General features: G+C 37.6%; 3 protein-coding genes across 4 annotated transcripts; 1 reads left to right on the top strand and 2 right to left on the bottom strand.

Moving 5' to 3' along the window:
- The first annotated feature begins 35,593 nt into the window (after nt 1-35,593).
- LOC113283464 lies at nt 35,594-37,862 on the top strand. Of its 2 annotated transcripts, none has more exons than XM_026532734.1 (2): nt 35,594-35,767; nt 36,064-37,862. In XM_026532734.1, the coding sequence occupies exon 2, from the start codon at nt 36,222-36,224 to the stop codon at nt 37,299-37,301; it is 1,080 nt and encodes a 359-aa protein (XP_026388519.1). In that variant the 5' UTR covers nt 35,594-35,767; nt 36,064-36,221; the 3' UTR covers nt 37,302-37,862. The 2 variants fall into 2 exon arrangements, with proteins under 2 accessions (XP_026388519.1, XP_026388520.1); XM_026532735.1 differs by having other exon boundaries at nt 35,988-37,862.
- A 154-nt stretch (nt 37,863-38,016) lies between these two features.
- Nucleotides 38,017-39,164, bottom strand: LOC113283466. Its single transcript, XM_026532737.1, has 2 exons — nt 38,980-39,164; nt 38,017-38,384 (listed from the first exon to the last, which is right to left on the bottom strand). Exons 1-2 carry the CDS (start codon nt 39,126-39,128, stop codon nt 38,171-38,173), a joined length of 363 nt encoding a protein of 120 aa, XP_026388522.1. The 5' UTR covers nt 39,129-39,164; the 3' UTR covers nt 38,017-38,170.
- Nucleotides 38,757-40,650, bottom strand: LOC113283465. Its single transcript, XM_026532736.1, has 2 exons — nt 40,290-40,650; nt 38,757-40,104 (listed from the first exon to the last, which is right to left on the bottom strand). Exons 1-2 carry the CDS (start codon nt 40,369-40,371, stop codon nt 39,824-39,826), a joined length of 363 nt encoding a protein of 120 aa, XP_026388521.1. The 5' UTR covers nt 40,372-40,650; the 3' UTR covers nt 38,757-39,823.
- Nucleotides 40,651-72,089: the final 31,439 nt, after the last annotated feature.

Here is a 72,089-nt window from a genome sequence, read left to right as displayed (position 1 = left end):
GCTGCCTTCACCAAACTTGGATTTCCAACAATCTTTGTAGATTACATTATGTTATGCGTCACAACAATTACATACTCGATCAACATAAATGGTACACGTCATGGATATATCATCCCAACTAAAGGTATTAGACAAGGAGACCCACTACCTTCTTATATATTTATAATATGTGCGGAAATACTGTCTACAAATATGGGAAACCTTCAAAACCAAAAGTTGGTTCGAGGACTTAACATTTCAAGAAAAGCACCACCCATTATTCATTTAATGTATGTTGATGACCTGCTAATCACTTATAAAGCCTCTGCTCAGAGTAATCTCCATCTCAAGAACCTGCTTCACTCTTACGGTACTTCGTCGGGCCAGGTAATTACTACTTCGAAATCAGTAATCATTCATCATCTGAGATTGGAACCAGTTGAGATAAGTAATCTGCAAAAAAAATTCGATATGTCGTCCACATCAAAACCTCAAATCTATCTTGGAGTCCAATTCAAACAAGGAAGAACATCTAATCACACATTTTCGCCTCTTCTTCAAGGATTAACTCGAAAAGCTAAAAGGTGGATGATAAAATGTCTGACTCCATCTGTAAGATTGGTCCTCATTAAAACCTCCCTAACCCCCACATCAAACCACCTAATGCAAACACAAAATCTACCCATCAATGTCCACAAACAAATAGATAGTATCACCGGGATTTTTTTTCGGGGACATGATTTGTCAGTTAGAAAGCTTCATCATATTGGTTGGGATAAAGTAACAAAACCAATAACTGAAGGAGGGCTAGGAATAAGACAAAGCAATGATCATAACAAGGCACTTCTCATGAAAAGAATGTGGAATTTACATGAACAACCTAACTCCATCTGTGGAAGTCTCTGCAGTGAAAAATATTCAATCAACAACCAATTCTACAGGGCACTGATATTATACCTTCTTCCTTTAGCGCTCAATGGAGACAATTAGCTTCACTCGTCCCTATCATGCAACAATTAATTTTTATCGTATTGGAAATGGTTTTTCAACACCAATAGAAGCCAATCGGTTTCCAAACTCCCCAAACCTAGACCCAGCTCAATGTTACCCTATCCGGAAAGTAGCTGATATCATTGATCCGATCTCTCATAACTGGAACCAGAAAAAATTAAACACCATACCCAATCTTACAACTCAAAAAATAATAAACATCCACATACTCCAAGATAGCCCCCAAGACAAAATAATCTGCCCCCACTCAAAATCTGGAAAATACACTATTTCATCGTGATACAAATGTCAAACGCAAGGTCAACCTACTCAAAACCCCCTTCCACCAACAAAATTCTTGTGGACTTTACCGTGTCCACCCAAAATTCATCCTTTCTCTTGGAAAGAAATCGATGAGGGTCTACCAACCTTCTCTCTTTTACATCACATCTATCTGACCAACTACGATATTTGCCCCAGATACAACACTAATCAGGAATCAGCGTCTCACCTGCTAATTCACTTCCCAACTGCGACTTCATCTTGGAACATCTTATTCACTCAGCAATCAACCTTACCAAACTCCAACTATAACCCCACATGCCCTTTAACGCCTAAAACAACCATTTCTAAAATTCTAAAACAATCAGCACCAGTATCTGTCATCTTTTCTGTCTGCTTTCTATTCTGGAACTTATGGTTGGCCAGGAATGAAATAATTTACCGCCCAAAGCAAACAACATCAGAAGAAATCCTAGCTTGGGCGAAAAAAAACAACAAGAATATTCCGTGGCAATAGAATCCTCACCTCCTGTGTTACAAGGAGATTCTACAGTAATTAACCACTCAAAAAATACCAAAAAAATCTCAACAATTTCGGTAGGATGGTCCTTGTAATTACTGTTATCAGATTTTTTTGGTATTTTTTGGTATCAAAAAATGATTCGGTATGAGATAACTACAGTAATGAATTGGATTAAGATTAACACAGATGGGGCATCCAGGGAGGATCCAGGTTCCGCAGGGTAGGGTTTCATTTGCAGAGATTCTGAAGCACGAACAATGCTGACTTTAGCTCAACCTCTATGAGTTACAACATCCTTAAATGCAGAAACTTGGGCTCTGCTTTTTGCATCAAGAACAACAACAGAAAGCCAACGGCGTAAAGTTCTTTCCGGAAACGGACTCAGAAAACCTTCTATTTTTCGTCACATCCGCTACTGAACCCCTTGGCGTATCTCAGGGATGATTGAAGAAATAAAGTATAGAATACGACAGATTTTGTCACTATCCAACACAATTACAGAGAAGGAAATCAAGCATCGGATGACTTAGCCAATCATGCGGCAGACGAAAGTCAAATGAGAAACTTTTCAACTAAAATTTGGGACCAGGCAATCCTGGTTTGTATTAGTCAAGTTATCTTCCATGACTCGGTGGGTACCACATACCCACGTCAAATTGTAACCTAATCTTCTATTAATAAAATGCATGCTTCAAGAAAAAAACCAAATAATAAAATAGTTGAAAAAAATCAAGGTCATCATGTCCATCCATAAGTTGAGGTGGTAGATGGTGGGTGGAGGTGGTGGTGGGCGATGGTGGTTGGTGTGTGTGGTGAGGTTGAGGGTGATGGTTGGTAATGGCGGTTGAGGTGGTGGTGGTGGAAATCATAACATGCTTTGGTAAAAAATGAAAACCCCAAAAAAAAAAAAGTTGTCCATATCGAAGATACTCTTATGGTTTTGGATGAGATTGATATGAGATAATAACAAACATAATATTACTACAAATATCTATAAGAATCCATGTATATTTTGGTCCTTAAATATTCTAAGAAATCTTGAATGAGTTGAATAACTAGTTATCTATGGAACCTAAAAAAATCTAATTAGAATTCCATGAATAGTTAATGATTCTTTACATATATTAATCCTATACCTAAGAGTTTTTATAGGATTGTTAAATATCCAAGTAAATATTAGTCCAATACACCTCGTAAGTTTTCAGAAAACTATTTCTCCCTCAGGTTTTTTATTAGTCTGGTTTGACAAAGTTAAAATATTAAGAAGACATAAAAATATCTAAAATTACTAATATTTAATGTTACGTTAGTATTAAAAACAAAAGTTGTTGTGTTATTATGATGTATTATTAGATTCATTTAAACTTTATTTCGTAAGGCACCCTAGTATTTGGGTTACCAACTGGTAACTGCCTTACAATTGTGTCAGCGGATAAACGCAAGCAAACAAAATAGAGAACACGAAATGAAGAAAGAAAGAATGAACAATCAAGGATTTGTTTATTTTTCTCCCACTATGAACTCACTAAACATGAAAAATGGATGGGCAAACCAACAAGGGTTTGTTGAGTGCGGCCATAGTCTAAATGCAGGCTTGATCAACAACCGCGCGATGACACCAAACACGGTGACGGTTGAACTTCAAACTCCAGCGGGTCTTCCAAAACCGCCCACTTCTTTTTGAGTTTCCCAAAATTTATTTAATACTTCTTTATTCATTTTACCCTATTTTGTCTCACCTAAATATTATATTTTATGTTTTAACTTTATCCTGCAAAACATTTTATATTAAAAAGAAATATTAGTGAGGCTCTAGAAAACCAAATCTGTTCATTTTGGTCTAGTTTTCCATAGTGAAAAACGCAGTTTGTTCAGCCACGTGGCTTAACAAAAAAAAATCATTACCATATGAACTACCCTTAATAAATGTGTACACATGAGTACCTATATATATAGGTGAAGTACAACGAATGTAGGATTAGCCGACGATGCAAATGCATGGATAATTATCCATGAATATACGACACGTCAAAAGCATAAGTGTCTTTCACTTGGGTAATTTCGTGGGTCCCATATAAATGTGGCAACCAGTGGATCAACCACCTTGACAATCTTTATACAACACTCCCCCTTAGATGATCCACTGTTCAGAAATATTTCCTCGTTAAAAACTTTGTCGGTGAAAACCTATGGGACAAAATCTGTTGCCTCATTAAAACCTTGTCAGAAAAATGCAGTTCAGGTAAAAACTGGTCGAAGGAAAAAAAGCGCAATACTGGTAGCTTTAAAATGACGATGTCCGTCTCGGATTTTCTCCCTTTATTTATATTGCGCCAGGAAAACCATATAGGGAAAAATTGAGCTTATAGTGAGGTTGGTCATCGTCGTAAAGTACTTCCTCCGTCAAAATTGCATCAGGAAAACCACTTGGGAAAAAACCAAAACGCATACGCCAGAAAAACCACTGGGGATAAAACCTGACCATAGGACAAGAATACATGAAGATGTTGGATGCATAAATGTTTCCTTGATAAATGTTGTCAGGAAAACCGTTTGCATTAAAAACTCTAACCAAAATAATAAATGCGATTATCTGATACCGCATCTCAAAAATTCTATGGATGATCATCGTTCTAAGTTCATATCTCATTAAAAACCTTGGCAGGAAAATTCAGAGGGACAAAACCTGAACGTAGGAAAACATGAGCACTCAGAACAGTGATAGACTCGTAGATGTTTCCTCATTAAAATCTTTCTCGGGATAACCAAGAGGGACAAATAAGAATAGGGGAGGAAAAAACACTCACCAGGTCCAAAGCTGCATTTTGCAGCGGCCTTGCCAAATGAAGCTTCACCTTGTTCCACCGGATTGAAAGAATGAATCTTCATAGATGATGCAATATGGATCTCTGGCACTGGCCTTACTCAGGTGGTTGTTAGCCAGTGATGCCAATTAATTTTCTAAGTCGCATTTGGCATGCATAAAAGTATGCCAAAGTATCGCGCCATTCGCTTCCCTTAGGAAATGAAATACAACCTTGTATTTTTTCTCTCAACCAACGTCCCCTCCCTATATATGTCTTATTTGCATTTCTACAAATAAGAATAGGGGAGGAAAAACACTCACCAGGTCCAAAGCCGCATTTTGCAGCGGCCTTGCCAAATGAAGCTTCACCTTGTTGCACCGGCTTGAAAGAATGAAGCTTCATAGATGATGCAATATGGGACTCCGGAACTGGCCTTACTCACGTGGTTGTTATCCAGTGATGCCAATTAATTTTCTAAGTCGCATTTAGCATGCATAAAAGCATGCCAAAGCATCGCGCCATTCGCTTCCCTTAGGAAATGCAATGCAACCTTGCATTTTTTCTCTCAACCAACGTCCCCTCCCTATATGTCTTATTTGCATTTCTACAAATAAGAATAGGGGAAGAAAAAATACTCACCAGGTCCAAAGACGCATTTTACAGAGGCCTTGCCAAATGAAGCTTCACCTTGTTGCACCGGCTTGAAAGAATGAAGCTTCATAGATGATGCAATATGGGTCTCCGATACTGGTCTTACTCACGTGGTTGTTATCCAGTGATGCCAATTAATTTGCTAAGTCGCATTTGGCATGCATAAAAGCATGCCAAAGCATCGCGCCATTCGCTTCCCTTAGGAAATGTAATGCAACCTTGCATTTTTTTCTCTCAACCAACGTCCCTTCGCTATATATGTCTTATTTACATTTATACAAATAAGAATAGGGGAGGAAAATGCACTCACCAGGTTCACGGCCGCGTCCTTGGTATTTTTGCGCAATCATTGTGCTTCACCGTCAATGCCGCTATCCATGCTGCACAATCATTGCGCTTCACCGTCTACGATGCTATCCACGCCGTACAATCATTGTGCTTCACCTTCAAGGCCGATATTCATGCTATCCATGCCTCGCAATCATTGCGTTTAACCGTCAAGGAAGCGTATCCATATCGCGCAATCATCACGCTTCACCGTCAAGGCCTCTATCCATATCGCGCAATCATCACACTTCACGGTCAAGGAAGCTATCCATGCCGTGCAATCATTGCGCTGCCGCTATCCATGCCACGCAATCATTGCGCTTCCGCTATCCATGGTGCGATTTCGAGTTGGTTCAACCAAAATAGAGCTTCAAATCTTGGGTAAATGTACCGCCATTCGCTTCCATGGAGTATTGGGACATTTCCCAGATTTTCAGTTTCAGCCCACACACCCTCCCTATATATGTCTTATTTGCATTTCTACAAACAAGAATAGGGGAGGACAATGCACTCACCAAGTCCACGGCCGCGGCCTTGGCATTGTTGCGCAATCATTATGCTTCACCTTCAATGCCGCTATCCATGCTGCAGAATCATTGCGCTTCACTGGCTAAGCTGCTATCCACGCCGCACAATCATTGCGCTTCACCGTCAAGGCCGCTATTCATTTTATCCATGCCGCGCAATCATTGTGCTTCACGGTCAATGTCGTTATCCATGCTGCACAATCATTGCGCTTCACCGGCTAAGCTGCTATCCACGCTGCACAATCATTGCGCTTCACCGTCAAGGCCGCCATTCATGATATCCATGCCGTGCAATCATTGTGCTTCACCGTCAATGCCGTTATCCATGCTGCACAGTCATTACCTTCACCGGCTAAGCTTCTATCCACGCCGCACAATCATTGCGCTGCATTGTCAAGGCCGCTATTCATGCTATCCATGCCGCGCATTTATTGCGCTGCCGCTATCCATGGTGCGATTTCGAGTTGGTTCAACCAAAATATAGCTTCAAATCTTGGGTAAATGCACCGCCATTCGCTTCCATGGAGTATTGGAACATTTCCCAGATTTTCAGTTTCAGCCCACACACCCTCCCTATATATGTCTTATTTGCATTTCTAGAAATAAGAATAGGGGAGGAAAATGCACTCACCAGGTCCACGGACGCGACCTTTGCATTTTTGCGCAATCATTGTGCTTCACCATCAATGCTATACCTAAGAGTTTTTATAGGATTGTTAAATATCCAAGTAAGTATTAGTCCAATACACCACGTAAGTTTTCAGAAAACTATTGCTCCCTCGAGTTTTTTATTAGTCTGGTTTGAAAAAGTTAAAATATTAAGAAGACATAAAAATATCTAAAATTACTAATATTTAATGTTACGTTAGTATTAAAAGCAAAAGTTGTTGTGTTATTAGATTCATTTAAACTTTATTTCGTAAGGTACCCTAGTATTTGGGTTACCAACTAGTAACTGCCTTACAATTGTGTCAGCGGATAAACGCAAACACGAAATGAAGAAAAGAAGAATGAACAATCAAGGATTTGTTTATTTTTCTCCCACTATGAACTCATTAAACATGAAAAATGGATGGGCAAACCAATAAGGGTTTGTTGAGTGCGGCCGTAGACTAAATGCAGGCTTGATCGACAACCGCGCCACGACATCAAACACGCTGACGGTTGAACTTAAAACTCCAGCGGGTCTTCCAAAACCGCTCACTGCTTTTTGAGTTTCCCAAAATTTATTTAATACTTCTTTATTCATTTTATCGTATTTTGTCTCACCTAAATATTATATTTTATGTTTTAACTTTATATTGCAAAATATTTTATATTAAAAATAAATATTAGTGAGGCCCTAGAAAACCAAATCTGTTCATTTTGCTATAGTTTTCCATAGTGAAAAACGCAGTTTGTTCAGCCACGTGGCTCAACAAAAAAAATCATTTCCATATGAACTACCCATAATAAATGTGTACACATGAGTACCAATATATATATATAGGTGAAGTACAACGAATATAAGATTAGCGGACGATGCAAATGCATGGATAATTATCCATGAATATACGACACGTCAAAAGCATAAGTGTCTTTCACTTGGGTAATTTCGTGGGTCCCATATAAATGTGGCAACCGGTGGATCAACCACCTTGACAATCTTTATACAACACTCCCCCTTAGATGATCCACTGTTCAGAAATATTTCCTCGTTAAAAACTTTGTCGGTGAAAACCTATGGGACAAAATCTGTTGCCTCATTAAAACCTTGTCAGAAAAATCCGGTTCAGGTAAAAACTGGTCGAAGGAAAAAAAGCGCAATACTGGTAGCTTTAAAATAACGATGTACGTCTCGGATTTCTCACTTTATTTAGATTGCGCCAGGAAAACCATATAGGGAAAACTTGAGCTTATAGTGAGGTTGGTCATCGCCGTAAAGTACTTCCTCCGTCAAAATTGCATCAGGAAAACCACTTGGGAAAAAACCAAAACGCATACGCCAGAAAAACCACTGGGGATAAAACCTGACCATATGGCAAGAGTACATGAAGATGTTGGATACATAAATGTTTCCTTGATAAATGTTGTCAGGAAAACCGTTTGCAGTAAAAACTCTAACCAAAATAATAAATGCGATTATCTGATACCGCATCTCAAAAATTCTATGGATGATCATCGTTCTAAGTTCATATCTCATTAAAAACCTTGGAAGGAAAATCCATAGGGACAAAACCTGAATGTAAGAAAACATGAGCACTCAGAACAGTGATAGACTCGTAGATGTTTCCTCATTAAAATCTTTCCCGGGAAAACCCAGAGGGATAAAAACCAGGATGAAGGAAAAAATAGTACAATATTTTGAACTGCGGATAACAGTGGACTCACATGCCTCATTGAAACCTTAACAAGGAAAACCCAGTGTGACAAAACCTTGCCTAAGGAAAAAGAGTGCACAACGTAATGTCCAACATTCTCATATCCATAGTCTTCAATGGCTTTACTCCCCCTGATGAGTAGACTTTTCAGTTGATCATTATGCCCGATAATACTGCTTAGAGGCGACAAACCATTTTTGATGTCTTCAGCGGCTTCATTTACTTGAGAAAATAGGTCCAATTTACTCTATGCAATTTCTTAATGATCATTTGATTATTCCAGCCTTTATTCTCTACTAGATTTGTCTGAACAATCGTAACCGATTGGATGAAAAACAAGTATTCTCTATTACCAAACTATTAGCTAGTGAAATGTTTAACTGCTTTAATAAATCTGCCAAAAATCAAAACTCAAACTGTATGATAATCTTTTCTCTGTGGGAGACATCTATCGATCTTTTGTGCAAAAGATCAAGCTTAATGGTACCACGAATATGAAGGAGTTCTCTTCGGACCAATGTATCGATATTGGTGCTGGGTAGAACCAAGTTCACTACAAACCCAATATCAGGTATCTATAGCATATTTCATCTAGTGAACCATTAACACATCTTTTTTGTAATGTGAACCACAGAGTGATCCATCTCCTTGGTTGAGATGTACACTAATCAATCTTACAAGTAAGAGATCGCGTAGATGCAAGTGTTCCAGCTTGTCCATTTAAACTTGTATAAACGTTTAATGTTGACGAAATTAATGGACTTCCATCTACAATGCTCAACCAACATATTGAGACTTTGTTTTACCGAGAGTATCATCTCGAACTCCTGTTTTAAGCATCTTTTGTGATTTAGAGAGATCTCTTCAGAAGTTTCAATCAAGTAGATGTTGTATAAATGAAATCTAGTAAATACAAAATATATGGGCTATAAGATGGTTCATATATTCCTGGATAATATAAGCATTCACTTAGACGATTGACCACTTTCTTCCTTATTGCGTAAATGCATGTATGACATGACAATTCTACTGATAATTGAAAATATTCAGGAATTTGTATGCAGTTTTCTATATCTATCTTTTCATACAGATTTGTAGTAACCACATCCACTAGATGCACGTCGAGTCATTAAAATACTACCAGACAAATCGCGAAGAGGTAGTTGCATATACAACAGGGAATATGTTTCTTTGTAATCCATCTCAGGTTTCTGTGAAACACTTTGTGCCATTATTTGACTTTTCCTTTCTTACTCTTTGCACACACCCACATGTATCCACTAGGGGTTACGTTATCGGATATCGGGACTGCAAACACTCGTATGTGGCCAAGAGTAGCTCATATTACCAGGTACTCGGGATGCAGTGATAAAGCTACGCATTTTTGCGCGAAACGGTTGTTCTTCCTCATTTAATTGGGGGCCTCACTAAATTTATACCCACTCCATTTATTTTAGGGGGGGTTCCAAAATATAGTGAAAATACTATTTATCCCTTCACTAATAATAAAACTTAAAATTATATCCACCCTTAATCCTAAGCCCCCAATTTATTTCCATCTTTTAACATAAAAATCAGACTTTATTCTCCTCCCTTCTCCGTCTCTCTAAACTATATTTTCCTCCATTAACGACTCGAAGAAAAAAAATCAGTTAAGTTAAAGGGTCGTTAACTCGAAAATCCTAAAGCCTAACGATTTTTCATATGCATGTAGAGACTATGAAAAATCGTTAGCGTATATGATAAGGGAGATAACGACCCTAATTTTGCTTTTTCATTTTTTTTCTTCTCTAGATCAGAGTCATTACCGTAATATAGAAACATATGACGATCCTCTGCGAACGGCTCCTTTTTAAAACTTAACGACTCCATGTGAAAAACAAACAACCTTTTTGTCCCAAAATTGAAAGGATCGTCAACTTAAGTCATATAGAGTCGTCATTTGAGGGTCGTTACTAATTATCATAGAGTCGTCATTTGTAATTTGAGGGTCGTTTGTGTGTAAAACTTTAGGATGACGACCCTTGTTAGAGTCGTTAGGGTTTATCATATTACCATGACGATTTTTCATAACCTGAAAAAGTTGCAGGTTTGAGTCGTCAATAGTGGTGTCAATTAATTGACGACTTTCCAGAGTCGTTGGGGGTGTACACCCCTCGACATTGACGAATCTTTCTCTGAGTTGTGGCATAGTATCTATGGATCCAACCACTTAGAGCACCATCTAGACAATTTGAAGATTATAGGAAGTTTACCCGAGTATTTTGAACTTCGTGTTCTTTAGAGAATTGGTTTCTTCGCTTTGATCAATGAGATCTTCATTAACACCCTCATTTTGAGATGACATCTCTTCAAAAATCCATTTTTTTTTCCAATTTTAATTCTAAAATTTTATTTTAATCTAATCACACAAATTAACTAAACTTAATTAATTATTAACACTAATCATGTAGAATCAGTTTAACCATTTAAAAAATATTAGGATAAGGGGTGCCTCAAATCAGGTTTTAGTGACCTTGTTTGTCCTCTGGTGTGGGGCCCCCAATTGTTTTTTGGGGCCCTCAATTAAACGAGGTTATTCTGCTTAGATCTCTCTTTTTAAGTTTAACCAATTATTCCTTTGAGGACATTCCCTTATAGAGCGTGGTTTAACACCAACATCATCTATGACAATATAATTGGATACTTTGAGTATGTCACCAACAATCATTGTATTACAATCACAAATTTCTCTATAGAAATCCCTTTTTGTTTGAAGTTCCACAACCTTTGCAGAGATGTTCTCTTATAGGAGAACTATACTCAGATAAATTAGATCTTCCTTTGATAGTCTCTTAAAGAGCTCTATCTTTCAATGTTGCAACTGGTTGTTTCTTTTTAGGAAAAGCAGAATATTTTGTCACACTAGCTACTACGTATACAACTTCTCATGAATATCTTCTACATGTCTTTCATTGCTGAAAACTTCAAGATGCAATACATCCCAGTTTATCCCGGAAACCATGATACTTCACGTCGTTTTCTCAGGCGATATCCTTTCCTCTCCGAAACGGTGGGAAGAATTTCTCATCAAATTTGTAAATCTTGTAGTAGAGTAGTAATAACAATGGAATGTAGCCTTCCTCAAATAGAAAACATGATAATGGTTTCGTGAGTAATAAGTTCAAACTTCTTTATAAATTAATTAACTAAACCATTCAACGAATGCACACTATCAATAAAGTACTCACCATCAATGCCCAGAGCAGTACTAGGGTGATACAACATCAACGACTGACAAGCAAGAGTTTCTTTTAAAATCTATATTAGTATAGATACACAGTTGCCACCAGGTGATATGTCGAGTCATTTAGGACTACCATACCATATTTTCATTAACATGGCTAGTGTTTGTGGAAACTCGCTGTCAAGGGGTGGCACGTGCATAACAAGCGACCTCAATTAGTTCTCCCACTGCGCTTTCATATAAACATTAAATTTTTAACCAATTCTAGGACTAAGGTATCAAAAGTGTACATAGGGGAGAAAACACCTCAATATGAACCGAGGTCCATATCTGCCAATCGAATAAACTTTGTCGATAATTTCCTTGCAAAGGAGGATCTACATCCACAATGATTCCAGTAGCTACTCTGAATGTTGTCGACATTCAATTAATAATTAATTAGCTAATAACGATCACACATCATTCTCTAGAGCATGATGATATTCTAATCCATCGGTACCAAATTTCAACATGCAGATATTCATCATGAGATATCAACAAAAATTTATGGACATGCTCCTCGTCAGGAGATATCAACTCATAAATCAGAGAATATGGACGTTATCTGATTAGGTTGGCATACCTCGTATAAGAGGTTTTCGTCTATGCTTATAAGATTATTTTCATACGAAACAATCATTTCGATTCCATGGCATTCCTTGCAAGGACTTTGATTTACGTCGAATCAAACAAGCATACTCTTGCTAAATACAACAATAGAGTAATCTCCAACACCTTAGGCATTTCTTGGTGTGAGAATTTAGATGAGACACAGTTGGAGTTAACCAATATCATCGACGATTCTCCCTTTGATCCTAAGGAAGGAATGTCGTCTCATCAGCAGAAAATTCAGTTCTTCATGACTCTACCTATCAAAGGAGCAACTAGGTACAGAAAACAACAATAACACATAACCAGAAGAAATAATTGGTTAGGTTTTCTCTCTTGTTTACTGTCCAACTGGAATAAGTTTTAAGAATCTACACTTCCATGTAAAATCAACAGTAAACTATAAAAAACAAATTTTGTGAACATAGACACTATCTCAAAATCACCAGTCCTGCCAAGACGACTGATAGAGATTAACAATGATGATCCGGCACTTCAACTTCACATGCTGCGTCTTTTATGTCACAATGATAGCAAAGATCAACCACAGCTCAAAGATTTCCTATTTACCAATCATTATGCTACCGTTCCGTATTTTTCCACTTCTAGTGATACGATGCTCATCGGGTTCTTAAAGCCGAGAACTATTGTGGTTCTCATGTTCAATAATATTCCTACCACAATTGAATCATCCTCATTGATGGTGTCTATTCATTAATCAAAAATAGAAAAATATTTGCATAGTTACAAGTGCAAAATTGATTCACCAAATTTGTGAATTTTAGGTAATCGCTCAGACGACGAGACAACATCATATTAACTGTAGATATCATTTAAACAAATGCAACACTCATTATCGCTCGATGTTTGTATATCTACGAGACGTAGTTAAAATATGCAGCTCTTGTTGTTGTTGTCACAAAACATACAAAGTTCAAATCATGCACTAGCTTTTTAAAGATCGTCGATGAATATAATTGGCGCATGTTATGCACGCCGTAAAGCTAGCAGGAATACATAAGGGAGAGAAATATTCAGATCTCCTTATTTCTCGCTGCAACATTTTCTATGGTAAATATATCTTTACTAAAATCAAGCCGAATTATTTACCACAAAAATCAATGGTGTACCAACAAAGGAAATTTTATTTTCCACGCTATCCAAAAAGACGCGGAACAACCTTTTGTTGGTTGACTAAAAAGGAAAATAGCAAACACCACAAAACTCAAATATTTGGCTAAATTCAAAAATCGAATAATATCACAAATATGAGTCATTTCTAATACATACCTATTTTGGATATCTATTCATATACCATATAATTGCATGTGCTCCAAATAGCACGTACAAGGTACGGAAAGATGTCTAACTTTCTCTTCAATAAGTCCTAATCAAAATAGCAAACGAAGTTCGACAGTACAAAAAACTTATGTATAAAAATACTCAACAATAATTAAATAAAATATGCAAGGGTTGCAGAGAATTATCCTTTTCCATATCATCCGCCCCCATGTCGATTGCTACAGAGCAATTCGTGATGATAACGTGTTGTATTATTATGGATGTATTATTATGGATTTATTTAAACTTAATTTCGTAAGGCCCCCTAATATTTGTGTTACCAATTAGTAACTGCCTTATAGTTGTTAGTCGATAAACTCAAGCAAATAAAATAGAGAACACGAGAATTGGAGTTTCTTTTCTTACTAATAAATGTGTACATATGAGTACATATACAAATACCTATATATATATAGGTGAAGTACAAGGAATGTGGGATTAGCGGTCAATGTAAAATGTCTGGATGATTATAAGACACGTCAAATGCATAAGTGTTTTTGACTTGGATAATTTCGTGGGTCGCACATAAATGTGGCAAACGGTGGATCAACCACCTTGACAATAAAAATGTAAATTTTTGGTAACTATGTTATTTTTTATTTTGGAAAGTTGTTAATTATATTGTAAAAGAATTACAGACTAAGGATCTTGGTTGGAAGCCGAGTAACAAGTTGGGAATCAAAAAATCTTCAAAAATATTATTTTAATGGATAAAAATTTATAAGCTTTTTTTTTAAAAGACAAAGGTAAATATGAAAGATAATTATAAAAAATAAATGGTACACTTGAGAGATTAATAAGAAAATACCTGGGAAATAAAACGAAGGACTAGTACCAAAGAAAATAAAAGAGAGAGGGAGCAGGGTATCTAACATGTGTAGATCGCATGAATGGTTGATGAAATAAAAAATAGTGGTAATTGAATATTTTTCCCTACTTTTGATGGACTTTACAAATATCCTTATCACACAATAAATATGTCCCCCTCTATCTATAAGCCCATCAGGAATCCAATAAGGATTTTATTTCTTCCTAATTTGCCCTATATCTATTGTTTTTATATATCCCTACTTACTTCTTCTTCTTCTTCATTTAGCAGCGAACCATCATCTCGATTGCTCCACCACCACCAGCAGCATCTCCATCATCACCATCTCTGCAAATTCTCCTACCTTCTCCGCCGACAATCGAGATGTATCAGCAACATATGAAACCTTCTTCTTCTTTTATAATCGATTTTAAAATCATATCCAAAGAAAACGAGATCTAATTTTTTAGGTTTTGAAATCAAGTTTTGAGCAACGTCTGCGAACGATTTGGTGGTTCGATTCGATTAAGAAAAGGGGATCTGAGAGATTCTACGATAAAATTGATTTCAATATGGTTATGGTGTGTGAATCAATAGGATATGTTGGAGATAATGAACTTGTTGTTGCTGAGAAGTGATGGGAGTGTTCGAATCTGAAGCTGCTGATGCTTCTAATGGATTGTGATTAAAATGAATAGATGAATGTGTAGGAATTACAGGGAATATATAATTATGAAGAGAGAAGTAATGATGATAATGGTAGCGGTGGTGGTGGTTCGAATTGGTGTTGAAGCTTCATATAAGACAATGGCGGTTGCTTCTATGGATTATAAATGGTGGTTGATGGTTCTGTTGGTGGTTACTACAATGAAGGAGATGAAGCTGTTGTTGTTTATGAAGCTACATGTGATGATTAATTGGTGTTGTTTATATGTTTTTATGGGATCAATTGTTGTTGTTGACCCAATTTTTTATGGGATCAATTATGGTTGTTGATCAATTTATGGGATCAACTCTTGTTGTTGACCCAATTTTTTATGGGATCAACTAAGGTTGTTGATCCATTTATTGGATCAACTCTTGTTGTTGACCCAATTTTTATTGGATCAACTACTGTTGTTGATCCTTTCAACTCCTATTATTGACAATATTTCCTTGGATAAATATAATCATGCTTGTATTTTAAATCATGCTTGTAGTTTAAATTATGTAAATTTCTTCCAATATTGAATTTGTGGTGCAATGGTAGCATGACTGACTCCATGTCAGATGATGCGTGTTCGATTCACGCCAAGTTCACTCCATTTGCATGAATCAACTTTCATTGTTGATCCAATTTAGGGGATCAACTACCATTGTTGATCCCCTAATTTGGATCAACTTCTACTGTCGATCCCTTTTTTTTTGGATCAACTACCATTGTTGATCCCCTAAATTGGATCAACTTCTACCGTGGGTTCTATTTTTATTTGGATCAACTACTGTTGTTAATACAAAAATATCTGAACCAGAGGTGGAGGCGGCGGTGGTGGCGCGTACTAGTGGTGGTGGCGACAACGAACTAGTAGTGGTGGAGGACTGGTGGTGTAATGGTGGTGGTGAAGGAGTGGTGGTAGAATATTAGTGGTGGTGGCGGTTGGTAGGTGGTGATTGTTGAACGGTGGTGGTGGAATGGTAGTAGAATGTTTGTGGTGGTGGTGCTAGTGGTGGTGGTGAAGTGGTAGAGGAAGTAATTTGATATGGGTGAGGGTATTAAGGGAATATATTTTAAATGGATAAGGTTATTAAAAAGTAGGGACATATTTATTGTTGTATAAGGATATATTTATTGGGTGTCAAAAGTAGGGACATATAAATAATATACCCAAAAAAATATGATGTAACAAATTCCCTAATCAACTGTCCAACACAACTACCGAGAAGGAAACCAGGCGGCAGACGACTTAGCCAATCATGCGGCAGATGGAAGTTAAATGAGAAATCTATCAACCAAAATTTGGGATAAGACAATCCCATCTTTTATTAGTAAAATTATTTTCCATGACTCTGTGGGTAACACATACCCACTCACAACTGTAAACTAATATAAATGCATGCTTCAAAAAATAAACATATGTACAAATGTTACTGTAGAATAAATCTGAGGAAAACTGCTTAAACTCTTTCAATACTCTATGTCGGTATGGTAACCGACAATCTTATTTTTGCTGAGAATTTTGTAACTTTTGTTAATGCAGTTTAACAGTAAGAGAGCTGAATAATATGAAAACAGTAAGAGCAATAGGATGCAGGTGGAAAGATAATCTAAGTGGATGATAGATAACAATAGTGCTTGGGACAAGAAGTGGCATAATCTAAATGAATGAGAGGGGAATAATTGTAGGACTAGGATTGTTAGCGGGCAGGAAAGGAGAATGATCAAGGGTCTGGATTTGTTATCTCTAACTTGTCCCATCTTTAACATTTTCTGATAATATATTGGCAATCTTGTGCATGTACTTTAATAAGAAATAGAAAAGAGAAGAAGGTTTCAAACCCAATTGGACAAACCAAAGTCGAGGAAAGGATTATATCCTCTATCCTTAAGAAAGATTCACGATGTCTGTCTCCCAGGATACAAACGAGTTACTTATCGATGTAGTAGCAATCCAAACTTCGAGAAACGATGAACCAATAATTTAACGATGGAATCTCTTTATTGACACAAACTTAATTGATGATTTTAGAATGCAGTAGACTGATGATTAGGTTTCTAATTGATGTTCTTTTCTAAGTGTGTGCAGGGTAATTATAGAAATCAATAATACCTCTTCGCTGAACCATCACGACTCTTCATGGAGTTTCCATCAAGGTTTTCTCGAAAAGGTTGTTTCCTTTCACGTTTCTGAAAGGGTTTCTTTTGGTTCCATATTGAAACTACCCTAACTAAATGGACCATAAACTTAATTGGGATAAATCCAATTAACTCGAAAACTCAACTCTATTAGGTATTAGACCAGAGATTTCCATTCATATGAAAATGCAATTTAATTTTTCAACAATCCTCCACATGAATGAAAATCCGTTGACTAACAATACAAAAGAAATTATAGACAGACACTAAAAAGAGTTCAAACGGAAATAAATTGCATGGGGATAGGTAGATTTCGCCTTGAACCTTCCTTAGTGAATATTTATCGGGCATACTACTGGGCCAGTGTGCCAAAGGCTTTGAACTGTCAGTCTTTTAGTGTAAACGAAGGTAACAACTATCACATAATTTGTTTCTTCACCAAGTTGGTTCACATGGTTGTGTTCGTTTAGGCCTTGAAAATTCCCGAAATTCATGAAGCGTTTTTAGATGAACCTAGCCTATCAAAGGTTCTATTAAGAGTATCCTGCCATACCCTATTTGGAATTTCCAAATATTATCCTTAACTTCGTGACATGCAACACTGTGTCATAATAGGAATAGGTAGAAACATATCTCTATTCATGTTCCCCGGTACTTCGTGTGAATCGTTCTTAATTTTTGTTGTCCTGTTGAACCTAGATCTTTGTATCTCCAGTCAACTAGGTTCGGTTTACATTAATACGACTCGACAGATATAGGATTTAAGACCATTTCCCTTCCCTCGATGATCTTTAGGCTTGATCTCTGGACAAACCTTTAGTCCAAGCACCATAATGCATAATTTCCCTTCACTTTGGATCGATTTGTCTGAAGAGTAGGGTAAGGTTTTTGTGGATATAATTTCTCGATTAAGCTTTTCGGGAAGGATCAAGGATATCATGGTGGGAAATCATCACGTACGGCATGCAATAGCATTAGTCATATGCAGTAAAACTTCGATAAGTTAATAGCTTGGGACTGAAGAAAATTATTATTTTGGCTAAGTTATTAATTTATCGAGTTAAAATTTAGCCTGTACTATCCTAGTTGGGACCAGAAAATTTTATTATTTTAGCGAAGTAATTAATTATTCGAAGTTCTACCATGGTAGGATCGAAAACCTACAATAAAATACTGCAAGTGCACAGCGTCTAACTAGTAGACAATGGCAAGTACAGGTCGCTCCCACGAGCAGTGTGAAATACTTTACCAACTAATACCAAAAAATAAGTAATAAACAGTATGATATTTTTGAGAGTTTTCAGAAATTCAGACAAAATGAAATAACAAAGACGTAACCAAGAATGTGAGAATCGGTAACCAGGGTTATATGATATTCACTACTACTTCCATTTAATTATTGAAATGAAACATAATTATGAATATATGTTTATCTTCTGTTCTATTGACATGACCTATTATAAGCATAGAATCGCAAATATCGCTAGTATACTAAAAACATAGCGCATCAAAAGAATAAACCTAAGCATGCACTATCAAATTGTATTAGCGAGAAAATTATACGAAGCTAATCACTAGTTCACCAATATTACTCGTCTATTCCAAGCATAACCCATCAAAGAGTTTAACCAAAGCATGGACTATCAAATAATGAGACAAGCGTATTTCTAAAGCCATCGATTACGCACAAAGGTTTCTAGAACCGGCGGTGCAATAACTCATTTTTCAATCAATCGATAAAAAATATTCAAAAATTAATTTATCCAAATCATAATGGTCTATTGCCTCATAATTCAATATAATCAAAAATGGCCTAATACCCATGTAGTTTCAATCATAAAAACCCTAGTTACAAAATAATTAGCAAGACATGGCTTGTTCAAAAGCCATAAACAAATCTCAAAATAAAAATGACAATGGATCAGATTGAAATGATTAGAACAGCAAACCCTATTCGTCTTCCTCTTGCTCGGATCTCTCAAAACGGCTGTGTAGCCGCCTCTGGCCTCCCTCTTCTTCCTGGCCGTCTCTCTTGGTATATAACAGTGCTGGGAAGACTATAGTTGAAACCTAGCAAACTGGTAAAGCCCAGTCCAACAAACAGGACCCAAATCCAACTCTCCGAAAATCCTAGCTCCACCTGAATTCCGGCCAGCACCTAACTACACTTCTTTTCTTATTCTCTCGGTCGCTGCGCCTCTAAATCCCGGTCACAACCAGGTCCGGTCCTGCGATTTTTGTGGCCTAATGCAAAAATTTTTTTGTGGCCCCTTGGGAAGGTATGCTTAATATTCACCAGCTCTTAGAAATGTTGCTCCAAAGTATACAATAAAACTTCATTAACATGTAGACCAAGAGTTGGTACTAAGAGTTGTACATCTTTTATGCACTAAGGAAATAGTTTGCAAACACATGACATATACTAACAGAAGCACAGATCACATAGTATACCAAAAACTATTCAAAATGTTGTTTTCAGGTTCTATAACATATGGCAGCCGTCAACATTTCCTTTCTTCATATCTCAATTTTATCCAAACACTGCGATCATCGAGGTAATACATGAATTATAGAGAATTAGTGAATTACATAAAGACCACACGCAAATAAAAGTGTAGCAAAACAAGTTATGTTGTCACAATGGATCACATCTAATAACGATACAACTATAGACTGAACATAAAACCTAAATCCAAAAACTATGATCTCAAGATCCCAAAAATTTGAAGACTAATTCAGTTTTTGGAAACACCATTATTAGTATTTATAAAAGGACACCTTAAACAACACAGAACAATTGATCAAAACTCAAACGAAGACAACACAAAAAACATATTACATATATAAATAGAATGATCGAACCACAAATAAAACATGATTAAAGAAGAACAACAGTAATATCATATATCCACGAGTTTTTGAACCCTTGAACAGTTTCCTATTCCGTTTTGAAAAATTGCTTTGCTCTGGCAACTGGAGCCGACCTTTTTAAGAGAGAAAAATTCGTATTTTCATACTTGTATTTTTTTTTTTGTGTGTGGCCTCAAGCAAGGCTTTCCTTGCTTTAAGGGAGGGTCTTCCCTGGTCATAACTACACTTTCCATATAGCCTCCACGTTCAACTCCTTTTCTATTCTCTTTTCATCTTCTCAGCATTCATCTGTTGTAGAAATCAACATAATCATCCAGTCTCGTCAACACTGGTTGCAGAGCTCAGCCAACGGAAGAACTTGAACACCAACGTCCGCAATTACTTAGAAGCCTGATTTGCATCTCCATTCCTGTTAAAATCTTCGAGTATTGATCCCATCAAGACAACCACTAGTTTGATTACGTTTCTTCCATGTCCAAGGTCTCTCTGCATTGTATTCTCAAATTCAAGCCACGCACGTTACCATATTCTCCATCAATCTCTCTCCTCCGGTTACAGCACCAATTACAATTAGCTCGGCCAACGTAAGCCCTTGAAATCCCATTGATTTTTCTGCTGCGTTCTTCCATCAGCCAAGAATCGAAACAATCAACATAAAACCCATCTTGTATTGCTCTTACTTTCATCGTAGGTATCTGCAAACACCATTTTTCTTCGCCACTGGAGAATACCCATCGATCCCATGGCTGCAAGCATCCGTTTCTCAGCATAAACACCATCACCGCCAGCTACGGACACAACACCAACTCTTTAAGTCCGGCAGTACAAATCTACTTTGTTCCATCTTGTCTCGTGAGCTTCTGTTAAATCTCACCCATTCGTCACCTGCTCGAACTGCAGATCCATCTTAAAACTTCATTATGGTTGACCCCATCTTGAGAGTATAAAAGCCACCACTCAGATTCGATGGAAGCTTTGATTTCATCTTCTTTGCATCTGCCAGCACTGACGTCGATTGACTCCTCCATATGTTTCTTGACTGCACAACTTCGCACTGGACCCCTCAGTTGCAACTCAGAACTGCTCTTGTTTCCCCAACTCCTTAAATTTCAGTTACGCCATTTGAACACTCCCGCTTTTGAATACAATAGCACCCTCAAGCTGATATTGCTGCTGTAGGCAACTAGAGAGACCACCTAGTTGTCTTGATAATGAGATGTAATGGGATGTTCGACACGTCTCCCATTTCTGTTTTTCACCCCTCAGTAGATCACACGAGCTGTGAGAGTAAACAAAAGAATTGAGGTTCATGCAATGATTTTTGCGGTGATAATAAGTGTTGCTGATATATAGAAATAGCAGGCCAGCATATTTGATCATTGCGATTGCTGATACATGGAAATACCAGGCCAATCCCATTTCATCATTATGGTTGCTGATACATGGAAATACCAGGTCAACCCCATTTCATCATTGTGGTTGCTGATACATGGAAATACCAGGCCAACCCCATTTCATCGCTGTGGTTGCTGATACATGGAAATATCAGGCCAACCCCATTTCATCGTTGTGGTTGCTGATACATGGAAATACCAGGCCAATCCCATTTCATCATTGTGGTTGCTGATACATGGAAATACCATGCCAACCCCATTTCATCATTGTGGTTGCTGATACTTGGAAATACCAGGCCAACCCCATTTCATCATTGTGGTTGTTGATACATGGAAATACCAGGCCAACCCCATTTCATCATTGTGATTGCGATTGCTGATACATGAAATACCATGCCAACTACATTTTGCCATTTTCGTCGCAAACACCATTAAGTCTGACATTTTGCTGTTTATTCATTGGATGATCGAATTCAGTTGTACTTTCTACAAAAGCACTAAAATAGTATTATTGACCAAAATATTGAGTCCTAGCTAATATAAATATGGGTATAAAATATAGCAGTTACATGCTTATCAACACCCCCACACTTATATTTTGCTAGTCCTCGAGCAAAACAGATTTTTTTTCTTTTTTTTAAAGAAAAATCCTAACAAAAGCGCCACTCCCCTACACTTAAACATTACATTGTCCTCAATGTAATTGAGTCATCCAACGTAGAAATTAAGGTGGGAAATTCTAAAATACAATATGCAAAAACTAAAAAACTAAAAATAAAAGATAGAGTGCAGGGAACAAATCCGATGGGTTGACTCCCATGAAGCGAAAGGTATTTGTTTCTCTGCTTGTCAAGAACATGTAGTCTCAAACAAGGTGAGATTGGTACCCCAAAATAAGCTTCCAATCATATATATATATACAGTCTGAAAAGTTGAGGGTCAATCCAACTAATCTAGTCAGTTGAAAACATGAACCTGCACTAAGACTGATTAGTATCCGGAGATCTAAAATTGAATTCAATCTTAGTCACAACATAATTCGAACCTGCCCAACCATATGTGGAAATGTGAAATAAATCAGATTCGCATATAATTAATAAAGATTGTTTAAAGAATTGAATAGTTTTTATACTCCATATATCAGGTTCTAAATCAGCGGAAATAATTTCCACGACTGACATTGTTTCAAATTCAGCTAAGTAGAGCACACAAACATATGTTGGTTCAAATTCACTCGCTGAACAAGGCCTCAATGGAGCAATAATATCACGACTCATAGACCCATTATCATCTAAAACGGTTTCATTATCAATATCATCAAGACGAAAAAATTCAGAACTTAATGGCTTATGGGTCAAGGTCGGAGCATTCTCGACTGATGGAACTAGTCGAGATTTGGACAGAACTAGAGGTTCTAGTTTGGTCTTCCATTTATTAGTGTTTAGCAGCGGTGTGGAGTCTAACAAGGAATTGACTTCACAAATAACACTATCATCATCAAAATCATACCCAAAATGAGCTAAGACAACCTCTAGTGGATCCTCCAAATGGCTCGTGTAACTGTTTTGCGAGTGCATACTTTCTTTTCGCCCGCAGCACTTCATACTAAGGTACCTAAAAAAAATCAAACAAATTGTATAAAGAGGAACTAAAAGAAAAACACTAAAAGAAAAATAGAAACAAATTATGTACAAAATAAAAAAATAAAAAAAAACTATATACAAAAAGATATCAACTAGAGAGTATTATGCAACCACACCCCGACAGCAGCAACAATTACAATTAGCTCGGCCAACGTAAGCCCTTGAAATCCCATTGATTTTGCTGCTGCGTTCTTCCATCAGCCAAGAATCGAAACAATCAACATAAAACCCATCTTGTATTGCTCTTACTTTCATCGTAGGTATCCGCAAACACCACTTTTCTTCACCACTAGAGAATACCCATCGATCCCATGGCTGCAAGCATCCGTTTCTCAGCATAAACACCATCACTGCCAGCTATGGACACATCACCAACTCTTTAAGTCCGGAAGTACAACTCCACTTCATTCCATCTTGTCTCGTGAGCTTCTGTTAAATCTCACCCATTCGTCACCTACTCGAACTGCAGATCCATCTTAAAACTTCATTACGGCTGACCCCATCTTGAGAGTGTAAAAGCCACCACTCAGATTCGATGGAAGCTTTGATTTCATCTTCTTTGCATCTGCTAGTACTGACGTCGATTGACTCCTACATACGTTCCTTGACTGCACAACTTCGCACTGGACCCCTCAGTTGCAACTCAGAACTGCTCTTGTTTCCACAGCTCCCTAAATTTCAGTTACGCCATTCGAACACTCCCGCTTTTGAATACAATAGCACCCTCAAGCTAATGTTGTTGCTGTAGGCAACTAGAGAGACCACCTAGTTGTCTTGATAATGAGATGTAATGGGATGTTAGACCCGTCTCTGTTGGAGTATGTGGCTCGATAAACACCACATATGTATAGCTAGGATAGTCCCACATGGAATAAGAGGAGTACATGTGGCGCTTAATAAGCTTTGACATCTCCTTATATAGCACCGAGGCCTTTTAGATTAAAACCCCACACCTGCTGCAACAGATGGTCAAGTGGGGACAGTATCGGTGCTATGTGGTCGGGCCCAGAAGTAGGGTCCGGCGGTCCGTGAAGATCTTAACAACTGGTATCAGAGCGTATGGTTGGGACTACTGTCCGAACGGAGAAGTGGTTGTGTATGTCACCCGGTTTAGGGCGCAAGTGGAGTCAAACTCAAGGTGGAGTAGGCAAGGCCCAAAGTAGAGTTGGCGCTCAAGGTGGAGTTAGTGCCACACCCCATTAAATCAGGTGGAGCAGGATTCTATGGTGGGCAAGGTTGTGCTCAAGGTGGAGTTAGTGCTAGCCTTCCCATTAACTCAAGGTGGAGTAGGGTTCCAGGGCGCGTAGTGACAATAATCATGTTCGATGGGTAGCTATACGGACGGTGATCATATGGTGGAGTATGATTGGATTAGTGAGGTGGTTTAATCTCGCCAAGGTGGAGATTGTTGGAGTATGTGGCTCGATAAACACCACATATGTATAGCTAGGATAGTCCCACATGGAATAAGAGGAGTACATGTGGCGCTTAATAAGCTTTGACATCTCCTTATATAGCACCGAGGCCTTTTAGATTAAAACCCCACACCTGCTGCAACAGGTGGTCAAGTGGGGACAATATCGGTGCTATGTGGTCGGGCCCAGAAGTAGGGTCCGGCGGTCCGTGAAGATCCTATCAACAGTCTCCCATTTCTGTTTTTCACCCCTCAGTATATCACACGTGCTGTGAGAGTAAACAAAAGAACTGAGTTTCATGCAATGGTTTCTGTCGTGATAATAAATGCTGCTGATATATAGAAATATCAGGCCAGCATATTTGATCATTGCGGTTGTTGATACATGGAAATACCAGGCCAATCCCATTTCATCATTGTGGTTGCTGATACATGGAAATACCAGGCCAACCCGATTTCATCATTGTGGTTGTTGATACATGGAAATACCAGGCCAACTACATTTTGCCATTTTGGTCGCAAACACCATTAAGTCTGACATTTTGTTGTTTATTCACTAGATGATCGAATTCAGTTGTACTTTCTACAAAAGCACTAAAAGAGTATTATTAACCAAAATATTGAGTCATAACTAATATAAATATGAGTATAAAATGTAGCATTTACATGTTTATCATACCGTACTTGGGAAGTTGTGGTGAGGGCTTTGTGTCATAGTTTTTAACCTTTGGTAATGCAAATGCCTGTTTTGTCAATCCTGGATTTCCTAATTATTTGCAGGAGGATGTAAGTCCATTATTATTTATTTTTCTTCATTTTCTAGGGTTATCACTAATTTAGGTGGAAGAAACACTTTGATGAGAGTTTTCACTTGAAGGATTGGGTGAAAGTAGTGGGTTGTCGTTTCGGTGATGTATGTGACTGATGTTACTACATATTCATAGAAATTATTTTTGAGTTTTAAAAGAATGTAAATTTTTCAGAATTGGGCGATTGAAAGGTCAGAAAAATATAAGAAATCACCAGGTAAAATTCCGCAGACATAATATTGGATCTTAGTGATGAGTTTCTTTGGTGTTTCCTTCCGTACGAAATGAATGGGTCTTCTTCTTTGAAAGGCGAATTGAACTTATATGGTTTTAGACTTAACGTTCGTGTTTCTTAAGCGTCTCATGTACTTTTTGGGTTTCTTAATGTCTCATGATTTTGGAATCTTAGAGTTTTGACCTATCTTTTTTTTTTTTTTTTTTTTCATAGCAAACAGTGTTCGAGTAATATGACAGGAAGAGGCTCTTCTACCTTTTTCATGTTATATCAGACCTAATCTCGGTAATGTTGTTCACTAATGGTGCAATTTCAACAACCTGAAGGCTGATTTGGAGCGGATAAGTTTTGCACTCAACTTCCTGAGTATGTTTCGTTAACTATCTTTGTGCAGTGTGCCAAATGATATTTTTAGGTTTTATTCATGGCAGATAGAAAATTTTGTTAGATCAAAAGAACAATAGAGACCTGACAGTCTATGATAAAATTTAGTATATTTGGAAACATGATTTTGCAAATATTCTGAATGACTTACCTCTTGCAGATCATCTAACTAGGTTCTATTCATAATAAATCCACAACTGCGCACTTCTTCCGAAATCTCTTCATTGACTGCAAATGAAGAACCCCTCTAGAGGTTATTGAAATTTAGTCGAAGAACATTTATTACGTTAACTAATGTACAAAGAAAGCATGTATACAAATTAAGAAACGGCTCTGTGTGAATTTTAGTGGAGAGATATGAAACCATGTGTTGTGATACACTCGTCATGTCACTATTATGCATTGTAAGTATAATATATAAGTACACGACTAACTGAGGCCTTTCTTATGGATTCAGGAAACATGAAGCACGCAGTTGATGATGCAGTACTAACTATCTCCGAGGTCGAATGTGGTTACCAGCTTCAATGTGAATAAAACTATCTAAATATACAGCGTAGCAAGGATGACCCAGGGTTCACTATGAGTCGTCTCGATGTCAGTAATTTATGCAGGATGACGCACATTAAATCCAGACGTTATTAGGTGAGCACAAAGCACAAAAGAAGCTTTGCATCGTATAAAACTAAATCTGAGGCATTGAATGACATCAACTATCATTGTTTGAATTTTTCGTGTTTTGGTGAGAGAATTGTCGGGTTCGCAGCTTCCTATTAACCCAAACTGCTAGATTGTCAGGTTTCTCATTTTTAGTTCTTACTCATTCTTAGTTGAGAGATTATTTTCTTCTTTAAGTTGGATGAATGGGAGTCTCCTAGAGAGTACTTAACTTTTTGGGCTATCATCTTTTAAGTACAAATGATCTTAGGTTGGAATTTGATTTTCAATGAATCGTTAGACCTTAAAGCTAATGAAATTCCTATACAATAAGTGCATGCCATATTATTTGGGTCCCTTTGTTAGTTTTTTTTTTTTCCGGTTTTATTTGCTAGAACAGTGGGTGTTACATGGAAATTTGGTGTTTTTTTTTTTCAATTGGGAAGGTTGCAACCTGCAAGGAAAATTAGAATTTGTTTGGATATTTTTGGGCCTGTTGAATCCATAATATTTGCGGCCGTGGGAGGATACTTATTGTCAACAACTTTGTTCTTAATTGCTATATTTCACAGTACTATGATACACAATGAGATCAAGTTGAAGTTTGTTTAAAAATTGGGTGTGTCGTTTTTACAAGCATTCCCAATCAATGCCACAACAGTTAGATACACTTGGTTGTCTATGAAAGGAAAAACCTACATTATGTGTAATAAAGCAGTACTAATATGCTTGCAATCTGAAGACTAAACAGTACATTCATGATCCAAAATCAAGTTAGGCATGCACATAATGAATTAACATTATAACTTAGCTAAAATTCAAGGATTGAAAGAGCTTGATACGACTCAAATGAGGATCTGCATGCGCTGGCCAAAGAAGATGTAAACCAAGCGAACCAATATCATTAGTCTATCGAGATGTGATGCTGCTCGGACAATACACATTCCTTCAGGAAAAAAAAAACAATACACATTCCTTCAAATCACGTAATCCTTTAAAGCTATATTTTAATGAAATATAATGTACAGATAAAACGAAAGAGAGGTTGAAAAGAAGAAGAGGAGATTGGTGATAATGGTCGGCCAGAGAATAAAAATGAAAGAAGAGAAAGGGGACAGAGTGAAGCTTCAAACAAAAGCATTTTGATGTTTGTCAATTAACATCGGGAATAATCCGTTAGCCTTTCAATAACGACGTGTCCCGGACTGAAATCAATCTTCACCCATGCCCAATGACGACTTGGATTCATAAGAACAAAACACATTTTTTTTCAACCAACACAGTTAAAGGAATAACCGAAACTCTTACCGATTGTCTAAGGTCCCAGTTTAAAACAGTGTGAAATAGCGGTACGGGTCACTCCCTAGTATTTTATATAAAACTTGTAATCCATAAAAATCCTTGAAAAGGCAAATTTACCCTTTAAGCTTATAAATTCTTGATATATGTGCCAAATTTTTGATACCGAATTGAGATATGTAAAATGTATTATACACGAATTTTCGTATTTTATTCGAATCAGCATAATTAACCGGATAATTGACTGACTTTTCATGACAATGCCCTCCGTTGTCCGGGAGATTGGCAACGTTTACATATCAACTGCCCGCAAAGAAAAACAATACTTGGAAACATGGGTGATAACAATTACTAATTTACCGGATAAAACCTATAAATTAACTTCATGAAAATCTCATTGTATTTCGGTGCCTTACTCCCTTTCCTTACCTCATCACCTCACTACTATAAAATGGGAAGTCTTTTCTTTTTTGTGTTCCAACAAAAACAAAACTAAAGTCTCTCAAAAAAATTCAACTCATTCACTTCTCACCAACTCATTCCTACACTTAAAAGACTGCATCTGCAGAAAACTGGCAGATTTTTTTTAACAAGGGAAATCAACCTTAGTGTTCAAGTCTGATAGTATGCTAATATCTCAAACGACTTAAACTATTATAGATTGATTTACATACTACTTATGTTATTCCTATTATGAAGATAAAATATATAACGCCAATTTTTTTGTTAACAAGGAAAATTGCATATGCAGAAAAACCACGAGATCTCGTCCAGCTTTGAACACCACATTATATGAACCGCTACAGATATTAACATACTATCAGACTTCAGAATGGAATGTAGTTAAGACCGAATTAACCCTCCAAGTAATTCAGCTACATTCGTGTTCCTTACGTCTCTTGAAACCTCGCATAATTTTACAAACTTGATTCCCTTAGCTGACATCCTTTACAACTTAAGAGTTGCTTCAACCTTAGTGAAGACTTTAGATGCCTAAATTCCCCTAATAGAGTAGCCTATTTGATTTCTTTCAGATATATAATCAAGGTTTGGAAGCAATAGAGAAAGTCCAATAAACCTCATGGATATGGAACACTTACACTCTGTCAGCGAAGAAGCCTGGATCACTAACTACCTCTCAAGAACAATCCAAACAAATGAAAGAAGAGCTTAGATATTTATCTCGAGGAATCACAAAGTCTGTGACGATGAGAACTTTGTGATTTATATCTATCTTGTTCATGATCTAAAGTCCGTGAACTTCAATAATTAGTTAAATAAGATCCGGATACAAGAACTATCAGGTAAAATGATAGTCTGAATGGACTTCACAAATTCCTATCTGAAATCTTCAAAGTCGTAATCTGGAATACAATTTTGTATATAAACTTAGGTTATATAGGATGACTCTAGTTTTGTAACTAGGACACGAGAGTGCCACAGATTGAGAAATCATGTTGCAAGAGTCTCTCTATTTATAGATTTTCAAGGCTATAAATAGAATTGAATTCAAGCTAAGGTTAGCTTGAGATTCAAGCAAACACTTTCTCAGTTCAGATGAAATTCTTATTAGGAATTCATGTAAGCATGCGAAAAGTCCGCCTTGAAATAACACAAAAGAATATGCACTATGGTGTAGGGTTCTGGAACGATGCACAATGATGGTCCATAGCGGCAAGTATGCCTTTGAACTTTCAAGCACTTAGCAGTGCTCAATAACACTCAAGTCTAAATAATAATCCATATGCCCAAAATGATTTTGTGAATAAAGTTGTCTCACAAGTATCTGTGAGAGATGTAGCAAAAGCGAACAAAGTCATGTAAGATAGCTCGTGACCTTTTGCTAAACTAGAATTGGGTAGTTTTGCAAACTTTTGGCAGTTCCCGAAGTCAGGACGTTGGGGTTGCGGACCGGGTTTGCAAACCTTGGGTTTGAAATCCTACCCCCATTCTCAAACTCATATATAAATGGTTTGCAAACTTATACAATCCGCGAAATTCAGATTGATTAGGTAATAGATACAAGTACGTGTACCTTGCGCTAAGCAGTTCTATTTCTCTCATAATACAATTTGAAACATTCACGATAGCAACGTGTGCTGTTGCTTGGGAAAATGATCAACTTGAAACAAACATAGTTTCTGTACAGTTAATTATTCTAACTAAGATTGCTAAGGATCTGTGAACATTCATTGCTTGAATTATATTTCGAGAGTTTAACACAAGCTTGGACTCGAAATTTCTTTTTGAAAGTTTAAATTTACCAAAATCATGCGACATTGTCTCATAAGATAAAATGGTATATGCTATGAGTAAATAAGATAGTTATCAATTTTCACATATATCTTTGTTGATGAAGTTTTTTTAAATTTCTTTATTTTTTATTTAGTCTTTAATCTTGGAGAATTGTTCAGTGATGTCTGATATTCAACTACCATACTCTAATCCTAGTTCGAGACTTGACTTTAGTAGACTATAAATCAAGATATAACTTTGTACATCTTACATTGATAATAAGCTTGAGATAGAAAAATTTACGAGTTCGACTGAGCAATGTCCTAACATATGTTGTTTGGAGTCAAATTGGAGCATACATGGCAAGAAAATACCATGTGGGATGAATTTTAAACATACACGACAAACAAAGTGTTGTACGGGAAGAAAAAAGAACATACTTGGCAGACAAAATGCCGTGTTGGAAGAAAATTTGTTAAAAAAATATATTTGACAGCATATTGTATGTTGTACAATATTCTTTTTCCCTTTCCCATAGTGAGTTTCCTCCTTCAAAATTTTAGTTACTCCTCCAAAACCAAGAAGTTAGCCTCTAAATGAGACTACCCATAGCCCTTGCTCTAGCCGTAAGAATTTTGTCACGATCCGAAGGTTTTCTTTGGAAGTTAATTTCTTTGGAAGACCTACACAGTGAAAAGATATCTAATGTAAAAAGTAGGAATTACCAATAGGTACCATTATAGTGTTCTTAGTTAGTGGCAGGTCCATCCATTAAAGCCCACTAATCAGTGGTCCATAATTAAGAGAAAACATGAAAATGGACCAAATTTTTTAAGCCCAGGTCCTGTACACGTGCGGGACAAATTGTACGAAATTTCTAAATACCTAAACTACCCTTCCAATCCTACATATATTAAAGCAGTCTATTTCAAAGTTTCTAAAAAAAAATTCAGCCGATTATTCTTGGGAAAATTCTGCTCTCTTTCTTCTTCTGGATTTGGGACTAGGGTTTCTGAAGATTTCTTCTGCGATTTTTAACAGGTATGTTGCTTAATCTTTTCGTTTTCTTCTTTCTGCTACAGTTTAATGGAGATAGGTTGTGTTCTGTTTTTTTTTTTATGATTCTTGTTCGTTTTTATTCAGTTATTTGGTTAGATTGTTAAGTTTTTAGTTTATTTTAGCTTTCGATTTGATTATCTTTCTGTTTTCTTTTCAAAATCAGTTTTGTTTTCACTTTCAGATCGTATTATCCAGCAGTACATATATGACATACTCATTGTTTCTGCTACAGTTTTTGAATCATTATAAGATTTGAATTTTGGATCATGGAGATCGGTTGTGTTCTGTTTGTTTTTTATGAATCTTGTTCGTATTTATTCAGTTATTTGGTTAGATTGTTAAGTTTTTAGCTTATTTTAGTTCGATTTGATTATATTTCTGTTTTCTTTTCAAAATCAGGTTTGTTTTCACTTTCAGATCGTATTATCCAGCAGTACATATATGACATACTCATTGTTTATGCTCTTGGATTCTGTTTCTTGCATAGATCTTTCACTTTTTTTAGTTTGACCCATCAGTACGTATGTGAAATACCGTATTACGTGCTTCAATTCTGCTGTTTCTCCTAGATTCTTAATTATTCTTTGTCATGCAGTTGATTTTGTAGTTCATGAATCTGCAGTACATATATGGCATACTCATAGAAACTGCTCTTAGAATCTGTTTCTTGCATAGATCATGGAGATCGGTTGTGTTCTATTTGTTTTTTATGAATCTTGTTCGTATTTATTCAGTTATTTGGTTAGATTGTTAAGTTTTTAGCTTATTTTAGTTCGATTTGATTATATTTCTGTTTTCTTTTCAAAATCAGGTTTGTTTTCACTTTCAGATCGTATTATCCAACAGTACATATATGACATACTCATTGTTTATGCTCTTGGATTCTGTTTCTTGCATAGATCTTTCACTTTTTTTAGTTTGACCCATCAGTACGTATGTGAAATACCGTATTACGTGCTTCGATTCTGCTGTTTCTCCTAGATTCTTAATTATTCTTTGTCATGCAGTTGATTTTGTAGTTCATGAATCTGCAGTACATATATGGCATACTCATAGAAACTGCTCTTAGAATCTGTTTCTTGCATAGATCTCTCACTTTTTTTAGTTTGACCCATCAGTACGTATGTGAAATACTGTATTTTAATACTGTTGCATCTTTGTGACATTTGCAGGTTCAAAACATGTATGATGCAGAGTGTTCCAATCCAAATACCTACTGCTATGCATACATTTATTATCATCATCATTTTGCTGTCAAAGTGCCTGTGATTGCTGACTTTGCTGTGTTTTTGCTCCTTTTTTAGTCTTACCCTTCAGTACTTATGTGAAATACTGTAATATGTCTTTCGATTCTCTTATTTTTCATAGATCTGTCACCTGTTGTTGTCATACTGTTGATTTGTAGTTCATGAATCTTCAGTACATATATCGCATACTGATAGGAAGTGCTCCTTGTTATGTTTAAGGAGAAGTGAAGTAGATGCAGGCATACAGTGGAGCTGCAATAATGGGTGCTGCTGTACAACAACCCAATCTTTTTACTAAAGGTTCTTCAACTTTTTTTCCCAAGTTGGGTACTACTACTGCGGATAGATTACCTTCTCAAGTTAGGCAACCCTGAAGTACGTTCAATAATTGATAGTGAGAAGAATCGTCAGTTTAACAGCTTGGAGCTCATTGCTTCAGAGAATTTTACATCTCGCGCAGTGATGGAAGCTGTGGGTTTTGTCTCACAAACAAGTATTCAGAAGGGCTTTCTGGTAAAAGGTAAAGATGGTGCTTAATGTTGTATTTTTTCCCTGTATTTGTATTGAAATGCATTTGATCATTTCATTCTGCAATGTAGGTATTATGGTGGCAATGAGTACATTGATGAGCTAGAGACACTTTGTCAACAAAGGGATTTGTTCATGTAACTGGCACAGGGTATGGATCTTCCTCATGGAGGTCACTTGTCACATGGATTTATGACTCCTAAAAGACGGGTATCTGGGACTTCGATTTATTTTGAATCGATGCCCTACCGTCTTGATGAATCAACAGGTGCTGCTCTGCATTCTTATATTGTGTAATGACTATGTGGTCTATTGTTGTTCATTTATAATTCGTTGATAATTTGCATTCATTACCAAATTCACTTGCAGGCCTTATTGATTATGATATGCTTGAGAAAACTGCCACCCTCTTTCGACCAAAACTCATCATTGTTGGTGCTAGTGCTTATCCTCGTGATTTCGATTATCCTCGAATGAGAAAGGTATACACATATATTTTGATTGTCAACAGTTGTTATTCTTAGTGATCAGAGAATCAGACTAGTTAACCCATTACGCACACCTAATTCCCTTTCCTGCTATGTTTCTTGAATATTGCAGATTCTGTTGGGGCTTTTCTCATGATGGATATGGCTCACATAAGTGGTCTCGTTACTGCATCTGTACTTGCCGACCCATTTGAATACTGTGATGTTGTAACAACCACCACTCACAAGGTACACCTAGTCACATTCATGAAGTCTGCAAGACTGCAACTACTGACACCAACACAAGCAGCATTTGTTTTTATTGGTTTAGATTCAAGGGTCTTGTTGTTTACTATGTCTTCTGTTTCAATTTGCAGTCATTACGAGGTCCCAGAGGTGGCATGATTTTCTTCAAGAAAGATCCTGTTCTTTGGGTTGATATGGAATCTGCGATTAACAATGCTGTTTTCCCAGGGTTACAGGTAACTAAAACTGTAGCGGTTATTTGTGATTTATCATTGGTTCAACATTATAACATTTTTTAGGTTTGTTACAGTTGTTTTTCGTGTATGAATTGACAGTACATTTATGGCGTACTGATACAAAACTCTTCTAATTTTGTTTTATTTGAAGTTTTTCCAAATTTTTGGTTCGATCCATGAGTATGTATGTATAATACTGATAGGAAGTGCTATTTGCTGTGTTTTTGCTCCTTTTTTAGTCTTACCCTTCAGTACTTATGTGAAATACTGTAATATGTCTTTCGATTATCTTATTTTTCATAGATCTGTCACCTGTTGTTGTCATACTGTTGATTTGTAGTTCATGAATCTTCAGTACATATATCGCATACTGATAGGAAGTGCTCCTTGTTATGTTTGATTCAGTACGTATATGAAATACTGAAATAGATGCTCTTTGTTACGTTTGATTCAGTACTGGAATTGGATATGGAGATGATCTGGAGCTGCAATTCAGAACTTATTGCAAGAAATGACAGATTTTGAATGATAGGAACAGGAGTTGTTGTTGGTTCAGATTTGCAAGCTTGTGAAATTGGTGGTGGTCTTGATGAAGTTACAAATTGGTTGTGACGTGTGTTTCAAAGAAGGTGTGCTGCAAATGGATTTGGAGGAACATAGAAGGTTGGGTTGCTACATTGTATGATCCTACAATGTATGTGATGTAATACGTTTTCTAATTTATTTATCATTGATTCTTACAGATTTGTACTCTACCTGGAAGCAGTGCAGCAAATATGTACTCGAATTTGTCAGCATTCACATATATAATCGGATTTGTAAGCAGTACGACAGATATGTACCCAGACAGATATGTACTCAAATTTGTAAGCAGTGTAGCAAATATGTACTCGAATTTTTAAGCAGTGTACCAGATATGTACTCAAATTTGTAAGCAGTGTAGACACATACGTTTGGTAGTAATGGGCATTATGGACATTTTCATGTTTTAATTAATTTTGGACCTCTGGATAAAAAAAAATTCCGGTTGGACCCTACTATAAATAACTATATGGGCCTAGGACCAAAGAAGAAATTTTCCATGTAAAAACTCCGGGTTTATTCAAAGCTCACAAAACTAACAAAGGTGAAATTGTTGGTATACAATTCCATTTTAATGTAGACATTTTTACTTAAAAATCACTATAGGGATACAGTATCTTAGTAACTGACTTTTCATGACAATGTCCGGAAGATTGGCAAGGTTGATACAAATCAACTCAACGCAAACAAAAAAAACAACAACTCGTACGTGGCAACATGGTTGGTAACAATTACCAGATAAAACCTAGAAATTACCTTCATGAAAATCTCATCTCAGTGTCTTACTCCCTTTCCTTGTCTCATCACTATAAAATGGGAAGTCTTTTCTGTTTTGTGTTCCAACAAAAACAGAACCGAAGTCTCTAAAAAGACATTCAGTCATTCACTTCCTTACCAACTCACTACTACACTCTCTTTCTATTCCTATTTTCTGTTTCTAAAACTCGGCGGAAGCCCAAACTTAAAACCCCACGTGCATATTTTGACCCAAAGAAGGTTCGAAGGACGACCGAAAAAGAAAGAAAGAAAGCCTAATTTTTTTTCTCTCTCTCACTACCAAAGAAGAAGAAGATCGATCGATATTACATTACAGATAAAGGAACAGCGGAATTTCATCAAACCAGCAATCACGGATTGATTTGATCAATTCAGAAATTAGGTATGTTTTTGTTCTTCATTCTTTACTTCGGGGGTTTCTCAATTGTATGATTCTTATCACCATCTCATTGGATTTTATACGCGGAATTGGAAAAGGGTTTTTTTCTAGAATCAAAATTGCAGGTTGAAAATCTCTTCAATTTTTGATTTTTTGTAGCTTGTTTGTGAGCAATGAGAAAGTTCATTACTTTTCGGGTTTTTTTTTGTTTTTTGTGTTGAAGATTGTTAAGTGGTCGAGCTATGAGGAGGAGATCGTTTTGAGCTGAATTCGAGTTTGGTTTTTGTTATTTGTTTCAGAATTCTGAAGTTAAGCTAAGAGAAGCAGGAAAATTACTTGTTTGAGCTCGCGCGGGAACAATTTCAGGAAACTAGGGTTCTGAGGTTGTGATCGGAAAAGGGTTAATTTTTATTCAATTGGATAAGAAAATGAGCTTTATTTGATTAGGGTTTCAAAAATGCCGTCTTCGCGGCATTCTTCTAGAATTGATACCTCAGAGCTCAAACTTAAAATAATTAAGAAAGTTGGGCATCAGAAAGCAGAGAGGTACTTCCATCACCTTAACAGATATTTCAGTTTGAAGCTTAGCAAATCTGAATTTAATAAGTTCTGTATTAGTACAATTGGGAAGGAGAATGTTTCACTTCATAATCAATTTATTGGATCTATTATCAAGAATGCCTGCCTTGGTAAGATACCACCACCTCTTCCATCCAAAGGAAGTAAGGTACAAGGTTCATTGAATGTTAAAATTGCAAATGGGTATCGAAGTAGTAATTTTCAGTCACTCAGCGGAGGAGACATTTTGCCTCCATCACCTCGAAAGGCAAGGTCTTCAAGTCTCAGGGATTGCAAGTTTAAAGACCGCCCGAGTCCTCTAGGGCCCCATGGGAAGACCCATAGTACCATTTGTGATGAATCAGTACCTAAAGCACAGGAGCAGCAAAGTGCGACCGAATTGGTTTCTATAGGTAGCAGACCGCCGGGCGAAGTTTTTTCTGTGGAAGATGGGGAAGAGGTGGAACAATTTACTGGTAGCCCAACTGTTCAAAGTAGAAGTCCTGTTAGAGCTCCATATGGGATTCCCATAAACACGGGATTTGCGCGAAAATCCATTCGCAGCAGCTCCTTAACAGCTGTTCATACTGAAACCTGTCATAACAGTTATGAGCTACCTGATTCTAGGTCTTTGAAAAAGATTTTGGAAAGGAAAATGGAAAATGAGGGTCTTGGTGTTTCAATGGATTGTATTAATCTGTTGAACAATGGGTTAGATGCGTATTTGAAGAGATTAATCAAACCGTGCATGGAAATAGCTCGATCAAGGCGTGCTAGTGACCACTCAAAGCAAGTTAATTACCAAGCTATGCAGGGTTTAAATGGAATTTTGCCAAACAGATACATGCAAAGACCAGCTCAATCTGTATCTGCATCTCTGTTGGATTTTAGAGTCGCCATGGAGTTAAACCCACAGTTACTGGGAGAAGATTGGTCTGTACAGCTCGAAAGGGTTTGCTTGCGCTCTTCAGAGGAGTGAGAAAAGCAAGTCAACTGGTATTGATGACATTAAGTTAATCATGCAGCATTGATGCAGTATGAGGGTGCCAGGTTCATTTCAGTGAAGATCCCAACCTTGATATGCTATCCAATTTATACGAGCACTCCAACAAAATAAAGTTATGGATGATGCTATGCCAGTTTTAGATCCATGACATTTGAAGGTTGCATATAGTTATAACGACGGTTCCTCACATTGGGCGTTGCATGTGTTAAATATACGGTAATCTGTGGACCTCCTGTGTACAAGTAATAGTGCTAGAAGTCTTAGAAAGTTTAGTTGCCTTCTTTAGTATCTGTTGTTTTTCTTTGTTTCTTCCCTTTTCTCCCCTTTTTCCTTTTATTGTTTTGGAAGGTATCTGTCAGTGTTCATTGTTTCACCTGATAATGTAAAAATAGCTCTATTTAGCTTTATAGTGGCAGGAACTGTGATGTTGTTAATTATTCAGCAATTAAGGAATCTGCTCTTAGTGTAGTTGTTAGTTGACCATCTACTTGTATCCTTTAAGCAATTGTTAATTAATAAATTTAATTCAGTGAGTCAATTTTGTGGCTTCTAATTGCTGGTACTTCGACACTTTCTCAAATGTTTAGTAAATATGCTCCATCATGCCCTTTGCTCTGCAACCTGGTTCATCCTCAAATTGATGCAGTGACGATCTCTCACGGCCTAAGCTGAACCCAGGAGCTCATGGCCAAGGTTTAAACAGGGCTGTTTGCCTAGGATAACCTACATTACAGTTGAATTGATGACAACCTGCTACTAACTTTTTGATTGTATGTTTAGACTACTCCTCAGGTATACAGGTGGATACAAAGCAGAACAGATGAACCTTCAGACTATTTTTATCACACTGTTCCCCTTCTCAAGGCGTAAATAAAACTGTGATTGCTGACTTCCAGAGGGACTCGTCTCCTCTCTGACCTAGCTGGTTTTCTTTGTATGTTACCTGTGAAACTGATGGTATATATTATTTGCCTGTAATCAGAATGTACTTGTGATGGAGCTAATGCGTCATAGCCAGGGCTTCGTGAATATGGTGGCATATCAGCGTCAGTAAGGCTGAAAAGATACAGAGAGTTCATTTATGTTGGTGTTTAACACTGAGCTATGTACTTTTAATGGATCCTATATCTTTTTTCTCAATCTGATTAAACGCCAGTGATTTAAATTCTTGGCATAGTTTAATTGCAGTGCACTTAACAAATTAACAGGACTGTTGAAACATGCAGGTCTCTGATACTTAAGACGGCGGGCTATCAATTGGTGAATAAACAGCAATTGAGTGATCTGACATTATGAGGATTTCATGCCCTAAATACTGCAAATCTTGCCTGTGCCCGTCAGGAACTGAGTTTTGGTTGATTCAGATGGTATACGAGTCTTCGTATGCATTTCTAGAACTAAGAATTGGATCAGAAAAATAAAGGCAGGTAAGCAACTCAAAACCATTCCTCGTTTAATCACATGATAAATACAATATGATACAACATACAGAACATAATGACTTGTTTAATTTCATAGCAATGAAACACAAGCCTGTATTAAAGACTTGTTTAATTTCATAGCAATGAAACACAAGCCTGTATTAACCTGTAATTGTATTCCACCAAGTTATCGTATATATGAAGCAAAGCCAATTCTTCAATATACGTACCTTGCGTAGTGTTCCAACTGCTTTGCCTTGTGTTGTTGCTGGAATCCCAAATCTTTATCCTCTTCAACATTTTTTTTACAGCTCTGAGACTCTGAGTTGCTTGGTTTTGTTTCCCATGAACACCAAGAAGTTGTTGAAATCATCGTCATCTTCAACAACACTGCCTAGCTCTTAAATTTCACTCATTTCCTAACCAACAGTTTTCCAGATTCAGCTCTCAATCCTTCTTCAACCAGAGATATTTCTAAGGGATCGTAAGCTTTTTCATTTAAGTTATATGAGTAGTATAAAATAATCAAAGAAAGAAATCCTTCTGAATATTATAAAGCTCTGCATTAGTTAAAAGTTTTTTCTGTCAAGAATGTGACCAAACATGTACATAACATACACACAACACTAATCTATCAAAATCGAAACCCAGTGTAATATAAAATTTCTCATTTTGATAGGGCATCTGAAAACACTGCATATAGAGAGAGATTTAGAAGTTTAAGTGCTGAAGAGATAAAGAATTTATAAGCTCACAAGTCACCACCAATGTGACTGTTTTTTTTTTTGGAAAAGTTGTTGATATCTATACACACGAATCTGATTAGGCAAGGCATAAGGCATAATATATATATAGGGTGGTAGCTAGTGTACTGGTGGTTGGTATTATCTCACAATCGACATTCTCCAATAATCCATTTCTTTTGTCGTAACTTGAAAGATGACATAAATTTTGGGTCCCAAAGGAACAGAGAAGATGTATGGACCGCGAAGAGATGATGGATCAAGAACTGATCACAGTATATGTCGTATCAGATTCTTTAAAGATAGTGTTAAAATCAGAGAGTGGGTTTTTTCAGAAGGTACCGCAAAGGTGCTGTGGTCCACGACTAGCACAGATGAAAGTCTTCCACAGTGGTTTTTGTTTCTTCTCCATCTTATTATTACTATTGCGTTTACTCTTCTTCCTGTTTGGAGTTGATGATGATGAAGTAGAAGCAGAAGAAATTGAAGCAGTTGAGGAAGATGATTTTAAGCCTTTGCTGCTTTCTGTTTCTGATCTTTTTAACATTTCCCACATTACGTGTACATCTTCGTATTCACACGTCCTCACATCATGTTTCAGCTTCAACAACCCTGTGTTTTTACCCACAACAACAAAAACAAACATTATTTACCCAGAATTTACAAAACATATGAACATATAACTTGCTTTGTTTTTTGCATGGCCATATGATGTGGGTATCAGTGCTGTAAATACCCGGACGCTGCCGAACGGAGCCGGAAGGCAGCAGGATCCCGGGTATACAATATGGACTTACCACTTTTACGGATGCCAAGACGAGCAGCAAGGTGAAACCAGACTCTTCTTAATGGAAGCATCATTTTATTCCACCACTCCATTTTTTATACAACTTAATTCATTTAATTCCTTCACGAACTATTTTATGACAATTGCTGATGATCTTTCAAGTGACGAATAAAGATGAACAATTATGATTATGAAGATTATAGCAAACGTACAACTGAAAGAGAGGAGATCAAAGAATAAGAAGAAGAATTAAGAACTCTTCCTCTATTTCTTCTCTTCTCCTCTTCTCTTTCTTTTCTAGATCTCCTCCTTTTTCTCTCTACAAAATTTTGTTTCTTTTTCTTTCGCTGTTTCTCAAAGCAATATATGTCTCTCTCTAAAATGGACGTACACAGACAGATATCATATATACTCGGCTGAGGACTCGATCTTGGTTTCCAGAAGGTTATGCCACGTCTTCATCTTTCTGTTTCTAATAAGTTTTGTCTGTTTGGAATCTTCGTAAACAAAATATTGGTGCGTGCTGATCGATTAATATCAAAAATTGTTTGGAGAGTTATTTATTCCCCACCGCACATGTACCATCTGTTTCTCTGTATGACCTCCAAATCTTACGACTATGAGTCAATTTTCCGTAAGGTCAGAACGAATTTACCCTGATGTACTGTATGCTTTGGTTTTGTTGTCTGGTTGTGGACGAAGAAGCGGAGATCGGAAAGATACCACCACAGCAGGTCCTAAAATTATCCAGAGTCTTCTAGTGACTAGTTCACTAGACCATCCACAGATGGAGGATATGTAGGATAATCTCTAGGAATTAGGCCTGGCGAAATTGGAATTAGCCCGTGTATCGGTGTATGGTGGGACTAGTACGATGTCACAAGCCAATAAAGTACCTTTAAAGATTCTCAATCTAGCTAGGATAGCTAGGTAAACCAGGTTCGGTTTTGGTGGAGACGGAAGAGGACTAGTCACCAAAAAGTTTGGTTGAGCATGGACTGTGGACTGTTTTTATAACCAAGATGCACATGAAAAAAGCATTTTGGTTGATTACTCAGATTGGTTATCCCAATAATCAAATTCGGCTCACAGATTTTAGTTCTGAGGGCTCACAAGACGACGACAAAAAAATTGGATCATCAAATAGTAATTTCCAAGCCCCTTATTCTAATGATTAATTAATGTTAATGATTAGGTTAATTAATTTAAACAGAATTAGTGATAAGATTAGACTAATTATTTGATTTATAGTTAATAATTGAAATTCAAAATCAAAAATTCGAATACTTTTTTTCTTTTTGTTTGAAAATTGAAATTACGGTTACAGTTGGGAGTATATTTTCCCAACCGTATACGAAGTCGGGATAATTTACGGTTGGGAGTTCATATCTTTCCAACCGTAGAAAATTTATACTGTGAGGAAATCAATATTTTCCCAACTGTATTTAGTTCTGGACATTATTTTTCTATCTCTAATTTTAATCAAATCTAACCTATTCATGAGATCAAAAGCAATAAAATAAGGTGTTTCTGATTCTTACCTGATTAAAGTTATTACTGGAGAATCGACGATTAATCGTCGTTGAAGAAAAAAAAAATGGAAGAAAAGGCGATGGAGGAGAAGAAGAGAGGAGGAGGAAGAAGAAGACACGTTTTTTCTTTTTCTTTTTTTGGGTTTAGGTTTAGTTTTTGATTTAATTAGATTTAGGTTTGGTAATTATTTTGGTTATCAAAGGGTATTTTTGTATTTTTGATAATAAATTAGGTCATCCGTCATCCATTTTTAGGATAGTTGAATCCATAGGAGCCCTCAAAACCAAATCTTTGGAGCCCCTATAATAGGTTTCCATCCAAATTCGCGCGGCCAAGTGATGACAGCCACGGTTTTAACAAATAAAATAAATCTTATGTATACTACCCCTCCTATTTTCTCCCAACTCGCACTTTTTCTACTCTTCTCGAGACATACTACCTCTACTTTACCAAAAATGTCCTTCTTTTTGACTCGTATTTTCGCTACTCTAATCAAGATGTATTACCTCTACTTCACAAAAAATCAGTATGTTGTCTTAGAAAATCACCTTGAAAAAACGAATTAGAGGGAGACTTGATAACTTGAGATTGAACTAGAGGGATGTTGGATATTTTTGGTACTAGAGGATGAAAAGTCAGAGAACAAAAAAGAATCTTATAACACCGATTTCATGGCCTTGCGATTCTTTTCAGCAAATATTTCGATCATTCCCAAATAATTGACAAGTGTAATTGGTAAATGAAATAATACTTTCAAGATGTAATGAAGTCCTAACAATGTTACTGGATTCAAGAGTTCTACTCCCTTGACCCAACTAAGAGCACAAAGTTAAGTTATTAGATTCTGATGACGAAAAGAAATCAGAAATTTTGATGTGATTTTTATTCAGATAATTTTAACGAAAACAATCACCATTATTTATAGGGTATTTGCATCTGTTTAAGATGCTTGTTCATCAATACATATACCTCAAATCAGTATTAATGGTCACTTTTGGGAAAGAACACTTCTGTTCCAATTCTCGGATTCAATTCAAACTGTTTTGAATTCAAATCAGGTCTAGCCGCTTCATAAAAGAAACTGCCAAGTAAGAAGGTTAAAGAATCGGGCAAGAAAGGTTCGACCAGTTTTTATAAAATACATATGGGTAATTTATTGATATTATTGAAACTACCCAACGTTCCCCATACTTAAAAAATATCAAAAAACATAAAATAAAGCAAAAAAAACTTCCAAACAAGAGTGGCTGCATTACTCAAATGACTGCCTGCGTATCCGAGTGGGATCAAGCCAATGTAGTTCACGCACAGTTGGGAAATAAACATCATCGTAGAAATCAATACATAAATGATAAGTTCTTTTGGACTTGAACCTTCACTTAGTGTAATAAATTCAAAGTCTGATGGAAGTTCAGTGGTAAAACTAGTCTTGGACCAAATACCACATGTGCTAAAACTAGAATCTCCACACATCCTGATTTCAAAGATTGGGTGTTCAGTAGCTCAGCACGTTGATGGAAGTATGCTTATCCTGGATTCATGAGTCGTCTTTAGAAAACAGTCATTTTCTCTTCGGAAAAACGACCTGATTTTCGTACTCATATAGGTAATTCTCTAAGGTGCTTCTGTGATACACTTGTACATCTATAGACCCAATAAGGATTTATATCCACCATATTTCTTGCATAACCACTGCACTAATTTGAATATGAAGTTTCAGTACAGTGCATTACCACCTTTATAACTTGTTGGTACCACATTGAACCTTGTTTATTCTCTTCAAACCATGAGTTGGGTTTCTGCTACGGGTGATCATTTCTTTCACAGATCTTAGACCCATTTCCCTACATTTTATTACTTTGGTGGACTCTTTGTAAATGGGTCTGCCAAGTTCTTTTTTAACTCAATAAAGTTAACGACAACTACTCATCTCTTGAGTAATTGTCTTACAATTTGATGTCTAAGACTTGCATGTCTTGACTTCATATTATATGTCTTGTTAGAGATATTAAAAATCGTATCATGAATATCATAATTAACCAAGACTGCTAGAGTTGGCTTCTTTCAAATTGGGATCTCAACAAGTAATTAGTTTCTGAGCCATGTTTATGCCTCCTTATATGCATCCGTAAGGGCTATCAACTCTGAAAACATTGTTGAATCAGAAATACATGTTTACTTCTTGGAACTCCAAAACACAACAACACCCCATATTGTAAAAATCCTTTCACTAATAGACTTGGATTTGGATTCTTCATTATTCCAGTTAGAATCATTATATCCTTCTAATACAGCGGGATAGCCTTATAATAAATGGTTCCTTTCTGTTAGAGAAATGCTCAGTTGAACTCACAAGTTTTGCTATCTCAAGCTTATTGTCAATGGATGATCAAAACTATATCTTTCTGGTATACTAAGTCAAGACTCGGACTAGGTTAAAATTTGGAAGTTGAGTATCAGACATCACCCTCGAAGACTGAAGATCGATGGAGACATTTAGAGAACTTCTTTTATCAGGTATGTGAAAACTGAACCATTCTATTGTACTCACTATCTTACCATTCTATCATTTGCGACTATGTCGTATGACTTCTAGTAGATTTACAAAGAAGAAATTTCAAGTCAAGCTTGTCTTATTAAAAATCTCGAAATATGGTTCAAGCATAGATATTCAAAGGTACTTAACAATATTAGTTCAAAAAAATTTATTATTCGAGAATTAATTTTTGGATTAATTGAAAATCACCCATACAATAGATTTTTATCATTTGTGAATATTTCAAACATCATAAGAGAGAAATTTAGAACTTCTGATATTTTTACTCAGGGTAGGTTGTGGTGTGAAATGCAAAGACACACAAAAGCTTGCAAGTATACAAGGTCAAGATTTATAATATAGTGATGAGTAGGGGTTTGTCCACAGGGAGAGGAGCATATAAGAAGTTTTCCTAGGCTAATAAGAGTGGCAATGCACTATGGCAGGCAAGGTTTCAGGCATACAAACAAGAATGCAAGGTAAAGCAATAGAGAAACAGGCTAAGAACCACAGCAGGGAAAGATAACAGACAAGGAACCAAGGCTTGGAAAGTAAAGCAGCAAAGAAACAGCCAAGAAAAGCAGCAAATAACCAAGGCTTGGCAGCCAAGGGCAGGGTGAGGATTGTGCACTGACTTCAGTGCACAAAAGCTACAAGGTGCAAGAAAATAAAAAGCAAGAAAATTAACTGAAGAAAATAACTGATCAGGAAGCAAACACACAGGACTGAAATTATAATTGACTGAAAGAGAAGTGGTGGGTAAGCCAAGGCATATGATCCACCTTGTGTCCTAATCAAGTGACATGTTTCTAGGTTATGTTTGTTCCTAAGCATACAACTAGAAATGAAAGAACACCAACTTGCTCACTAGTCTACCCCTAGCATTGGCTGTCTTTTGACAGTACAGCCAATCACAGGCTCTATGAACATTGACATCTCTCATTTGCACAATCTAAACACAGCAGGGAAGAACTATCTAGCTCATTCACACTTGACAGTGCACAAGGCTTCACTGAGCCTTGGCCTGAAGATGATTAGCTCATGCTAACCATGAAGTGACAACATGCATACACTAACATAGATAATTCATACATAACTAGCAACATATCAGATAATTCAACACATAAGCAACTTGCAACTGTTAACTGAGAAGAACACTGAAATTTGAAATTCATAAAATTTTAGCAAATTCTCTACTGGCTAGTCCAGAGAGGTAAATAGTGTCTCTCTAATACTTCCCCCAACACCCATTTATACCCCATACACATAATTTTGGTTTTCCCCAATTTTTCCCAAAGTCAGTAAAATTAGGTTTTGGTGAAAAATTAATTTACCTACTGTTGATGAAATTCTCGCTCCATCTCGTCGACCCATCCTTCTATTTCTCTTCCTGAGTCATCTCCCGCTCCAATTGCTGCTCTAACATCAACTTATATCTTCAATTTCTCACCTAGGGTTTCAGTCGGCAGAGATGAGAAATTGAGGAGATTAGTTGATGTAAAACGTGATAGTGATGATGGGTATAGGTAGAGTGATTTGGGGAGAAAATAGTGGAGTGATTTGGGGTGAGGTGGTGGTGATGGAGACGGACATGGTGGTGGTACGGGGCATGGCGGTTCTGCAGAGGGGGTGATGGAGGAGATGGTTCGATGGAGAAGGGAAGGGTGAGTTTGGTTGAGGTGTAGGTGCTCGGTCGCTAGGGTGTGAGGCGAGTGTATCGAGTGTGATGATCTGCGACGCTGCGCCGTGGGATAGGGAGATGAAAGATCAATCGGACGGTGAGATGAAGTGAAGCTTGTAGCGACCGCTGGATTTTTTTATACAACGAAGTTAACGGCTCTAGATGGGGTTAGGTGTTGTAGTGTAAGGCGGAGATATCAAACGTTGATGAACAGCAAGGGAGCGACCGTTGGATTCAACAACCATCTAATCTGAAGGCTTGGAATTTCAGCGCTGTGGTGCTTGGCAGAGACTTCAGATTTTGATGCTCTATGAAGGAGCGACCATCGGATGCTTCTGGGAACTGATCTGACGGCTGAAAACGGAGGCGCTTTTGTGTGTAGAAAATGAGGTTGTGCGCACCATTCTTCGCGGCTTCCTTGCGTAATTTCTCCCGGCTTTTCACTACTTTTCTGCTCTTTTCGCTCCGCGACTCATCCGAACTTTATTTATTACCTAAAAATACAAAATTAATTAATAAAAATATTTATTCTTGAAAACAATGAAAATACAGAATATGGGATAAAATGTAGAATTAATGCGCAAAAGATGAGTTAAATGCCAACAAAAAGGGATAAATATATACAATATTTGGCACTCATCAAATACCCCCAAACCTGAATTTTACTTGTCCTCAAGTAAAACAAAACTAAGGAAATCCTAACTATACCACTGTCGCTGGTCTCTCGAATGCATTTAGCGTATGCACTAAGCCTTTTAAACCACTAAGTGTCCCTAGTGGACGAGTTGAAGTCTCGTGAAGGTTTGCTTAGAACGTACCTACAAAGTTCTAGGTCAAAATATAAGCTCAGATTCCATCAAACGTGACATGTGCAAAACAGTTTAAGCTCACAACAAAATGGAGATGTCAATCTAGCTATCGAAGGCACAATCCTAGCACTGATAACAAATAAAAGACATGTGATAAGAGTGTAAAGTGTATCTACACATGTGTAAAGAAAGATCTGAAGTTATGACTACTAATCACCAAGAGATAGTTTCTCAGGCTAAGAACTGAGGTCGAAATCTAGCTAGCTGTCCGGACTTTACGAGAATTGTGAATGAGTTGGAGGTATTTCACAATTACTCGCGTTGTACATCAATGGCATACACCCTCCTTGCTTATTACAATGAAACAACAAAAGATGACAAATTACATGACTCTTATTTACATTGACTATTCTCTTTTTATTTTTGGAACAAGAGATGATGGAATTGATAAATACTTGATTTTTTTGTATTTTTCTGATATTTTTTTTTTCTCTTTTTTTTTTTTTTTTTTTTTTTTTTTTTTTTTTTTTTTTTTTTTTTTTTTTTTTTTTTTTTTTTTTTTTTTTTGATAACGAAACACTTTTGATACAAAACAAAAAGAAACAAAAGATTACATGACACTTTGCAAGAGGTAGCCCTTTTTGATGCACCCAGTTAAATTCGATGGTTGTCTTTCTTAATGTAACCTCCACCTTCTATCCCAACCAACCAAAGAACAAGCTAGTCAAGTTTCGTTCAGTATTCTAAAGTGATTGGCAATCGTAACTTCCTATCAAACACCTTGAAGATCGAGGCCATACATGTATTGGTAGATCGTGCGCGTGCAAATTTCTTATCACTATGTGAATTGTGCTAGAATCAGGGTGCCTAAATATCTAGACTAAGACTCCTAATAATTATACATATTTGCACAAGAGTCAGCATTTCAAGGTAAATGAGCTCCATTTTTTATGATTTTTTCATTTTTTTAATTTTTTTTGAATTTTGATTTTTCAATTTTTTTCAAAAAAAAGAAGGAGTTCGTTTTTAATTATAGCATATTATCGTGGCATCTACTCTATACCCCCAAACCTAAACTAAATATTGTCCTCAATGTTTCAAAACATGGAAAGAATTATAAAACAATATATGAAGAGGAACATGCTGAGTAGAGTAAAAGGAGAGAGAATACCCGATTGTACGGTGGCAGCTCGATTAAAACTCCGTTATTCAAGGCAAAAATCCATCATATTAGGAGTCACAATGGATGAGCACAAAATATACACAAAGGGAAATTTAACTAACACATTATCTACAAGAAAATTTGGTTTTTAATGGGATTGGACTTTTTGGAAAAAATTTGGTTTTGTTGGGAAACATTTGGTTTTGATGGGAAAACGAAAGATTTTGGTTTTTAGGGAAAAATTTGGAAAACTTTTTTTGGTTATTTAGGGAAAGAGTGGACCAGTTTAGTCCACATAGACTGGGTCCTCCAGGTCGGTTGTTTCAATGTCGGGTGGAAATGGCTCAAGGAATGGCTTTAATCTCTGCCCGTTGACTTTGAAAACGTTCTTGTTGGAGACATCCTCCAACTCTACAGCTCCATGAGGAAAAACTGTGCGTACTAGGTACGGACCCTTCCATCTGGAACGCAGTTTTCCTGGAAAAAGATGTAATCGGGAGTCATACAGCAAGACTTTCTGACCAGGAGTGAAGGATTTGCGCAGAATACGCTTGTCATGAAATATTTTCATCTTCTGCTTGTACAGCTTGGCACTGTCATAAGCCTCATTTCTCAATTCTTCCAACTCGTTGAGTTGAAGTTTCCTTTGAATTCCAGCTTCGTCCAGAGAAAAGTTCAGCTCTTTGATTGCCCAGTAGGCACGATGTTCTAATTCCACAGGTAGATGGCACGACTTTCCATACACTAGACGATAGGGGGACATGCCAATTGGTGTCTTATAAGCTGTTCTGTAGGCCCACAAAGCATCATTCAATCTTAATGACCAATCTTTCCTAGACGGGTTAACTGTCTTCTCGAGAATGTGCTTAATTTCCCTATTAGAAACTTCTACTTGTCCACTCGTCTGAGGGTGGTACGGAGTAGCAACCTTGTGAGTTATGCCATACTTGCGTACTAAAGACTCAAAGTACTTGTTACGAAAATGTGAACCGCCGTCACTGATGATAGCTCTAGGGGTACCAAAACGTGCAAATATGTTTTCCTTTAGAAATGAAAGTACCACCTTGTGGTCATTTGTTCTGGTTGCTATGGCTTCTACCCACTTAGAAACGTAATCAACTGCGACTAGGATGTACAACTTGCTGAAATCTTTGATGAATCGCCGGTAAAAACCAGCATGACCTAGAAATGATCTGATCTCCTTCACAGAGCAAGGTTGTGGTAGATGTTGAATGAGGTCAACTTTAGCTTTATCCACTTCAATTCCTTTCTCTGAGATGATGTGTCCTAGAACTATTCCTGACTTCACCATAAAATGGCATTTTTCCCAATTTAGAACAAGGTTCTTTTCTTTACATCTGGATATCACGAGGGCAAGATGCTTCAAACATTCGTCAAACGAGGAACCAAAAACAGAGAAATCATCCATAAAGATCTCGAGAAAACTATCTATCATGTCAGAAAAAATGCTCATCATGCAACGCTGAAAAGTAGCAGGTGCATTACACAACCCGAAGGGCATACGTCTATAAGCAAACGTCCCAAATGGACACGTGAATGTAGTTTTTTCCTGATCTTCCGGAGCAATGTGAATTTGGTTATAACCGGAAAAGCCATCTAGAAAACAGTAGTGACTGTGTCCAGACACACGTTCTAGCATTTGGTCAATGAAAGGGAGCGGGAAGTGATCCTTCCTTGTTACTGTGTTCAACTTCCTGTAGTCGATGCATACTCGCCATCCTGTGATTCTACGAGTAGGGACTAATTCATTCTTGTCGTTCTGAACAACAGTAATTCCTGACTTCTTAGGCACAACTTGAATGGGACTAACCCATTTGCTATCGGGAATTGGGTATATGATACCTTCATCAAGTAGTTTCAGGATCTCTCCTTTGACTACATCTCTCATGTTAGGGTTAAGTCTCCTTTGCATTTCCCTCGATGGTTTGGCATTCTCTTCAAGGTTAATGTGGTGCATGCAAATGGTGGGACTAATTCCTTTGAGATCTGAGATGGTCCATCCTAAGGCCTCTTTGTGTTCCTTACGTACTTCTAAAAGCTTACTTTCCTGTTCCGTGTCTAAACATGATGAAATAATGACAGGTAAAGTATCAGAAGAACCTAGGAATGCGTACTTCAACGTACTAGGCAATGGTTTCAATTCAAGCTTGGGTGGCTCAACAATGGATGGAATAAGCTTGGAATCAGAGAATAGGGGTTGTTCCACTTCATATTTCCTTTCAGTGACGTCCATTTGAGGTACAGATTCGAGCAGAGATAGGACGTCACTACAGTATGCATCATCATAGAAATCAGGGTTAAAGTTCTCCATACATGCTTGAAAGGGGTCGACGGATAGAATGTTAGTCAACGAATCTTGCATTAATCCTTCAATCATATTAACTTCATGCACATCATCATCATCAAGATTCACAGGTTGTTGACTAATATCGAACACATTCAATTCTACCGTCATGTTACCAAAAGACAGTTTTAACACTCCATTCCGACAGTTGATGATCGCGTTGGACGTAGCCAAGAAAGGACGTCCTAAGATGACAGGAATGTGACAGTCTGGGTTTTGTACAGGTTGAGTGTCTAAGACAATGAAGTCTACGGGAAAATAGAATTTGTCAACCTTGATCAAAACATCTTCCACCACTCCACGAGGAATCTTGACAGATCGGTCTGCCAGTTGTAGAGTGATAGATGTTGGTTTCAACTCCCCAAGACCTAACTGCTCATAAACAGAATATGGCAGTAGGTTAACACTTGCACCTAGGTCTAATAACGCTTTATTGACCGTGTGTTCTCCTATAGTGCAAGAAATTGTTGGACATCCTGGATCCCTAAACTTGGGTGGAGTTTTGTTCAGAATGATGGAACTCACCTGCTCAGCTAAGAAAGCACGTTTTTGCACATTGAGCTTGCGCTTTTGAGTACACAAGTCTTTGAGGAATTTGGCATAAGCAGGGATTTGCTTGATTGCTTCAAGAAAAGGAATGTTGATGTTGACTCTCTTGAACAGATCTAACATCTCATTGTAATGGGTACTTTTCTGTTGATAGATCAATCTTTGAGGAAATGGGCAACAGGAAGATGAGTTGGCAAAGGGACATTCACAGCAGTAGAATTGTCAGATTTTCCAACTTGCTCAGATTCTTTGGTTTTCTGGGGTTGTGGAGACAACGTGGAATTTGTATCAGACTCATTAGGTTCGCCTACGTTGTTCTCGATGACTTTACCACTTCGGAGGGTGGTAATGGCATGGATTTGATCAGGTGAGGTTTCAGTGCAGGATGTTGTGCCTGTTTGAAATATCCTCTTTGGATTTTGTTGGGGTTGGCTCGGAAGTTTACCCTTTTCTCTCTCACATATTTGATCCATCTTTTGATCTAGATTTTTCTGACTTTGCATCAAACTCTGGAACATTTCCTCTAAGGTGGACAATCTCTTGTCGGTATTGTGTTGAGGATATGATTGTTGTTGAGAGTTTGATTGTTGTTGAGGGTTTCTCGGGTGTTGATAACCTTGATTGTTCTGATATCCCTGATTGTTTTGATAGCTCTGATTGGGTTGAGATGGTCCTCCTTGAGTGGGTCCTTTTGACCATGAAAAGTTAGGGTGGTTTCTCCATCCTGGATTGTAGGTCTGTGAATAAGGGTTATGCTCTGGTTTCTGAAACATGGCATGTGCCTGTTCAAGCCTAGACTCCTGGACTGCAAGCAAATCTGGACAATTTTGGAATTGATGGTTGGGGTCGTTACAAGCAGCACAAACAGATGAAGCGACATGTTCTCGGAGAGTAGTGGTGGAAGGTTTTGAATTTTTATGTAGTTCTAACTCTTCTAATCTCCTAACTATTGATGCCATGTTTGCTCTACCCTCAAAATCCGCTTCAATCCTAAAAGCCTTTGCTTCGGATGTAGTCTTTCTGGTTTCACGGATGGATTCCCACTGTTGCGTCTTTTCAGCTACTTCAATCAAGAAGTCCCAAGACGCGTCAGCAGTTTTATCTACGAATAGACCATTACACATCGACTCAACCGTTGTTCGGGTGGACACATCTAGACCTTCATACAAAATTTGCACAAGTCTCCATTTTTCAAAACCATGATGGGGACATTGGAGCAATAATTCATTGAATCTCTCCAGGTATCTAGCTAAGGTCTCACCTTCTAATTGCACAAAGCTATTCAGACTTTGACGAATTGTCGCAGTCTTGTGGTTCGGGAAAAACTTTTTGAAAAACTCCTTTGTGAGGTCATCCCATGTCATGATGGATTGAGGCTGTAAAGCATAGAGCCAGGCCTTTGCCTTATCTTTCAGGGAAAAAGGAAAAAGCCTTAACTTCAGGGTTTCGTCGGTCATTTGAGTGAAACGCAGAGTTCCACAAATTTCCTCGAATTCTCTCACGTGGTGGTACGGTTTTCATTCTCAACACCTCTAAAAATAGGAAGCATCTGTATTGTGCTGATTTCAGCTCATAATGGCCATTAGCCTCGGGCAGCAAAATACAAGAAGGTTGACTGGCTCTAGTTGGGTACATATAATCCTTGAGGGTACGTGGTTCTCCCATTGTTTCTGGTTGATCTGGACTGTCTCCCTCAGAACTTAGAATTTCGATAGGTTCGTCTGGGTTAATTCTAACAAGTCTGTTTGTCTGGTCTCTGTAGGTCACAATCATGTCCTAGTAGGTACCTTAACTAACATGTTGGTCAGACAGAGCAATCGGAAACAATTTGGCCCCAAGGGTTATGAAGATTTGGTTTTGAATGGGTTTTGGTTTAAAGAAGGGTTTTGTTTTTGGTTTAAAAATTTTGGGTTTTGAAAATTTTTGAACTAAACCTAGCATAAATTATCACAACTCATAAAAGAAAATAAAAACAATAATAATAATTAAAACAACCCATAAAAGAAAAAAGAAAAATAAAGAAAAAAAAAAAAAAAAAAAAAAATTATTACAATCCCAATATAAAAAAAAAAAGAAAAAGAAAATAAAAATTATTACAATCCCAAATAAATAATTAAATAAATTATTACAAGCCCAAATTTGAATTTAAATGAGGCCCAAGTGGGTTAACTCATGGGTTAGGCTTACTTGTTTTTGGAGGGAAGCCCAAAAATAGGCTTTTAGTCCCCTTTTAGTTGCAAGGCCCAGTTGGGCTTTAGGATCGTCCTAGCAGCTCACGTCCAAGCCCAGCAGCAGCAAGTGTAGCAGAGCCCAGCAGCAGCAGCAACGGAGCCCAGCTGAAGTTGCAAGCCCAACAGAAGAAGTTACAAGCCCAGAAGAAGTTGAGGTTACTGAGCCCAGCTCAGTTGGTTCAAGCCCAGTTCAGAGATTGTTGCACAAGCCCAGCAGAAGAGGTTGGCAGCAGGCCTGGCAGCAGTTGGCACCAGCAGCACAGCAACAGCACCAGCAACAGCACCAGCAGCAGCACCAGCAGCAGAAGCAGCACCAGCAGCAGCACCAGCAGCAGAAGCTAGGCAGCTTCAGTTGGCAACAAGCAACAGCAACAGCAGCAACTTGGCAGGGCCAACAACAGCAGCTGCACAGCAACAACACCAGCAACACTTGCACTTGCAGCACTTTGAAAACTTCAAAAAGATGGCAGCCAGCTCCCCGGCAGCGACGCCAAAAACTTGGTGTGAAATGCAAAGACACACAAAAGCTTGCAAGTATACAAGGTCAAGATTTATAATATAGTGATGAGTAGGGGTTTGTCCACAGGGAGAGGAGCATATAAGAAGTTTTCCTAGGCTAATAAGAGTGGCAATGCACTATGGCAGGCAAGGTTTCAGGCATACAAACAAGAACAAGGTAAAGCAATAGAGAAACAGGCTAAGAACCACAGCAGGGAAAGATAACAGACAAGAACCAAGGCTTGGAATAAAGCAGCAAAGAAACAGCAAGAAAAGCACAAATAACCAAGGCTTGGCAGCCAAGGGGAGGAGGATTGTGCACTGACTTCAGTGCACAAGCTACAAGGTGCAAGAAAAAAAAAGCAAGAAAATTAACTGAAGAAAATAACTGATCAGGAAGCACACAGGACTGAAATTAATTGACTGAAAGAGAAGTGGTGGGTAAGCCAAGGCATATGATCCACCTTGTGTCCTAATCAAGTGACATGTTTCTAGGTTATGTTTGTTCCTAAGCATACAACTAGAAATGAAAGAACACCAACTTGCTCACTAGTCTACCCCTAGCATTGGCTGTCTTTTGACAGTACAGCCAATCACAGGCTCTATGAACATTGACATCTCTCATTTGCACAATCTAAACACAGCAGGGAAGAACTATCTAGCTCATTCACACTTGACAGTGCACAAGGCTTCACTGAGCCTTGGCCTGAAGATGATTAGCTCATGTTAACCATGAAGTGACAACATGCATACACTAACATAGATAATTCATACATAACTAGCAACATATCAGATAACTCAACACATAAGCAACTTGCAACTGTTAACTGAGAAAAACACTGAAATTTGAAGTTCATAAAATTTTAGCAAATTCTCTACTGGCTAGTCCAGAGAGGTAAATAGTCCCTTCTACACACTTCACACAACACCCATTTATACCCCATACACATAATTTTGGTTTTCCCCAATTTTTCCCAAAGTCAGTAAAATTAGGTTTTGGTGAAAAATTAATTTACCTACTGTTGATGAAATTCTCGCTCCATCTCGTCGACCCATCCTTCTATTTCTCTTCCTGAGTCATCTCCCGCTCCAATTGCTGCTCTAACATCAACTTATATCTTCAATTTCTCACCTAGGGTTTCAGTCGGCAGAGATGAGAAATTGAGGAGATTAGTTGATGTAAAACGTGATAGTGATGATGGGTATAGGTAGAGTGATTTGGGGAGAAAATAGTGGAGTGATTTGGGGTGAGGTGGTGGTGATGGAGACGGACATGGTGGTGGTACGGGGCATGGCGGTTCTGCAGAGGGGGTGATGGAGGAGATGGTTCGATGGAGAAGGGAAGGGTGCGTTTGGTTGAGGTGTAGGTGCTCGGTCGCTAGGGTGTGAGGCGAATGTATCGAGTGTGATGATCTGCGACGCTGCGCCGTGGGATAGGGAGATGAAAGATCAATCGGACGGTGAGATGAAGTGAAGCTTGTAGCGACCGCTGGATTATATAATACAACAAAATCAACGACGCCAGATGGAGTTAGGTGTTGTAGTGTAAGGCGGAGATATCAAACGTTGATGAACAGCAAGGGAGCGACCGTTGGATTCAACAACCATCTAATCTGAAGGCTTGGAATTTCAGCGCTGTGGTGCTTGGCAGAGACTTCAGATTTTGATGCTCTATGAAGGAGCGACCATCGGATGCTTCTGGGAACTGATCTGACGGCTGAGAACGGAGGCGCTTTTGTGTGTAGAAAATGAGGTTGTGCGCACCATTCTTCGCGGCTTCCTTGCGTAATTTCTCCCGGCTTTTCACTACTTTTCTGCTCTTTTCGCTCCGCGACTCATCCGAACTTTATTTATTACCTAAAAATGCAAAATTAATTAATAAAAATATTTATTCTTGAAAACAATGAAAATACAGAATATGGGGTAAAATGTAGAATTAATGCATAAAAGATGAGTTAAAATGCCAACAAAAAGGGATAAATATATACAATATTTGGCACTCATCAGGTTGGCAAACCAGTTTGCAAACCATAGATATCCGAGTTTCAGAAACACAGAGAAGGTTGGCGAACTAGTTCTCAAACCATAAGTTCAATTGGGAACAGTTCACGAACCGTGGTGAACTGAATTTTTGGTGTTAGTATAAAAGGTTTAAGGTTGGAAAACCCCACGAACTGTGTCCATCTGAGTTCACATACTGAGTACGGTTGGCGAACCCAGTTCGCGAACAATGTAGATCTAAGTTCTCGAGCCGAGTAGGGTTGGCGACCCAATTCACGAACCGTAGCATCCTAACTCGTGAACTTTAGCCTTACGGTTCACGAACCATTTCACCAACGGTCCCAGTAAAATTTAGCAGATACTTAAAAAAATTATTTTTTAATTATGTTTAGAATTGTTATGACTCTCTTAAACACTTCTAAGACTTCATTGATCACTAAAATTCTTATGTGTGTGCATCATGATTAAACTCTTAAGTGTTTGAATGGACATCAATTTACTTATAGTTCGAAAGGCATATTTTCTAAAAGAGAACGGTCATTATACATGGTTCTGTAACCGAACTATAGTGTATATTCTAATATTGTATTTTCAAGAATAGTTTCTCACATGTTTACTCGAAACTCTTACTAGAGCTTCATCTAAACAGAGAAAGTGTTTATTTGATTCTCAAGTTATCTTAGCTTGAATTTTAAGCACCCTAAGTCTTGAAGAACTATAAACAGGGATGCTCCTTAAATTGGGAAATTTAATCCCTGATACTTTGTTTCCTAGTTGATTGCTAGAGTCGTCCTCTATGAACCTAGGTTTCCACTGAGAAACATAATTAGGTTTACGACTGAAAGACTTCTATTTGGGGATTCGTGAAGCCAGGTCTTACTATCTTTACCTTGATAGTTTGTGTATCCTGATCTAGCTTTTCTGTTATGGAGGTTCTCATAATCTCTTTCAGGCAAGATAGATGGAAATCGCAAAGTTTTCTTCGTCTCAGACTTTGTGATTCCTCAAGATAAATATATGAAAACTATTCTTAATTGATAGGTTGAAGATTGTTTTTGAGATGTGGTAAAAGATTCAGGTTTCTCATTTAAGTGAATGTAAGTATTCCAAATTGTGAGGTTTACTAGATTTGTCTATTGCAAACAGATTTATAAGCCTTGGTCTTTGATCTAAAAGGAAATCAAATAGGCTTATCTGTTAGAGAAAGATTGGTATCAAAAGGATTCACTGAGGTTAAAGAAACTTTTAGGTTGTAAAGGGAGTCAACTAAGGTAACCAATTGCGTAGAACCTTGCGAGGTTCAAGAGACATGAGGAGCGCGAGTGTAACTGAATCGCTTGGAGGGTCGATCGGTCTCAACTACATTCCAGTCTGAGGTCTGATAGTAGGCTAGTGCATGTAGCATCTTAATACAGTTTGGTGTTCAAATCTAGACGAGGTCCCGGGGTTTTTCTGAAGTTGCAGTTTACTCGTTAACAAAACTTCTGGTGTCTTGTGTTTTTCCATTTTCACATTATATTGTTTATCTTTATAATAGGATTTACGCAAGAAGTATGTATCCCACCTTAGTAGATATGTCCATACAATCATAATCTTTGTAGACTTTTTTCTTTTAAAGTGATATGGCATTGCTTGTGAATCTTATAAATATATGTCATGAGACATCAGAGTGTCCTTGTAGGTAACTTACACCTTGATTCCGCTGCAACAATTGGATAACCAAAGAGATTAAAAAGCTAACGTCATCAAGTAGTTGTAGTATTGAAGTTTTATCATCAATAAAGCTCACATCTCAAGGAGTATTGTAGTAACATTTTTGGTGTTGCATCTCTTGGCGTCGTTGTCGGGAAAGATGAACCTACCACGAGATAATTCATACTAGTAGATATTTCAGACGAAGATTGCTCAGATCCCTTACAGCTTAATCTTGAATCATGCATGCACCTAGATCCTCACCTAGCATGAGAGCACCTAAGCTGTGCTCTCATATCAAGTACAAAATCTCGCCTTGTAACACATCAAACACAAAGTACCGTCGTATCCTCGAACCCAACACCCATTATTGGTTCAAGTCCTCATACTCAACACAAGCAACATGCCATCTTACCCTAGCATCGAGTGTTATAAAATTGTCGTGTTGCTAGCAAAAATCCTTGCCACAACCGCAAGCACACTACATTCAGAACTTACCGGCACCACAAATTCTTGCTTAGCATGCGAGCGCATCCGACATTTCTCAAAATAATAACACAGTCCGGAGCATATTTGTCAATATTTCAGCAACCAATGGAGGAGACTAAGGTTACTTTATATTTGCTTAATTATTCAACATGTTGAGGATTAAGAGCGGTGACGTTCATACCATGTAGTTTGCTACATAGGATGGGAGGCACAACGGTTCTTCGGCCAAGTAAATTCTATCCTAATCAAAACAAGACAAATAATTAGGCTTCTAGATTGAATCCTAAGTTCTTTAAATATTAGAAAACCCAGTCTGTCAAGATATTCAAAGAAAAAAAGAAAAAAGAGGCGATATACATTGTATCTTTAGGATAAAATGAACTTGGATGACAAGAAGGTCATGCACATATCCAAACTCAAAGATGAAATGAAATCTGACTGGTAACCAGATCAGGTACATAATCTTAACCAAAGTATCATAAAAGTGCTGCGGAAGATAGCACTTAACCGCACCACTTGTTAGGGAAATCCAAATAGATTAACCCACAAGACACTAAATATTTGGATCGACGTAGAATGAAAGATAAACGATGCAAACACACATAAGAAGCAATAAGAAAAGCACACAGGACTTAACGTGGTTCGGCAGTATGCCTAAATCCACTAAACAGTTACGACTTCTTCATAATTATTATGGAACCACCAAACAGAAAATTACACACTTAACGATTGATGAATCAATCAACAAACTATGACCAGCAGGGTGTTGTTCACAAACACGAAAATAATTCTCTACGGACACAACGCTCCATAAACTACCGAATAATGTCTAACCAAATGAGATAATACTTGTCTCACATAATTAGATGATTTTCTTCTAAACGATATCTACCTACGATGATCTTCCACCATCAACGAACAAGATGATCTTCTCTTCACTAAACGATGTCTTCCAAATCTCCTCAAAGCCATAATGATGTACTCTTTCAACACCAATGATGTGCCTCTAAACACCAGAGAATGGTCTCTCTCTTCCCCCTAAAATTCCACCTCTAGAGGTGGGATGGAATCCCTAAAGACTTTAGAGAACTACATTGTGTATTATCTAACTCTCTAGGAAACTCTTGAATTCCATTAGATTTCATGTCTAAGATCACCATATAAACCTCCTTATATAGTATTAATATACTTGATTCCCAAGTATTAGTCTACTTGGAAAAGGAAACCCAAACCAACTAGGAAACCTAATGTTATTTAGGTAACCCATCTCCATATAGAAATTTTCCAAACTAGGAAACCTTGTATTTCCCTAAAATAACAATCTCTAGTGGATTCCAGAATTTTCCGGAACCTTCCCTAAAACACCGGAAATTCTCAACAATCTCCATTTTGTCGATGTTTTAACAAATCTCTACCTCAGTAAAGATTCCACTAATATGAGACGATCTTCAAACCACGACAATCGCCTCAGAGCCCAAAAGGATCTCAACGACGAGAAAAATGGATTAAGTAACAACTTAACCACCAAACTACTGAAGTCAATAAATCTCGTCCAAATTATTACATAAGTGTCTTCTAAACAGAAACATACTCCTCTTTCTAAAAATCCCAAACTCAATTTCTTATTCAAGCAATAAAACTAACTTGCTCTTTTCCATGAGCATATCCCCAAAATGAGTAACGAGATAAGAAGAAACCAAACATGTCAAGTTTCGCAAAATCACCACTTAGTGAACAAACAAACCAGAGGCTCTAAAAACTGACATACCAAACTTCCAAAGTAAACTAGCAACCTCAAACCAAGGCTGTGACAATTTAATGTCATCCACCAAATCTCTAAGCAAGAATGCAGTTTTGACTTCGTCGACTAAGTCAAACCGCCACACCAAAACTAACAAGACTCATATAGAAATGTGATTAACCACAGAGGGAAAAAAATCATAATAATCACACTCTGTCTTGTGCATATCCTTTGGTCAACCTTACCCCAAAACGTGTATCAACACTTCAAACGAGATCTGGAAAATCGTTCTTCATAAACATAAAGACCCAAACACACCCAGTCGTTTTCTTAACCTTAGGAAACTCCACCATCTCCCAAAAAAATATCCAAAACGCTTTTGTGCTCACTCATTGTCTTCTTACTCTTAAGCAACCATAATAAGTTCCTAAGTAACTATCCAAGACAATAGTGCTAACTTCTCACACTAAGATGAGAACAAAAGGATGATACAACTAAATTGTTGCTTAATAGATTTTCAAGAGAAATCCATGACCTCATCTTCTATCGCCTCTATAATTATTGAAACCGCAATCTCAATATTATAGTAGATGAGAAAGGGAACACACTGCTCCACCTAAACCAGAACCTCTAAAATCATCATCGCTGCTATAAAATAACTCTCTACCAAGAGTTACAAATTGATCAAAAATTACAAGCACAACTTTTGGAACACCGAAGAAAGAATACCTTCTTCAACCTTAACACCAAATAATATTTCCTCTTGCAAGAAATAATTGTCAATCAAAACTTGATCATCATCCAGAAGTACTTCACCAAATAGTTATAGATAATAAAAGGTTCACGAGATAGCACCACGAAAATCCGGCCCAAAAAACTGTCCAAGAAATTTGAACATGCACTATGCTTTTCTCCATGTAGTATGTGACAATATCGTTATCAACTGAAAACAGTAGAATTGTTCCTAAAATTTATAAAGTTCCCATACGGTACTTTGTTCACCACAAATGGGTCTTCATCTAAAAATTGGAATGTACCCAAAACACCAAAAGACTAAACCTGTTTCTCAAAACAGTCTTGAACTTTAAACCACTTCGATGATCCCTGGTACACTTCCTCCAGAAAAATACCATCGAAATAAAGGTCACAGCCTACACAGCTTCTCCCTCAGAAACAGTAAGAGAGATTCCCCAGACATCGTAATGGACGTCACCGAAGGTATCAAATGTACGAAGTACATTAACCTTCGAACCTGCGGCCATGTCACTCTCCGAAGGTACGCGCCCTTTACGAAGCTACAACGTTCACATAAATATAAACTTACCTTATCAAGTGAATCCTCAAACTCAACATAACCAACTAACCCTTTTTCAATCATACGCCTAAGATGCATATGCCAAAACTTGTATTGACAAAATTATTTCTCATTGAAGAATAAGAAACCATAGCTGCACCACAACTGAGATATCTCCACGTACGAATCCCATCGCAAATATCACGTCTCATCAAACGACCATCACCTCCAAAAAAAATTAAACTCTTTCAAACTGGAACATGTCGAGTCCTTAATGGACAACAATTTCCACCAACGAAATTTTTAAGAAAGATATCATCAAACCTTCACTGCCTTCTGCAATTGAATCCATCTTCGAGTCTAACTTCCCCCTTAACAACTTTTAACTTCTTGGGTCAAACGATTAACAACATGATCCAACTGATGACGACTTATACCTTCGTACCGAAATAATCATAGGAATTTGACACACTAATATTATCATATTTACTTCTACCAACATACAAACCAGAAGCTTGTATCTTTAACACGACGTCATTGCTTTCTCCAAACGTAATTTGCAAAGCAAATACACCAAAACCAAAAAATAACTTGGTCTTCTCAAAACAGTCCACAAGAGCATCATACGAAACGAAATAAAAAAGCATAACTAACTAACAAAATTACGGTTACACGGATACTTACCCGAAGCTATGCAGAATGCATAGGGTTATAAGCTTCAAGAAGTACAATGTCAAATCCTTCGATGTAGAGCACTACCAAAACGAATGTGGACAATCTTAAATAATCCCATTCATCCTAAACACTTTAACTTGCTTCATACCCAAAATTGATAACATCAAATCCTTCAACCCGAATGCTTGATAACATCAACCTATGCATCTTCGAATATTTGATAACTTCAAATCCTCCGTACTTGAATACTTGAAAACATCAAATCCTTTGAAACCAAAAAATTTCGCTACCCATAGATAACCGAAATATCCCCACTTCTAAGTTCGATCCTCTCCACGCTCACCGCACCACTTGTTATGGGAGATACAACTTAAGCGCACCACTTTGTAGGGAAATCCAAATAGATTAACCCACAAGACACTAAATCTTTGGATCGACGTAGAATGAAAAATAAACGATGCAAACACACATAAGAAGCAATAAGTAAAGCACAAAAGACTTAACGTGGTTCGGAAATATGCCTACATCCACCAAACAATCACGACTTCTTCATAATTATTATGGAACCACCAAAAAGATAATTACATGCTTCACGATTGATGAATCAGTCAACAAACTATGACCAACATGGTGCTGTTCACAAACATCAAGATAATTCTCTACGAACACAACGCTCCATTAACTACTGAATAATGTCTAACCAAACGAGATAATACTTATCTCACATAAAGAGATGATCTTCTTCTAAACGATCTCTACCTACGATGATCTTCCACCATCAATGAACAAGATGATTTTCTACTCACTAAGCGATGTCTTCCACATATCCCCAAAACCATAACGATGTACTCTTTCAACACCAACGATGTATCTCTAAAAACCATAGAATGGTCTCTCTCTTCCACTAAAATTCCACCCCTAGAGGTGGGATATATAGAATCCCTAAAGACTTTAGAGAACTACATTGTGTACTCTCTAACTCTTTAGGAAACTCTTGAATTCCATTGGATTCCATGTCTAATAATCACCACATAAACCTCCTTATATACATGATTCCAAAGTATTCATATACATGATTCCCAAGTATTAGTCTCCTTGGAAAAGGAAACCCTAACCAACTAGGAAACCTAATGTTATTTAGGTAACCCATCTCCGTATAGAAATTGTCCCAAACTAGGAAACCTTGTGTTTCCCTAAAATAACAATCTATAGTGGATTCCAGAATTTTCCGGAACGTTCCCTAAAACACCGACAGTTCTTAACAAAAAAGTGGGATGAATTTGGTTAGAGACTAGTCCTTATAAGGCTTGATACTTGATACATATTGATCTCTGTACCTTGGTGACTATTATTATAGAGGCGGAATTCAGAATAATAATAGGCGAAAACTAGAAAACAGAACACAAAGAAAGTAAATCGAAGAAATATATCTTCTCTATATTATGAACAAGAAAACTATTACAATTATCTCTTTGTTACGCTTACAATCTCTCTAAACAGTGGATCAACCTTAAATTGTTTGCAAAGCTTGCTTTTACAATAATTAGTATTACCTCACAAACTTCTCCCTAGGTGATTTGTCTCACAAACCTCCTCTAGTGTAGGTGTGTCTGTATCACAAACCACACTTTATATGTCTTAGCTATGAGCTATACATCTTTATTTATAGCTTTAATAGTTCCCCAAACCTTCTAGCAATATAATTCCTTTTCTAGGTATATTTCCTTATCTAGGAATAATACCTTGTCTTAGGAATATTTCCTTATCTAGCAATAATTCCTCTTCTAGATATATTTCCTTATATAGGAATGTTAACTTGTCTAGATTATGAATTTGGTTAACGGCTAGTCATTATAAGGCTAGATACTTGTTTATGGGTGAAAACTGTTTCTGCTGATTTTGGTAAATTTGGGTGTGTGGATGAGAAAATAATCTAAACCCTAAACAAATGCACTGCAAGGGAGTACTTTAGATTCGAGAGATCAATCTGTACAATCCTGGACTAAACCAAAAAATGGCCGTTCCAGGCTTGCTTCGGTCACAAAGTGAAGGAGAAGGGTTGGTCTTAAGGAGGGAAGCGAAGAAGGTGTTGAAACCAGAATGGTTAATTCTGAAGGTGGCTATTTTATGACTTGTATCAGAATATGGAACTGGCTTGCGGAATGTAAGCTATCAGTTCTTTGGTGATTTCTGGATACTGTGTTGTTATTCTGACCAAAACCTGTCGTTTGGTGGAAATAGGTGAAACCTATTTATACAAGTCATAATTGAACGCACCCTGGTCTCGTAGGAAGTGGGAGTGATTGAGTGATGGAAGAGTGGAGTAATGTGTAACCGCCAGAAACCACGCTTCCACGATGAAGGAAACGAATTTGTTTACACCCATTACTTCTTTCCACCACTAACTTCCCTGTTTCCTGACACTTTCTTATAATGGGCGTGTTGCACGCCGCATGCTGTAAACCGCCAGACCAATACCCTGATGAGTATCCCCCAGTTTGTGACATGTTTGATGTCTCGAGTGTTTTCATGGAAAACGTGTAGCAGTCTGCTACGTGTGGTAGGTCAAATTCAATAGACTTACCACAGGAAAATAACACGTGATGCTATTAGGCCTATCTTGGATGGTCGCCAGAAACTTTCCACAGGCCTGTCAATTCCATGACGAATTTGGACGGCTAAGATTGTATCTCATGAGAAAGGGTGACCATTGATTATGGCCACATCTTGTTGGATCCTGTCAATAGCACAGTGGCGCCATTGATACATATTAATGGCGTAGTGGCGCTTTTAGCGCATGCCAGTGGCACGGTGGCATGATTGGGATAGTCAGCGCATGCTAGTAGCACAATGGTGCAAGTGGCGCCTGGCGTAGCCATGACCGCCAGATTTTGGCACATTGGTGTTGGACTCAAATGTGGCGTGGAAACATCAGTTACAGTAGCCACATCAATCCCAATGTTCTGTGGAACATTATTTAGCTTGGTTGGCGTAGCAACTTTTCCTAAATTAGGGTTTGGCATGCAGAAACCCTAATTCGCACATGCGGCATGCGGCATGTGACCGTGGCACATTGGCGTTTTGTGCAAGTGATGCCAGAGCCACGCTAAAGGAACCATAGGCAGGCCATCATGTGGAAATGACTACGATGTCTAGTGTACGAACCCAAGGTGCAGAGACAATATCGTAATTGTCCTCCTTCTCTGCAAAAATTTTATATTTAAAGTACCCTTCCGTAGGGTAATAAAAAAAATCAATGTCCAAAAGTCCAAAAAAAATAAAGAAAAATTACAAAAATAATAAACCCTAATACAATTTTCTTTTTTTTTTAAAAAAAAATAAAATAAACAAACCCTAAACTAAAATTGTCTAAAAAAAATAAATAAATAAATAAAATTTTCTTCTTTTCTGTTCTTTTTGCTTTAATCTTTAGTTCCAAGTCTTTATGAAATCACCAAACTCCTTGGCTCAATTTTTTTTATGATCCAGAACCTGTAGACACAAGATAAATACCCAAAAACATAAAAAAAGACAAAAATAATAAAAAAATAAAAAAATCTAAAACACTAAAAACAAGTCCGCGTCGGCGGCGCCAAAAATTGATGTGATTTGTAGATAGTGGTAAAAGTGGTTCGATTCTCAGATTTGTGAAGGATATTAATTAGACTTAAATCCTAATATTAAAATAGAAAACTCACTAAAAATTATAGCAAACTCAATCAAAGATGATATCAATACTAAAAGAAACACTGAGGCTAAGATTCCACTATTTTCCAAGTTCAAAGTGATTAAACCAATACTTATATTTATGCAATTTTCTTGTTTAATTTGATTCTAAAATATTGCAACAAGTAGATTTTCAAAAGTAATAATTGTAAACACCAAGTATGAAGCATCAAAATAGATCACAATCACTCAAATAAAAATCATATTCAATAATAGTTTAAGGCAAATAATCATATAATTATTGCAAATAAAAAGATAAAATAGAATATACCACTTTTTTGTTGGAAAAATAACTTCCTCTATCGCCTCAGAAATGTGGTTTAGCTCCTCATATTAGTCATGATCTCAAAATATGTGTTTGTTGCTCAAAAGATGATTAAAAGAGTGAAAAGTAATAACACAGACTGTTTGCAACAGTGTATTGGTGTTGCAAAACAGCTGTTACAATGGAACTGTTACAGAAAAACTGTTGCTTTGTCGCTGATTTTAAGACCCTAGAATAAGACTGCCCTGAACAGCTTAATGTTCTTCAGCTGTTAAACAACGACACTTTCTGCGACTGTTCTACCGTGCGTCAATGTTCTTCGCGTTCTTCTTCTTCAGCAGCAGCAGCAGAAACAGAGTTTGGTAAAGCTCTGATTTCTTCTTCTCTGGCTCTCCTTAGGTTCCCAAACTCTCGACACCTCTTCTATATGACCCAAGACATCTATTTATATCAAAAATACCGATTAAATCTCTCCCAAATCTTCCAAAATCTCTTTCCTTCTCTTCACGGCCAAGTTGCGCAATTTCTTGTTTTAGGATTTCTACGCGTTTCTGAGCTTTCCTTTTTATTCTAAACTCTTCCTTAGATAGATACAAATCTTTGGGAAGGTTTACAGCGTTTAATCTCTCTAAAATTCCCTAAAACAGGTCACACACGTGACTTTCCATATTTTCTGTTGTGAGAAAAATCCGTCGATTGAGCCCAGTCTAATCGATTTAAACACCCATATCAGATTCCTAGACCCATAAGGAGTCTATCCTATGAAAATCAGAGGTTTAATCGACCTCAAACTCCTCCAAATCACGATTGCCAAAACTGTTCTTTCACACTTTTTCCCGCCAAAACCTTTTTTGAATGTTGAAGATGGTTGCCCCTTATCCAGAGTAGGGGTGCGATTAGCAACTGCCTGGAAATGGGATGCCCCTTAGTAATTAGGTTACCCCTTATCCAAAGTGAGAGTCCGAATAGCAAATGTCCTCCGGGTGCTTTCCGACAACTTTTCGAGCCAATTTTTTCCAAAAATGTTTATTGGCCAAAAATACCTACAAATAAATAAAACACCATAATAAGTACAAAAATGAGCCCTAACAATATATAGAATCGAGACAAATCCACAAAAATGTGTCTATCAAATACCCCCAAACCTATTATTTGCTAGTCCTCGAGCAAAAATAAAATAGAAATAAAATCCTAACTCACTGTCGCAGGCATCGTCGATTGCATTTAGCGTATGCAATAAGCCTTTAAACCCCTAGGTGTCCCTAGTGGCGGAGTGTTGTCTCCGGAGGGCTTACCAGAGGTATACCCACAAAACCTTTTACTCCAGACCCTAGCTATCTACACAGAACCTTGGAAGGCACTAAAGAATCTCCTTGGTTGGCATACTTATTGACTACAGGAGGAAGTACCCTGATGCGAAATTCCAATTGTTGTACACGAGTTTGCACTCAAGCATACTAAAATTCATATGAAGTGACAGAGCTCTACTCAGATAGTCGCACTATGGACATCAATATCCGGAGTCAAAACTAATCACATGGATAGATCAAGAAGATGGATATAGAAAAACATAGATGGTTTTGATGTTTACTAGGTGAACGGTGTTTCTCATATCTGTCTGAAGGCCTCCGCCAAAATGAACCTATCCTAATGGACTGAGATACTAGTCTGACTAATATCAACACACTGGCATATACAAGGGAACCAGTGATTGATAATCCTAACTCTAGGTCAACACAACTGGCATATACAAGGGTTCCAGTGGTCGACTTTATTGAATTTATTCCAGTTGGTCTGATGGTCTGGTCTCTTTTTTTTTTCTTTTTTTTTTTTTTTTTTTTTTTGATCTCAATCACTCTAATTCACCCTAGCATTGGTAACAACTTGAATCGTGAGCCCCACCTAATCACTTAGAGAAACATAGTTTAAAAACAAAACAAAAAAAAACAGAAGTGAAAAGGACTCAACGAGATATGGTGAAACTATCATGTTATTTCTAACACCTGAGCTCTGTGCTTTTATGAATAGACTCTTTAGATGTTGCCATCTAGTCAGATTGGTTCCTCAACTCCTACAACCAAAATGCTTCCATCCACTTAGATTGGTTAGTGCCATCCTTAATAGGGATAAATTTCTAGGCTCTGGAGTTTATTTATTGCAACGAAAAGGTAACAAAAAGTTCTACCCCACCCCCAAACTTAAATCTAACATTGTCCTCAATGTTTCTAATCAAAGAACAGTACCAAAAATATAAGTAACATGAGGAAATAGTAAAGAGGAAGTCGGAAAGATAGTACCTGGGTGAAGTGTAACCAAAAACCTACAAAAATATTATACAACATACAAAATCGCCTCGATGGTCAATCAAGGTAAACAGGGTCCTCCAGAGGGACCTCCTCAACATCACCTGTAGGAAAAGGCTCTAAAAAGGGCTTCAATCGCTGACCGTTAACCTTCGAAGAACTACTACCATCTGGTGTCTCAATCTCAACAGCGCCATGAGGAAAAACAGTACGGACCACAAAAGGACCGGTCCACCGAGAGCGCAACTTCCCGGGGAATAGATGCAAACGAGTGTCATACAGAAGAACTTTTTGACCTGGAGAAAATGACTTTCGTAAAATATTCCTATCATGCACAAGTTTCATTTTGTTCTTATACTCCTTAGCACTATCGTATGCATCTCTACGAATCTCGTCCAACTCATTGAGCTGGAGCTTTCTTTGAGCTCCTGCCTTGTCAAGTGAAAAGTTTAAGTTCTTAATAGCCCAATAGGCTCGATGCTCTAACTCAACAGGCAGGTGACATGCCTTGCCAAACACTAAACGATAAGGTGACATTCCAATGGGTGTCTTAAACGCAGTACGGTAAGCCCATAAGGCATCAGTAAGCCTCGACGACCAGTCTTTCCTATTTGGATTAACTGTTTTCTCTAGAATACGTTTAATTTCCCTATTGGAAACCTCTACCTGACCACTAGTCTGAGGGTGATATGGGGTTGCTACTTTATGGGTAATACCGTATTGTTTCATTAAAAGAGAAACGGTCTATTACAAAAGTGTGAACCTCCATCACTAATTATAGCTCGCGGCGTACCAAAACGTGTAAGTATATTCTCTTTCAAAAACTGGACTACGACCCTGTGGTCATTCGTTCTACACGGAACCGCCTCAACCCACTTAGACACATAGTCTACAGCGACAAGTATGTAAAGATAACCAAACGAAATAGGAAATGGACCCATAAAATCAATGCCCCACACATCAAAGACCTCAATCACTAAAATAGGGTTCAAAGGCATCATATTTCTACGGGAAATGGTTCCTAACTTCTGGCAACGCTCACAAGAAACACAATGACTATGGGAATCTTTAAACAACGAAGGCCAGTAAAATCCACACTGCAAAATCTTAGCAGCAGTCTTCTTAGCACTAAAATGACCCCCACATGCATGTTCATGACAAAAGGAGATAATACTAGACTGGTCACTCTCAGATACACATCTCCTAATAATCTGGTCCGGACAATACTTAAACAGATAAGGATCGTCCCAAAAGAAATGCTTAACCTCGGCTAAAAACCTAGAACGATCTTGCTTACCCCAATGTTGAGGGGTTCGACCAGTAACAAGATAATTCACTATATTTGCATACCAAGGTGATTGGGAAACAGAGAACAATTGTTCATCAGGAAAGCTATCCCTTATAGGAAGGGAATCACTAGGGGAACTAACAACTAGCCTAGACAAGTGATCTGCTACTACATTTTCTGCACCCTTTTTGTCTCTAATGTCTGGGGAAAATTCCTGTAACAATAGGATCCATCTAATCAATCTAGGTTTGGTATCCTTCTTAGATAAAAGGTATTTCAAAGCAGCATGATCTGTATAGATTATGATCTTAGAACCTAATAGGTAGGACCTAAACTTATCCAAGGCAAACACGATGGCTAAAAGTTCCTTCTCGGTAGTTGTGTAGTTCATTTGGGCATCATTCAGAGTTTTGCTAGCATAATAAATCACATGAAGTAATTTGTTTTCTCGTTGTCCTAAAACGACGCCTATAGCATAATCTGAAGAATCACACATAATCTCAAAGGGTAGGTTCCAGTTAGGTGCCTGGACTATCGGGGCAGTAGTGAGTAAAGTTTTAAGCTTCTCAAAAGCCTCTAAACAAGCATCATCAAAGACAAACTTAACATCTTTTGCAAGCAAATTGCAAAGAGGTCTAGAAATCAAGCTAAAATCCTTAATGAATCGACGGTAAAAACCTGCATGCCCTAGGAATGACCTAATATCTTTTACGGTTTTTGGGACCTGTAAAGTCTTAATAAGGTCAACTTTGGCTTTGTCTACCTCTATACCCTTTGAAGAGACGATGTGCCCTAATACAATTCCTGATTTAACCATGAAATGGCATTTTTCCCAATTAAGCACTAAATTTTTTTCCTTACACCTAGTCAACACTAATGTCAAATGATGCAAGCACTCATCGAAAGATGAACCAAACACTGAAAAATCATCCATAAAGACCTCTAAGAACCGTTCTACCATATCAGAAAATATGCTCATCATACAACGCTGAAAAGTTGCAGGGGCATTACATAGCCCGAAAGGCATGCGTCTATACGCAAAGGTACCAAAGGGACAGGTAAAAGTGGTTTTCTCTTGGTCTTCTGGGGCAATAACGATCTGATTATAACCGGAGTAGCCATCTAAGAAGCAATAGTGACTATGTCCAGCTAATCGCTCTAGCATTTGGTCGATAAAAGGAAGGGGAAAGTGATCCTTCCTTGTGACCTTGTTCAATTTCCTATAGTCAATACACACACGCCATCCCGTGGTCACTCGGGTTGGGATTAATTCATTATTATCATTCTGGACTACAGTGATACCTGATTTCTTGGGGACAACCTGAACAGGGCTGACCCACTTACTGTCTGAAATTGGGTAAATAATACCCGCATCTAACAACTTAAGCACCTCTTTTCGAACTACCTCTTTCATGTTAGGGTTCAGTCGACGTTGCATCTCCCTAGAAGGTTTGGAGTCTTCCTCTAAATGAATCTGATGCATACACACAGTAGGACTTATACCCTTAATGTCTGCTATAGTCCACCCTAAAGCTTCCTTATTGTCTTGAAGTACATTTACTAGCCTACTTTCCTGATCACTATCCAAATTGGAAGCTACAATCACAGTTAAAGTCTCAGATGGGCCTAAAAACACATACTTTAGAGTATCGGGTAGTGGTTTAAGGTCCAACTTTGGGGGCTCTTCTAAAGAAGGAATTAGGGTAGTCTCAGAAACTGGTAACGGTTCGAACCTAGCTTTCCATCTATCAGTGTCTAACACAGGGGTAGAATCTAATAGAGCATTCACCTGTTCAATAGTGCTATCGTCGTCAAAATCTAAACCAAAATGGGATAGACAACTTTCTAATGGGTCTTCAGACAAGATGTTTGGTAATGACTCCTGAACTAAGGCTTCTATCATGTTCACCTCCTCAACACATGTGTCATCTAGCTCATGAGGTTGCTTACTGACATTAAAAATGTTCATCTCCATAGTCATATTACCAAAAGATAAACTCATCACACCATTTCGACAGTTAATGATCGCATTAGACGTAGCTAAAAATGGGCGACCTAAAATCACAGGTATCTGGTTCTCTGGGTCAGGGACAGGTTGGGTATCTAGGACCACGAAATCCACTGGATAAATAAACTTGTCGACCTCAATAAGAACATCCTCGATAACACCTCGAGGGATTTTAACAGACCTATCAGCTAACTGCAGTGTCATCTGAGTAGGTTTCATTTCACCAAGTCCTAGCTGTAAGTATACATGGAATGGCAGTAAGTTCACACTGGCTCCTAAGTCAAGTAAAGCTTTTTCTACCCGGAAGTTACCTATTGTGCAAGCAATGGTAGGAGAACCTGGGTCTTTGTACTTTGGAGTTGTGGTGTTCTGAATGATTGAACTTACGTGACTAGCTAAAAAGGCTTTCTTATGGACGCTAAGTTTTCGCTTTCGCGTACACATATCCTTAAGGAACTTGGCATAAGCAGGAATTTGCCTAATTGCATCTAATAAGGGAAGGTTTATGGTAACTTGCTTAAAAACCTCCACTATGTCATTAAAGTTCGATTCCTTCTTTGTTGGTACTAATAGCTGAGGAAATGGGGCTCTAGGCCTAAAATCAGACCTTTCAGGAACCGAATTCACATCATCAGAAACTTTATCAGTCTCTTCAGCTACTGGTCCTGAGAGGTGAGATCCTGAGGGGTGAACTACAGTATGTTCACTATCGGGCATGGTTACCTTATTGTCTACAACTCTACCACTTCTAAGGGTTCTAACAACATTCAATTGATTCGATGGTTTTGCACCTAATTCATGAACTCCTCTAGGGTTGGGTTGTGTTTGACTAGGAAACTTACCTTTTTCTCTCAAAGAATCACTTATCAGACCAACCTGGGTTTTTAACTCGGAAATAGCCTGACTATTTTCTTGTCCTATCCTGTTACTAGCTTGTAGACTCTGTTCTACGGATAACTGGAAT

This window comes from Papaver somniferum, chromosome 5, assembly GCF_003573695.1.
Source record: "Papaver somniferum cultivar HN1 chromosome 5, ASM357369v1, whole genome shotgun sequence".
In the NCBI taxonomy this organism is placed as follows: domain Eukaryota; kingdom Viridiplantae; phylum Streptophyta; class Magnoliopsida; order Ranunculales; family Papaveraceae; genus Papaver; species Papaver somniferum.
Note: the sequence above shows the minus strand (reverse complement) of the source record. Positions and strands in the feature narration are given on the sequence as shown.

Bases quoted from the DNA above. Each gene is read 5' to 3' on its own strand.
- LOC113283465 (XM_026532736.1), bottom strand. From the start codon at position 40,371: ATGGAGTGGTGGAATAAAATGATGCTTCCATTAAGAAGAGTCTGGTTT. The intron at 40,105-40,289 runs GTAAGTCCATAT...GTAAAAACACAG, and splicing joins TCTTGGCATCCGTAAAAGTG to GGTTGTTGAAGCTGAAACAT.
- LOC113283464 (XM_026532734.1), top strand. From the start codon at position 36,222: ATGCCGTCTTCGCGGCATTCTTCTAGAATTGATACCTCAGAGCTCAAA.
- LOC113283466 (XM_026532737.1), bottom strand. From the start codon at position 39,128: ATGACGATGATTTCAACAACTTCTTGGTGTTCATGGGAAACAAAACCA. The intron at 38,385-38,979 runs GTACGTATATTG...GTATCTTTTCAG, and splicing joins CAGTTGGAACACTACGCAAG to CCTTACTGACGCTGATATGC.